Source organism: Perissodus microlepis, chromosome 3 (genome assembly GCF_051167445.1).
Source record: "Perissodus microlepis isolate ML-2025 ecotype Zambia chromosome 3, ASM5116744v1, whole genome shotgun sequence".
Lineage (NCBI taxonomy): Eukaryota > Metazoa > Chordata > Actinopteri > Cichliformes > Cichlidae > Perissodus > Perissodus microlepis.
In genome coordinates, this window is record NC_140463.1 from 17,154,503 (window position 1) to 17,226,591 (window position 72,089).

At 39.9% G+C, this 72,089-nt stretch overlaps 2 protein-coding genes across 3 annotated transcripts in view; one reads left to right on the forward strand and one right to left on the reverse strand.

Moving 5' to 3' along the window:
• Positions 1 to 24,433: 24,433 nt before the first annotated feature.
• On the reverse strand, positions 24,434 to 27,267 carry LOC146390238 (nesprin-1-like). 2 transcript variants are annotated; one of them, XM_084923288.1, is made up of 4 exons: positions 26,833 to 26,927; positions 25,818 to 25,966; positions 24,944 to 25,108; positions 24,434 to 24,864 (listed from the first exon to the last, which is right to left on the reverse strand). In XM_084923288.1, exons 2-4 carry the CDS (start codon positions 25,872 to 25,874, stop codon positions 24,697 to 24,699), a joined length of 390 nt encoding a protein of 129 aa, XP_084779414.1. In that variant the 5' UTR covers positions 25,875 to 25,966; positions 26,833 to 26,927; the 3' UTR covers positions 24,434 to 24,696. The 2 variants fall into 2 exon arrangements, with proteins under 2 accessions (XP_084779414.1, XP_084779413.1); XM_084923287.1 differs by lacking the exon at positions 25,818 to 25,966 and having other exon boundaries at positions 26,833 to 27,267.
• Positions 27,268 to 45,375: 18,108 nt separating this feature from the next.
• LOC146390239 (endophilin-A1-like) overlaps positions 45,376 to 72,089 on the forward strand; it is a 58,453-nt gene continuing 31,739 nt past the window's right edge. The window contains exon 1 of the mRNA XM_084923290.1: positions 45,376 to 45,685. Within this exon, the coding sequence (XP_084779416.1) occupies positions 45,641 to 45,685 (45 nt within the window). The 5' untranslated portion in view covers positions 45,376 to 45,640. The remainder of the gene's footprint in view (positions 45,686 to 72,089) is intronic.

A 72,089-nucleotide genomic window follows, 5' to 3' on the forward strand; every position in this document is an offset into this window, starting at 1 on the left:
TTGTTCAATGTGGGATCATGCAAAGTCCATCATTTGTTTGATTGACGCCCATCATATCACCACATTCAGTAATACACTTACATATAGACTTACACACTGCAGGCTGAATACCAGTGAAGAGCAGCGTGTGAATTTGGATCAAAAGAAAAAGCAAATTAAAACGAGAGACATAAATGGTACAGTGGAGACTATCATTATTATCATTATTATTGTTATTAGTGTTGGTATGTTAATTTTCACTGGTCACTAACAGAGGTTGGTGACACCTCTACATGAAATGTAGAGGTGTCACCATACAAAGTAAAGACAGTATTTTTTATGTATTTATCTGAGATATTGCTTATTCTTGTCACGGCTAGACGGTCCTCACCGATCGCCTTGCCAATTTTTGGTGGTGTTTGTGTGTACTTTGTCGTGTTCTCCTCTCCATCCTGTGCATGTGTGTTTTTCTGCTGGAACATGTACTTCCGGAAGCTGTGGCACGGAACGGCAGCTGACCGGAGGGGAGTGTCCTGAGCTGGAATCGTCGCACCTGTGCGTAATCACTTCGCCGGCTACAACTAATCTGAAGCAGACCTATTTAACGGTGCGGTCGAGTCACAACCAACGCTGGAACGTTGAACTAAACCGGGTAGCGTAGTCGCGACTAGCATACCACGTTTGTGAAGGAGAGAACGTTTTCGTTACTGTGCGTGTGTCTTTCTCATCTGCCTCCAGGATTCAGGGATCGGAGGAGGAGCGGGCACGAGGAGTTGTTTTGGATTGTCACTGCACTGTCACCACGGGGAGGAGTCACCGTATCACTGCACTGCCCTTTTTGGATTACAGACTCGAACTGTTGATTCACCTTTTCACTGTGAATAAATTCACTGTTACTCTGCAAGGAGTCTTGCACCTGAGTCCTTTAACCCAATTCTCCATGACAATTCTGGTAAATAGTTTAATGAGTCATCTTTGCAGTTTATATTTATATTGCAGTTGGCATTGTTGAATTGTTAAAATGTAATGATATTTTAAATATATTTAAAATGTATTTGCTAGTTCATTTAGTAGTTATTTTTTCAGTAATTTCACTACAACACTTTAGCCAACCAAAGAAAAAGAAAATTTTAGTAAATATAATGAAATAATTTTACTTATTTATTGTTTTATTTATTTTAAGACTTGACATGTCAAAACATAATCAATTAACACATTAAATTAGTTGTTATCTGATAACAGCAATCAAATTGTAAAATGACTATTCTTCATGCATCATATGTATTTGCTATTCATATATCAAATTTCATAGAAATTGGTGCTGCAAATGTAAACATGGGGGTGGATTTTAATTAAATGTTAACTAACTAGCTTTTTTCCCCATCTTATTTCTCCACACAAGCCCCAAACGCCACATTAAGAAGCATGTCAGATAACTCGTCTTCCTCTGCTTTTGACTGCTTGACCTCAAGCATTGGGATTTCGATGATCATTTCTTTTTTCATCACCAAGATATTTGTTGTTCTTTGTCTCTCCATCTTCATCCTCTGCGTGGCTTACCAACGATGGCAGCAGCAGTCATTCTTGTCAGCAACAAGTCACTCTGACATTTTCACCTATAATCTGACTGCCATTGAACTGACAAATGTACTGGGGGTCATTGCTTACTTATGTGGCACATACACGAATAACTCAATGTTGCTTCTAATGGGGTTATATTCAGCTTCTTTTGTCTATCCTGCAGAGATATTCTTTAACATTGTGACATGTGTGGAGCGCTACCTGGCTGTTGTTCACCCCATCACCTATATGGGGCTGAGACAGTCGGGTGGGGTCAGGATCAGAAACATCTGCATTGGGTGTGTGTGGTTGATGTGCTTTGGTTGGCTTGGAGTAACAGCTCTATATTACCCTGATGTTCCCTATGTTCCATATTTCTGTATGATGGTGTCCTCATTAATCATCATCTCTTTTTGTAGCGTCTCTGTTCTCTGTGTTCTGATTCGTCCAGGTCCAGGGGAAATGGGAGCAAACGGGGAGAAGGTTAATCATTCCAAACAGAAAGCCTTCTACACCATCACAGCAATAATGATAGTGCTGTTGGTGTCTTCTCTAGGAATGCTTGTTACAGTTGGTCAGAATAATTCAAATCTGTTACGTAAAACAGACAGATGTGTCCTGTTCTTGTCTGGAAACTGGTTTACTCTGCCCATCAGTCTGATCTTACCTGTATTGTTTCTCCACAGAGCAGCAAAAGTGTCCTGCAGCAGTTTTACCAAAGAGTAAAAATAAAGCAATTAAACAAAAAAATAATAATAATAAAAAGATTAATAATGTATGTACGTGTGTTATATTGTGCAACAAGTCTTTTTCCAAACTATTTCTGTTAAAGTAGGGACAAAAGTATGGAAAATCAAATTAAATAAAAGCAGGTATAGACAAAATGATTAGGAAACAGCAGGTACTGAAGTCGGTGGAAAAGATACATGAAAAAGTACTAGTGACAAATCTGGTGCAACTCAGCTCTGTTGATTTACTTTCATTTAAAGTATCCCATCATATGTCCACACATGAGATCATAAATATGTTTTTTAAACTACTGATCTTTTTACATTGCATAAATATTGGAGTATACATTTTTTCAACATAAAAATGTCGGTTTGTCTCAGTAACATTTGACCTTGCAAGATTGAATGAGTCAGCACTTTAACTCTGTGATGCTTCGACAGTGAAATAATTGCAATAAAGTGTTCTTTAAACCTTCTGAAAATTAAAAAGCAACAAATTAACTTTCAGTTTGCATTTTCAGTAAAATGACTAGATGTTACAATCCCTGATAACGCATTGCTTTAAATGGAGAAAATCTTGGGGGATGGCTATTATGAGGAAAGGCAGCCCAGAAACTTTTCCAGCAGCACAGATCGTTATGTGCCTCAACTTTCGGTCTTTTACGCAGGCTAATCTGCCATTTTTTCTTCTTTGTTTATGTTTAGGGATTAGAGATCTGATCTAGCTTATCATATTAAAATTTGGAAAGCGTCATCAGTAGTGGATCTTGGATTCATTGGTTGTTTCGGCCATTTATCGCTAGACACCCTCTTCCAAGGAGGCCCTGCCAGGGTTGATCAGGCCCCAAAGTGTGTCACTGGTTTATGTTTATTTGTTATTTCTCCTCTTCTTTCTGCTGTTTAGTTTTCTACAGTTTATTTTTCTATCTATTCACTGCAACTGAGAAATAATACGTACCTCGTTAACATTTATGGAGCCTCACTTCTTCAAAGGCATAGAAAAGGTGATGGAGAGTAAGACAAAAGGGACAAGATAGGAGAGAGCAGAGAGGAGAGCCGGAAGGGGGGTGCCCAATCTGGCTTCACACACCTCCCCACCGTATCATTTGTATCATTTGTAAAAGCCTTGTATCATTTTTACTTTTTTGGGGGATGTCTCAGCATGTGTCTGATTTGATACACAGGCTTTTAGGTAAAAATAATAAAAAATCACTGATGATCTGGGATGTCTCACAAAGTTTGCTCCATTCACTGGATGAAACAAAAACAAAGAAAAAGTTCTTGAATTTACTTATTTAAAATTTGAATTTATTTATTTAAAAGGGACAGTACAGTTTAACAGTGCAAGACATGAAACTGATACAACGCACATGAGTTTATAGCTACTGCTAATTTTCAACAATTGTCCCTTGTTGGGCTTACAAGCTAAATAGGTACATTTTACAATAAAACATACATTTTCATAAAACCAAATTACATCATAAATACAATTACAATTAATAGACAATAATTTAAAATAGTGTACAATCCCTTCCTTTAAGACACTACCCCAACTTCTGTTGGGTTTATTGACCATATTCTGACTATAAGTCGCACCAGATTATAATGCACACTGTCGATGAACAGGTCTGTTTTCATACATAAAACGCACTGGATTATAAGGTGCATTAAGCAAAGCAAAACAGTCAGAAAAGTCAAACTTTTCTCAACTGTTTTTAAAGTAAATAAAATTAAATACAGATAAGAGGCAAACCCTGGTTATAGTGTGAATCGTTTGATAAAATAGTGCAAGATACAGCACTGATATAAACATCTATGATTGTTGGGAGCAGTTCTGAATGTACAGTCTGACAGCTGCAGGGAGGAAGGACCTGCGGAAACGCTCCTTCATGCATCTAGGATGCAGCAGTCTGTCACTGAAGGAGCTCTGCAGTTCAGCAACATTTACATTCATGGGGTGGGAGACTCTGTCCATCAGAGATGTTATTTTGGCCAGAGTCCTTCTGTCTCCCACCACCTGCACTGGGTCCAGGGTGCATCCCAGAACAGAGCTGGCCTCATAGCTGGACTGGCCATCGGGCATACCAGGCATTTACCCGGTGGGCCGATAGTGATTTTTCGTTTTTATGGGCCGATGGGTTTTGTTTTTTTGTTTTTGTTTTTTTCCCGTAACGGTATAAACTGAAACGTGATGGATTGGCCAGATGCTGGGAGATGTGTAAAAATAACTCAATTGTTTGGTGGTGGCTATTGCGGAGCTTCCACAGATTCAGTAACATTAGCAAGTGGTGGAGGCCAGCAGGTGCAGCACGCTGGCAGGTGGATGACGGAAAGGCAGGAGGAGCAGAGACCTGAGGCGGTGAACTGAACGTCAGGTAAGAAGTTATGACCTGCAGTCTATCTGGGTCAGATATAAACCAAGTTTAGGTGGAGTTTATTTTCGTTATGCTGACTTTTTACAGTCAGTTACTGTCAATAGAAAATTGTATTTAGTAGTCAGTATAATCTTTTAATAATATAAGTTTACATATGGTAGTGATAGGATGTGCGATCCTTAATAGTCTGCAAAAGCTTTGCGTGCATTCCAGAGTGCTCTGGCATTCACACCCACATCCTGGGAGCATGGGAAAGGTCGTACCTTGTCTTATTGTTTTACGGTAGGATAAACGTAGCTATGTTAGTTTTAGTTTAAGTGCCCTTTTTTACATATAGATGAACTGTTGGATTTTCCAGACCAGCAGGTTAAGGGAAGTCGTTTATGGGGTCACACTCTGACACACACACACACACGCGCACACACACACATACATATACACCTCCACATTCCAATGTAAGGAACAAACACCCACTGATGTATAAATAAAGACCAGGGCAGTCCCAGGGGCGAGTCTCTGAGCCCTCACTCTCTCGTGCGAGCGCTCTGGTGGCTGCCCTTGCTAGCAAGAAAACCTGTGTGTTTCTCCTCTCTGATTCTCAGCTGAAGAAGTGTTTTAGAATACATCTCTTAACAGTTACAATAACTCATACTGCGTACTAGCTAGCATGACGGAGTTTCTATACAGCTGGGCGGGTGCTATGATATTATTGATGTTGAACTTGTTTTATTTTATTTTATTTTTAAGGTTAGTTATTAGAGTTTCCAACCGTCCCGCAAAAAACGGAATCGAAAAGAAAATATTGCGCGCTTGGTATTGAGTTGAAAAGGAACAGTTTGTCCCGGACTTCAGCTACAATGAAAAAGACACAAAGCTGGAGTTATTCTGTGTCTTTGCTGCACAGCTGCCTCTTCTTCTCTCATTCTCTCCCCCCTCTCTCCTGTTTCTACTTCAATCATGAAACTGATCAATGATCAGCTGATCGGCTTTCCTCTCGTTTGTTTATCGCCCACTTTGCGCCAGAAAGAGGAAACCAGCGGATGTCGCGCTAAACAACAGTAGCACATTTAAGCTTGATCAGCTGTTGTTAGAATTTATTTAATATTACTTTCTACTATCAGCTGATGTTTGCTGGAGCCACAGCTGTAAAAGCTGCTGGTCATGATGTTGGTTTGGATATGTGGTGAGAGGAAAACATGAAGATGAAACCAGGAGATGTCCTTACTGGATCATCAGAGCTGAACAGGTGATGGAGAAACAGGTTTACCTTTTAGGTGACATGAATGAGTTGAAGGGAAGTTATGAACTGTTTCTGAGAAATAACACCAGGATCCTTTTCTAAGTAGTTGACAGCTGGTAACTGTGCAGGGGCGGGTCTAGCAAAGTTTTGCCAGGGGGGCAGGTAGGGCATTAACAGGGAAAGGGGGGCACAAAGAAATACTTTCTTATTGTCATTTAAAATGTCTCGCTTTTAACAAATAATTATCTGAATCTTACAACAAACGTTTTCATCTGATGTAAAATGTATAGAAATCCATTATTGTACATAGTAATTTTTTTTCGAGGGTCCCAACATAATTTCTTCAGAAGTAGTTAAGTACTGTATATGATGCCAGTATTTTCCCCACATTTTCTAGATTCTGTACCAGTACTGTGTGTAAAATGCCATCAAAAAGTCAATTAAGTTTTATTCTTTCTCACCTGTCTTTCTGTCTCCTTTCACTTATTAAAGGTTGCCATGTTAGAAAAAATATTTTGCCCTGCCATGCTGTTTATTGATGTGGCAAATGAATGGTTTATGAAAATATATGTAAATCTCTCATCAGTAATCAGTAATGATCATGTCTCACCTCTAGTCTTCTCTGTCTTAATTTCAGGTTTTCACCATATGTTGTAGATAGTTCAGGAGGTTAACTTGACCAAGCAGTCTACTTTCGGGTACTGTTTAGAATACCAGAATAGGGAGGATGGTGTAGGTTTAAGTTTATTAGACTAATACATATATACCAACAAGACAGTGTACATCACTGTGACAACAGCGTTTGTTTTCATTCAAAGGATTTATGGTTTTTCCTATAATACCTGGTGGGCCGGTCTCTAGTCAAAATGCCCGGGCCGATTTTTTGTCCCAGTCCAGCCCTGGCTGGCCTTCCTAATGAGTTACTTGCCTATAGGTTAATACTCATAGCATCACTTATCAAACAGAGAGCTAATCCAGACTTCCTCTATTTGGGTGCTGGTTCCACAGATGGACAGCGCAAAAGTGATAACATCTCCAACAACTAGTTTATTTTTCGTAGTTTCGTTCTTCATCATGTCTGTCTTGCTATGCAACTATGCAAGGACGTCACAGAAAAAATCATAACCAGAGTTTATAATTAGTGTTCGCTTTGCTGGTAAGTCTGGGTCCAGGTACTTTGAGGTTTTTACAGTCAGTGACCAGACCTGCTGGGCACCTGAAACACAAAACACACAATCAAAAGCAGCCTGCCAGGACAGATGCCAAAAGAAGTGATCACATTTTAGCTCGTGAGATCATGCAAAGTCCATCATTAGTTTGACTGATTCCCATCATTTAACCACAGTAATACACTTGCAAATAGACTTATACACTGCTGGCTGGATACCAGTGAAGAGCAGTGTGTGACTGTGGTCATGCAAGTTATAGACTATTTAGTATTGAAATATTTCGAGATATTGGTTGCTTTGTTATATATTTTAATGAGTCATTTTTGCAGTTTGTACAGTGTTTTGTAATGCTGCATTGTTTCAAGATTAGATATTTATGACATATTAAAAACATTATTTGCAAAAAAAAATATTTGGCAACACATGGCATTTGATTGGTTGGTTACTTTTTTTTACTCTGATTTTATGTCTTATGTTTGATTTTAGAACAAATCTGTTAATGAAAAATGTCAAAATGAAAAAGAAAACTACAACATATGAGGTTGTGCTGAAAAGAATTAATATAAAATGGATTAGAATTAAGAAATACAGAGTTAAAATCAAAAGTATAAATCAATTATACCATGGAAAAAAGGGGGTTACGATCAAAACAGGCTGTATATAGTAAAGTAAGTAAAGTTTATTTATATTGAGCTTTTCACAGACATAACAATCACAAAGCACTGAACAACAATTACATGACCGTGTTTTCTGTTCTTCCCTGTTTATTTCCTACATGTTTCCTTTCCTGTTTCATTATCTTCAGCCACGTACTCACCTGTTTCCAATTTCGTCATAATTCAGTCTGTGTATTTAAGTTCGTCAGTTTTACCAGTTCACTCTCGTGTCATTGTCGCTGTTAGGTTGTCGTACGTTCAGTTCCGTCAGTCAGTCAGTCAGTCAGCCATTTCCTGCTTCAGTTCTGCTCGCTCATTTTGTTCTGCAATAAACACCAGCCTTCACCGATCTGTGAGTCCAGCGTTTAGGTCCTCCTTCCCTCACCCACACTTCAACCCCTGACAAATGCACAGGGATATGTATAAAATGTACAGAGCTATGTATAAAATTTGCAAGGCTATGTACAAAATGTACAGTGAACAAACAAGCTGATGAGTAAGATAACCAAAAGGATGTTAAACTGTGTTATAGAGTCAGACAGCTGCTGGTAGTGCTCCTTTCTAAAATGTGGGTGTAAAAGTCTACTGCTGAATGAGCTGCTCAGGGCTCGTACAGTCTCATGCAGAGGGTGGGAGGTGTTGTTCATGATGGATGTTAGCTTAGACAACATCCTCTCTTCCCCAACCTGCCCGATGGACTTCAGCGGACAGTCCAGGAAAGAGCTGGCCCTCTTGACCAGTTTGTTGAGTTTCTCAAGAGTCCCTCTCTGCCATTCCACCACTCCAGCAGACCACAGCATAATAAATAGAAGATGCCACCACAGTGTCGTAAAACGTCCTTAGGAGTGTTTAAACCATGGATGTTCACCGGTGTGGCTTCTTGCTGAAGTTAATCACCAGCTCCTTTGTCTTGCTGGCATTAATGCGAAGATGGTTCTGGTCACACCAGCTGACAAAGTCATCGATGACCCCTCTGTATTCCAGTTCATTTCCCTCTGAGACCCGACCCACAATGGCGGTGTGGTGTGAGAACTTCTGGAGATGGCAAGTGTCTGTGTCATAACTGAAGTCTGCAGTGTACAGAGTGAAGAGGAAAGGGGTGAGTACTGTTCCTTGTGGGGCCTCGTGTTACAGACTACCACCTCAGACACACAGTTCTGCAGCCTCACATACTGGGGTCTCCTGGTGAGGTAGTCAATAATCCACAAGGACATCTGATAGTCCACTCCTGCTCCCTGCATCTTCTCCCGTAGCAGCGAGGGTTGTATTGTGTTGAAGGCACTGGAGAAATCAAAAAACATGACTCTCACAGTGCACCTGGTGCTCTCCAGATGAGAGAAGGCCCGATGCAGCAGGTAGATGACAGCATGATCCACCCCAATGTTCGGCTGGTAGGAAAACTGCAGCGGGTCTAGGTCTCTCTTGACTAGTGGGTGAAGGTGGTGAAGTATGATTCTCTCCATAGTCTTCATCAGGTGTGAAGTCAGGGCAACAGGTCTGAAGTGGTTCAGCTCCTTGGGGTGCATTGTCTTTGGGACTGGGACCACGCAGGAGGTCTTCCACACAATGGGGACTCTCTCCAGGCTGAGACTGAGGTTAAAGATGTATGTGATAACCTCACAGAGTTGATCTGCTCAGTCCTTCAAAAGTCTGGAGCTGATTCCATCCGGACCCGTGGCCTTCCTGATTTTCATCTTCCTCAGCTGACTTCGCACCTGGTCAGTTGTGGTGGAGAGGCTGCTGTGTAGGGTGTGGGTGGGTGGCTCCTGATGACTGCCATGGGGGTAGGAGGCAATAGAGTCGTTGAAGGAAAAAGGGGGCAGGTGTGGTGAATCTAATGTCCCCGTTTCTATGGGGGGTTGCAGAGAGGTGTGAAGAGCTCTGGTGGATGGGGAAGGGCTTCTGAATCGAACCTGTTAAGAAACTGGCTCAGTCTATTAGCCCAAAGCTGGTCTCCAGACTCTGGACCCCCTCTGCTCGTTGTGCTTCGTCAGGTGATTGTGTTCAGTCCTCTCCACACATCTCTGGTGTTGCTCTGCTGGAGCTGCCTGACTTCATGCCTTTCCCCTCCTTATCTCTCTCCTTAGCTCATTCTGGACGATCCTCATTTCCTCTCTGTTTCCAGATCTGAAAGCCCTCCTTTTCTTCTCCAGCAGGGTCCTCAGATCTGGAGTCAGCGATAGCTTGTTGTTGGAGTAACACCGTACTCTCCTTGTCAGTACAGTACATTCACATCTTGTATTTTTAAAGTTTACGACAGCAGATCACTTCTCAACATCGGTAATAAGTTTGCACATGTAACCTTGGACACTGTTAAACCCGACCCGTCCTTACTGACTGAGATACTACGTGGTGTGGACAGCAACAATGGACAGGATGCACACCTGAGGCGAAGAACAAAGAAGTGCCGGGGTAAATATACTGGTGTTTGGAACAGACTGAGGCAGCAGGTGCACTGCAGGCCAGAAGCATTTCTACTCTCTCCAGCAACTGCTCGCCACATCTGGAATACCTGAGCATTACGTTCCGCCTTTTTTTTACCTTCCCTGCGAGTTCACCACGGTAATCGCCAAGGTAGTCTACATCACACCCCTAAACTACATGATGTTGCTGAAAGCAAAACTCGGACAAGTCATGTCAAACTTTATCAACATGTCACGCGTCCGACGAGCTGAACGAGTTCTACGCCCACTTCGAGGTTAGCCAGGCAGTTAATGCTAACAACCACCTGACAACTGAGGATGGTGACATCATCAGAGAGGGACCGGCGATCATCATCGCAGAGCACGACATCTGGGCGGCGCTGAGTGAGCACAAGGAAAGCAGCAGGACCAGACGGCATCACCGGCCATCTGTTGCGTTGCTGAGCTGACCAGCTAGCAGGTGTGTTCATGAACTTTCAACGAGTCCCTGGCTAAGTCTGTGGTCCCCACAAAAGATCCACCATCATCCCTGTGCCCAAGAACAACAAGCCCTCATGCCTGAATGACTACCGGCCAGTTGCACTGACTCTGGTGCTAATGAAGGTGTCCGAAAGGCTGTTGAAAAACATCATCTCCTCCTCCATCCCAAACACCAAAGATCCACTCCAGTTCACCTACTTACCCAACAGATCCACTGAGGAAGCTATCGCCCATGTCCTGCCCAGCACCCTTAGCCACGTGGACAAGAAACAGGGTAACTATGTGAGACAGCTGTTTGCTTATTACAGTTCAGTATTTAACACATTAGTGCCTGGTAGACTGTTCACAAAGCTGAGGGATCTAGGACTCAACAGCTGTATGTGTGCATACAGCTATTGGACTGAACAGACTGTGTGGCCACCCATGGCTCCAATACCATTGTGAAGTTTGCTGACGACACAGTGGTGTTGGACGCCATCTCCAACAATGATGAGGTGGCCTACTTGGATGAAGTGAAGAATCTGGCATTGTGCTGCCAGGATAACCACCTCCAGCTGAACATCGGCAAGACAAAGAAGCTGGTGGTGGACTTCAGAAGGAGTAAGCACAGACACTACAAGCCCATTATCATAAATGGAACTCCAGTGGAGAGGGTGCAGTCCTTCAAGTACCTTGGTGTCCACATCTCCTCAGATCTGACATGCTCTGCCCACATTTAGATCCAGTCCATCATGGTTCATGCACATGGAGGCTCAGTTCACCGTTCACGTCATCACTTTTATGACCGAAGCTGTAGCGACCATAACCGCTGGCAACAGGGAAAGGCTGCTCGTCATAGAGGTCTTGCGATCCGGGAGACATTTTCCAGAAGACCCTCTGTCCCCTGGCCACTGCCGGCAGGCTAGCAGCTGGCTGTGGGCCGTGGCTCATTGCAGCTAATGGTTCTTCCATCTGTTACAGCCCTGAGCCTTGGGAGTGAGAATGCCTTTTTATATTTATGCAAATCCAAGTGTGCTAGGACTCGTGGATGATTGGTTACTGGGAGACCTGTGCCAGCCCTCTTCTATGCAAATTGAAGTGTGCCAGACCACATAGACGATTGGTTGCCTGGGGATCCCATGACACTCCAAGAAGAAATGACTGGCTGATCGTGTGCACCTGCTGGTGTAAAGGCTGAAGATCCTTCACACTACGGGGACTGCTGCTCAGAAGTGAACATGCAGTGTCCCCCTCGTCTGCCTCTCTTTTGAGCTTTGTTTTCTAAACCTGTTCGCAGTGTTGCACTTTGTTTGTTAAACCTGGTATACAGCTGAACTTAGTTTTATTAGAGTTTTGTGACGCTGGCTTGGCTTAGTTAACCCTTAGCTTTTGTTTTGTGGTGCTAGTTTGCATTAGTTAACCCTTAGCTTTTGCTCCTGACTTTTTTTTTCTTCATGGTTGCCCATTGGTCTGTTGAACAGCCCTGTCAGTTTTCTGTTTAAAGCATGCAATAAAAACTTTTATTTTACTCAGTTTTCTTGTGGGGGCTTGTGCATGTTACTCCCCTCCTGTCGCCTAGCAGATGGGGTCGTAACACAATCACAACCAGGGAAATTTTGTTGTTGCTGCTAGCTCTGTTGCTATATTAGGTGCTGATTTTCTTTGTGCCCATGGACTCCTAGTCGATGTTGCTAACAGCCATGTTGTTTGCTGTGTTGTTTTCTTCAATACCCTGTTTTACTCGGGCCGCCGAGCTCCTGGTATGGGCTAATGTAGTGACTTCCGTTGATGCTTTTCAGCGTTTGCTTTTGGAGTTCCCATCACTGACTGTCCCTTCTCTAACAGGTCAGCAAAGCACGAGTTTGAACATTATGTGCCTGCGGTCGGGCCCCCGGTGTTCATGCGGGTGCTCCTCCTCGACCCCGCAAAACTCTCCGTCGCTTGGGAGGAGTGTGCAGCCATGGAGCGCCTTGGCGTTGTAAGGCACTCGAATAGTGCCTGGGCTTCTCCACTACACACAATGCTCAAATTGGATGGCGGAGATTTTCACTGTTTAAATGACACAGAGAACGATCGTTACCCTATTCCTCACAACAACCGATCTTGCCAGGACCTCAATTTTTTCCAGAATTGACTTGGTGCACTTGCTGCTTCAAGTTAGCTGAAAGAGCAAGCACATGTCTTAAATCTAAACTGAAGAGGAGTTTCCTGCAGCTGTTCCTAGATGGACTTATTGAGTCTGTCAGGGCCTATGTGAGTTGCTTAGGCATTGGCTACCAACTAATTATTCATTTACCTATTCTAGGTCAGGATTGGTTCTCTTCAGGTATAACAAATTTAACTTAAAGTATTGTCATCTATATCTGGTAGATGGGATAAAAAGGAGAGAATGGCTTGGGAGACATTTCCACTTACAGGAGAAACATTTGGTACACCAACTTGCACAGTAGAAATAAACTCATCTCCACTACAGATAGCAGAGTTTTACATACAAAAACAAATATGAATCAAATAGTAATGTACCTGTGACAAATCTTGTCCCTTCTTTCTGTGCAGCAACCAGAGGTGCAGGGGTTAATGGTTGTTTGCTGTTCTGAGTCCATGCTGATTCCATGCTTCCTGGAATGACTGAAGATGATGTTGAATGTGATGCAAAAAGCATCTGTGCAGTGCAAACAAGTGAATTTCTTCACCAGGGTTGAGCAGTCCTTGAATCTCCAGCTGGGTGAAGATTGTGTAGAAAAGTTCAAGGACGTTTTTATACACATCCCTCCACATGCGCTCAATGCTGGTTTCCATCTATATGCCAAAGGTGATTTGCTGCTGGTACACTGTACTGAAGACGCCTTGCAGTCTTAATAGATAACCGTTGTATCTTGACCCCTTCTGGATTGACTCGTCTCATTGAATCCATCACTCGAAATCCTGATTAACAAACAGATCATGTCTTAGTACTAACAACTACAAAAAGACTGTATTGTAAACACTGTAATGCATATCGGACAGATCATCATTGCTTCAGTTAAGTATCCAGGTGCTGTACAGATTTAGTGAGGAGAGAGAATTGTATACAGACTGGTTCAAACGGGAACATAACTGCATAACAGTGATAAGAACATGCTAGTCATTGTTAATGGATACATTAAAATATCACATCATGGCCTCACTGACACATGCTTTCCGGGCTGGAAACTGGTGTTTGGATATTTTAACAATATCAACTTACTTTGAATGTGTATGTGTTGCACACTTGGACAAATGACACTTCCAGGCGTGCATGAGTTCAGAATTGTTCTCTTTACTTGCTCATTTGCAACTGCAAATACAAAACACAAGCAATTCAATTTAGCGTAGCTGCACTCTGCAGGCTAAGTGTGCAGTAAAACACACAGGGCGACTTTACGCGTAACTACTGAACCTGTGCTAACAAAGTACTCATTTACTCACTATTTACCAATGTTGATATTACAATATTCTGCACACTCGCATGCTCATCCAACTAGTATTGTTGCACCTGGAGACTACCCTTTCGATCCCCTTATTAATCATTTGCGATGTGATATCCCGTTTAGCACCAGTTCAGGTACATCATGTAAATCACAAACTCTGACATTAGCGCTGTGTTCCGTTAATGACAGTACCTTACTCTAATACATTTCTCATACGTCAATATCATTCTGTTCACACATCATCACATTACTTGTGCTCACCTGCAAATACAAAACACAAGCACTTCAGTTTAGTGTAGCTGCACTCTGCAGGCTAACTGTGCAGTAAAACACACAGGACCCCAAAGCTGCCTGATTCAGTGCCTGCATGAGCGCCACCCATGGGAATCATCATTGATCAGAATATTCTAGCTGGATTGCCAGTGAGCACAGTATGTGTCAGAAATAGTAATAAAGAACGGAATGCATAACGTAACAATGATAAGAATACATGAAATTATGGCGTTTGGGGGGGGGGGGGGGGGGGGTCCACCCATTACTGGTGGGTCTACTGCCCGAGTACAAGGTTCCTACAGGCTCCACTGCCCCCAGTCTCTGAGTTAGCACTCAACGCCGAGATGGTGCCTATACTTAAGCCGTAGCTGCCCCACTTAGTTTAGACAGTGATCATTTTAAAAAAAAGTAAGCGATATTTCATTGTCAAACATCATAATTATGGTCAACATCTAAATAATGCTGTATACAGACTTACACAGGTGTTAAATTACAGCGTAAACTTACCTTAGACCTTCCCCCGTCATTCTCCTCCTAATTGTGCTCGGAGACACAGAAAACATATCGGCAACTACCCTGATTGTCATCCCGGAGAGCACTAAAGTCCCAAGTGCTGCAGTTGGGATTTCAAGACGTGGACGGCCAACATTTGAAGACTGTTCTTCCTCGGCGTATTCCAAACGAACGCGGTGCTGAATTGATCTTAAACCTTCGACAATGTTGTCATCGATGCTAACATCTTGAAGAGCAATTATCATCCAGGCATTTCAGAAACATCATCTAAACGACTCAAAACAGTATCTACTTTTAAATGATCCCTCTCTATCTGATTTGCTTAAATGAGCAGAACTGACTGAAGTTCACACCAGTCCACCATCCTCCGTAACCTTTGACCTAGCACGCTGTTGCTAGCTGTGGCAGCCGTCCGCGGAGCAGGTATCCAGGAAAACTAGTCGATGGTAAAGAATAAGCCAATAGGCGGAAAGGTCCAACCCACTTACACTGATTGACAGACAAATTCATTCTGCTGAAAAGTCGCATTATGAAATAAATAGGCTATCAGGAAAAAACGTGATTTTGAAATAAAGACTGACTTTGAAAAAGAGGAGATTTTGGAATAAAAACAGCTGGAAATAAATAAAATGGGTTAGGGTTAGGGATAATCAGCAATAATCTCTGTTATTGGGAAAAATAATGACCATGAAATAATATTTCACAATAATAAGTAAATTTATATAGCAGACTGGAATACATTTCATAATAATGAGCTTTTTTTTTCAAAATGTGTTCCATTATTTCACAATATCATTCTCACATTACATATCTGTGTCTTATTTATTCACATTATTATTTTATTTATTATTATTTATTTATTTCATCATGACCTATTTCTTTATTTAATTTTGAACACTTTGGAGTTCCATACCGCAAACCCGGGAGGCATTTTGGTCATGTTGACGTGGATCTGGTTGGCACCCTGCCGCAGTTGCAAGTTTTTACACACCTTTTGACTGTGGTGGGCTACACTACCCCATGGCCAGAGGTGGTGCCCCTTGCATCCACCACAGTGGCGGTGGTGGCCAGGGCATTTTTGTTAACGTGGGTTTCGCGTTTCGTATCCCCCGCTGAAATTAACCCTCTGGGGTTGACAGATGCGCCGGCGCATTAAAATCACATGACCCATTTAAGTCATGGGTCAAATTCAGATATTTGAGGTTGTGCTGAAAATAATGATAACAAACAAGGCAAGATGAACATTTTTTAAAGGTGGAATATAGAGGTGAAATCAAAAGTAGTCAAAAATGGCCAATTATACCCTGGACTCTAGAGGGTAAATTCAGACAGGGCCCCCAGTTTGTTTTGGAGCGTTGGTCTGCCATGGCTGATGGCCTGGGGGTCAAGGTCCACTGAACCACTGAATACCACTCACAAGCCAATGGGATGTGCAAATGAGTTCACTGTACTCAAATAGGCTCCATAGTCACAACAGAAACGTATTAAACATATTAAACATATTAATACAATATAAGGACCGCATAGTGCCATACAAAAAATGCAAAATCAAAAACAACCTGCCATTCCAGCAGCGAAAAGAGGTCATCACGTTGTTTAATGTGGGATCATGCAAAGTCCATCATTTGTTTGACTGATGGCCATTATTAAACTACATTCAGTAATACACACAGACTTGCACACTGTTGGCTGAACCAGTGAAGAGCAGCATGTGCATTTCAATTAAAAGAAGATGAGATTAAAAGAAGAACAATATATAATAAGATGGCATTATTGTGGTTATTAATATTATTAACTGCTTATTAAAAAGAGGTTGGGAACACCTGTACATTTCATGTCAGTTACTGCTTCAGTTAGCACCAGTTACACCTCACGCTCACCATGCAAAGTATAGACAGTATTTTTTGATGTACAGTTGTGCTGATAAGTTTACAAACCCTGGCTGAATTTATGATTTTAGAGAATTAATGATAATACAAAAACTTTACTGATTGTTAGTGGTTGGATGAAGCTATTTAGTGTCATACAACTGTGTTTACTCTTTTTAAATCATAATCACAACACAAACCAAACTCTCACCATTACAAAATATTCTTCATCACAATAATTGTGTTGTATTAAAATTGGAGATATACTGAATCTGTCTATATGGATCATAAATGTGGGAAACAAATAATGTGCACAAAATGAAAATATTGTTCCTTTATTTTAAATGTGGCTTATATCTTGTTAGTGGTGTGAAACATGCTCTATACTGAGCAACAAAAATACCATATCTATGACAACTGTATGCAGCTCCTCAGTTGTTTTTAATGTTGTTAGCAGTAGCAGTGCAGGTTGAAGTTTAGTGGCCATTTGATTCACAGTAACCTCCATTTGTCTACAAAAACAAAACAGTCACACCTCGCTGGGAAAGCACTTGCAGAAGATTTGCTTAATTCAGAGAACACTTTCATTTTTACATATTCACAGTCAGCAAAGAACACACATTATGGAGATATAATCCGATTCTCTGAATGCTTATCTCAACAAGTAAAAATCATTAAAATCAGTCTGATAGCTCATTGTTCATTATCTTAATGAAATGTACATTAATGAAACTGTCTTTATGTTTTCATTAATATTTGCTAGTCATTTTTTTCAATTTCAAATATTTCTGTGGCGAGAATAAGGCACGGCGGGACCACGGAGTATCATTCGGAGCCATCTTTATTTACATCTCACCACAACACACCCAAACCCCTGAGTCCCCGTGTTTTTAACTAGGCGGGCGTGATTAAGGATGCCGTGCAGGTGCGTCCGCCCTCCCTGCATGGCACCGCAGACCACGCCCCTCCACAATTTCAAATAATATGTAAGTCAGAAAACACTGTAACACTATTAGTGATGTCTATAAAAAGATGTATGGATCTTGTACTTGGAGCTTTTTCCTGTGCTGCCATGACTAGTGCGCATCTGTGCTCTTTCAGTCCAGCTTTGTCCAGCCACTTGTAGGATTTCTGGGATGTCAACCACTCCCATGATGGCTCCTCCTCGTGCTCCTCTTCTTTCTTGGATTTTTGCTGCCTGTGGTATTCCCTAAGCACACAGTCAGTTGTAGGTGTCTTGCTGATGTACCAATGGATATTCGTTGTCTCATTCTAGACCATGGTTCTGACACTTACTATTCCCTGGCCTGCTTCCTTCCGCTTAGTGTACAGCCTCAAGGTGCTGGACTTGGGGTGAAACCCTCCATGCATAGTTCAGAAGCGACTGACATCAAGACAAATTGGTAAATGGTAAATAGCCTGTATTTATATAGCGCTTTACTAGTCCCTAAGGATCCCAAAGCGCTTTACACAGTCAGTCATCCACCCATTAACACACACATTCACACACTGGTGATGGCAAGCTACATTGTAGCCACAGCCACCCTGGGGCGCACTGACAGAGGCAAGGCTGCCGGACACTGGCGCCACCGGGCCCTCTGACCACCACCAGTGGGCAACGGGTGAAGTGTCTCGCCCAGGGACACAACGACCGAGACTGCCCAAGCCGGGGCTCGAACCAGCAACCTTCCAATTACAAGGCAAACTCCCAACTCTTGAGCCACGATCGCCCCAATGGGAGTAGAATGGGAGGCAGAGCCTTCAGTTTTCAGGCCCCTCTTCTGTGAAACCAGCTTCTAGTTTGGATTCGGGAGACAGACACTATCTCTACTTTTAAGATTAGTCTTAAAACTTTCCTATTTGCTAAAGCAAATAGGGCTGGACCAGGTGACCCTGAATCCTCCCTGGTTCCTATTTGCCTGTGGGATTCCCAGGTCCTTGTAACTGTCGTCTGTGTCTGCAATGTTGCCTTCTGGCAGTGTGATCTATTCCCTTAGCCCTGCTCTTAGACCCACTAGTCACGGCGCTGTTCTCATATTGTTCCCTGGCCAAGGCTGTGAATCTTAGCTTGGCAGTTTCCAAGGCCTCAGGTATGGACAGGATACCTCTTGGGCACCTTTTTCATCAAACCTTCTTGCAACTCCAATAGTTGGTTAACTTTCCTCCGTGCTACCTTGATCATGGCCTTGAGTCTCTGTTTTTGTAGCTAAGATTCGCAACATCTAGTAGACCTTCACAGGATACTTCACATAATCTCAGTAAGTGGCTGTGGAGAGACCAGATTTCAAGCCTTCGGTATGATCCTATCTTTCAGTCCGTTCCTGTTTCTTTCAGGTCAGTTCCTCTCGCACTCAGCACTCCTTCTTCTTCCATAATACAATCTTGGGTAAGGGTGATGATGATATCTCCAACCTGACCTGCTTTGTTGTACCTCGTCAATCTCTAGGCATACAAGCATTTCCTTCTTAAAAATGCTGGAACACTAAGCTACTAGTTCCAAGATTCCATTCCACATCCTATTTGTGTAACCTCTTAGCTGTGGTTATTTGTGTAGTAGCATACAACAGTGGCCTGCTCTCATCTCTTGTTCCAGTAGCCCACTTCTCATCGTGGTTCCCTGGTTCCTCAAAACCTGATGTGGACCATGTTAACCCAGGCGACATGTTTGACACCATTCTTTTATTTGCTTTCAAAGCTCTCCATGGCCTAGCCCCATCTTATCTCTCTGAGCTGCTACAGCCTTATACACCCACCCGATCTCTCAGGTCAGCTGATCAGCTGCTCCTGAATGTACCCAGGACTGGGCGTAAACTTAGAGGAGGCCACTTCTTTACCTGATTTTAAGTCACTCTTGAAAACCCACCTCTTTACCCTGGCCTTTGACACCACGTGAGATGTTGGTTTTTATTTTTATTTTAGTTGTTCTTAGTTGATTCGATGCTGTTTTATAATGTTTTAGTTTTTGTTTTTGTTTAGGGCTGTTTTAATGTTATGCATTATGTGTTTTATTTATTTATTTTTGCTGTTTTCTGTTATTCTATTGTTTTTAACTTGTTTTTCTGTACAGCACTTTGTTCCTGTGTTGGGTATTTTAAAGTGCTTTATAAATAAAATTGGATTGGATTGTACACAGGTGATATCTCTTATTCTTTTGGTGGCTACTGAAAGATTATGGCCACCACAACAAAAGACTGACATGGTGTCTATTTTACTGCAAACATCACATCAATCTGTCAGTCTACTGCTTCATTCTCCCGTCATGGCAAAATTAAAATAAATGCAATGAAAAAAACAATAAAGGTGGTGCTTCAAATACCAAAGACATATAAGAAAATAACATTAAACTGAATTTAACTTTTCTCTAATATTTAAAATTTTGATTTTCTGCAAATACATCTAACTAAATTGTTATGTAGTTTTAATCTTAGCAGAAGTTCAACAACAGAGGAGATTTTAAAAAGTGTTTGAGAAATTTAACATTTGTCACAATTTTCCAACAGCTCCAGTGGACGCTTACTCTACACCAACTAATACAAGTAAGAAACAAGTCGCCTTCACACTTAGTCAAATGAAGCTGAATTCACTCTTACTTGTAAATGCCTGTTTTTCTTCACTGTATTTTCCTTTTTTAAAAATCAAAGAGCAGTTTTGAGAATATGATAAGTCCTTTTTTGTAATAAATCTAATTATACTTTAGGTGCGATGTCTGAGATTAAACTGAGATTAAACAGAATTAATTTAAACAAGTTGACAGCAATCCATAACCCACAGAAAGTTTACATGTTGGGAAACCACATTAAACTTATTTTGTAAGTATTTTTAATTAATGTGTATTAATAAAAATGTAATGCTTGTAATGTAATGTTTAGAGGGGAAAACACAGTTCATCAACAGATAATTAAGTGACTGTTATACTAAAAGATGTTCATCCACAGCAAATTAAGAATATTTGACCCGAATGTGATTAAGACAATTCTAACATTTGTCACATATTCCAGTAGCTCTGATGGAAACTGCTCGGACACAAACAAGTGGCATCAGTCTGCAAGACACAAAGCTGGCCAGAGCAAGTCTTGCAGATGCGAAGACCACAACAGAGTAGGCCACTGAGGAGACGAAGGCTGCCGCTGAGGGGTGCCCATCACCCGCTCCCCAATAATGGGGCAGGCTGCCACATTCAGGTGGTAGAACCTAGTAAAAGCCGAATTGGATGACCACGTTGCCTCTGCACAAATGGCAGAGAGAGAGGCGCCCCTCAACAAGACACATAAAGTGGCCACCCTGCGGATCAAGTGGGCCTGCACTCCAGAGTGGAGGGGTACCTCTGCCGTCAGCCGGAGCCTTGCAGGGCAAGGGTGGAACAGTAACCCTCTTGCCTGGGACAGGAGTTCCTAGGATATCCTGTCCAGAAGTTGAAGGATTGCTGAAAACCAAGACATGTGGGCCCAGAGAGTGCCCGCCAGGATCAGCATCAACTCCTTGGTCTGAACCCAGTGGAGGCTCAGTGTGAATGGATGCTTATGTATACTGCGGGAGTCCAAGAGTGAAACTCAAGACGTGAAAACAGGCCAGCCTCACTTTAGAGGCCAGCAAGCATTAGCTCACAGAGCTACTTATTAGCCACCACCAGGTCTTGCTGGCCCTGTAAACCTGCATGAGCATGGGCCATACACCAGATGGGAACCGAGCACTGCAGGCTGGAGAACTCTATGTATTATACATAAGCTGTGGGTAGTGACCGGGCTGGCGGGAATGTCTTTAAAAAGTATCAAGATGTCATGACCAAGGGGGGTCAAAATATTACTCACAGACCCATTAATGGGTGAGAAGTCAGACTGACTGCTTCTGGGGAAAGGATGTCCAAAAGACTGAGAAGTATTTCTTCCACTTGTTGAATATTTTCCCAGTTGAGGCCAGACATATCTTCACTGTCTTTAATGTTGACAGAGATACAAACTATATATTTTTTAAACTAAAAATAGAAACCAAAGAAACATTTCACAAAGACTGAATATAACAATCTGAGTATATCAGAGAATATAGACACAAAACCTTCATTTTGCGAATGTTGTTTTCTGTGTTTGGATTTTACCTCTTAACTTAATTTCTCTTTTTGATTTTATTTTAAAATCCATCTTGTATTGTGTTGACTTTTTATGACTTTGGTGTGAAAAAACTTTTTTTTCTTTGATTATCAGGAGCCCATACCAGCTGTCCCTGAATATGGAGTTTATCTGTGCATTACCAGGGGGGACAGTCTTATTTATCATCTACAAAAAATCTATTTAACAATTCCTCTGACTTTGAACTGAGGGAACACTTAAATGATAACTGATGCCAAATGATTTCTAGATTTTAAGACTCATTCTGCATCACTCTCCTCTATCATTTATAATGTGCCACGTTTTTCTGCTGAGCCTTCTGCAGATGTGCTCATGTAATCAATGCAATTGAAAACAACTATCTCCAACTGTCTACTGACAGCGGTCAGACAGTGTCTCCTTTATGCTGAGCAGCAGGCAGCAGAACAGTGTGATGTGTGGCTCCCTCAAGTGGTCAGCTCTGGTTTGAGGCCCAGGTTTGTTAGGATGAATAAGTAGCTGCATTAAGGCCTCGGAGAGACTCTAAATCAGGGGTGTCAAACAGAGAGTGCCTGCCAGGATCAGCCTGCCTGGGGGCCAAACTGAGCTCCACCAGAGGCCTGATAATGAACTAATCATTTGATTCAGGTGTGTTGAAACAGGGTGATAGCTAAAACCTGCCCTCGAGGCCTGGAGTTTGACACCCCTGCTTTAGCAGTTTGTGCTGTTCTTCTTAAATGCTGTGTTATGTACCAGGGTTTGAATTGATTCAAACTCTGAATTCTGTTTTACATTATTTACAAAAATTGTTACCAACTGATTTCAGTTAAAGTAAGGACACTATGGAAAATGAATAAAAGCAGGTATAGACAAAAAGATTTGGAAACAGCAGGTACTGAAATCGGTGGAAAAGAACAATGAAAAAGCCGGTGCTACTTAGCTCTGTGGATTTCTTCGGATCCCATTTCATATCCACACATAAAATGCAAGATATATTTTTTACACTACTGATCTTTTTACATTACTTAAATTCTAATTATTGTAACCGTATCATTAAATAAAAACATATCCTGTGATGTGTCAGAAACATGTCACTTTGATAGATTGAATAAGTCGGCTCTCTAACTCTGTGATACATGAACTGTGGAATAATTGCAATACACTGAAGTGGTCATTGAATTTTTTTTTTTGCTTGTTTTCTCTTTTTTTTCTTTCAACAGGTGATCCAGGTGATCTTTTAGTGTCTTCACTCCCTCTTCCCTCTCTTTTTTCTTTCTCCCTTTCCTATCCCCCAGTCATGTCTGTCCCGTATGTAATAACTTAAAATAAATAAATAATAATAACAAAGGTCAATCAAATGGACCAACAACGGCCAGGCCGTGATGATCCACTTGGTAAAGTAAATCTGTTGGGCATCTTTCTTGGCCTTCGGACAATAATTCTGATGGCTAAAGAACCAAACCCAGACAGGCCTATTTTTTGCTCCTAGAGTATTTAAAAGTAAATGGCCTGGATTTATATAGCGCTTTACTAGTCCCTAAGGACCCCAAAGCGCTTTACACATCCAGTCATCCACCCATTCATTAACACACTGGTGATGGCAAGCTACATTGTAGCCACAGCCACCCTGGGGCTGCCGGACACTGGCGCCACCGGGCCCTCTGACCACCACCAGTAGGCAACGGGTGAAGTGTCTCGCCCAGGGACACAACGACCGAGACTGCCCAAGCCGGGGCTCGAACCAGCAACCTTCCAATTACAAGGCAAACTCCCAACTCTTGAGCCACGATCGCCCCAATGGGAGTAGAATGGGAGGCAGAGCCTTCAGTTTTCAGGCCCCTCTTCTGTGAAACCAGCTTCTAGTTTGGATTCGGGAGACAGACACTATCTCTACTTTTAAGATTAGTCTTAAAACTTTCCTATTTGCTAAAGCAAATAGGGCTGGACCAGGTGACCCTGAATCCTCCCTTAGTTGTGCTGCAATAGATGTAGGCTGCTGGGGGATTCCCATGATGCATTGAGTTTTTCCTTTCCAGTCCCCTTTCTCACTCACTATGTGTTTATACACCTCTCTGCATTTCACCATTAGTTATTATTAATCTCTGGCTCTCTTCCACATCATGTCTTTGTCCCCACACTCAGAAAAATAAAGGTGCCAACTGGAACCAAAAGTGGTTCTTTAGACTGATGCCATAGAAGAACCTTTTTTGGTGCCACAAAGAACCTTTCAAACAATGGTTCATTGAAGAACCTTTAAAGGTGCCCCAAAGAACCATCAAGAAATGGTTCTTTGGGGCACCTTTAATGGTTTTTCAAAGAACCTTTTTAAAAATGGTTCTTTAAAGAACCATTTTTAAACAGGTCCTTCAAATGGTTCTTTAAAAAAACCATTTTAAAGAACCTTTTTTGAGTGGTTCTTTAAAAAAGCATTTTAAATCTTTCAAAATAAAATGTATCATAAATTGAATTTGAGTAGGGTAAAATAAATACGAGCACAGCATAGACATATATTAATGGTTTATTGCCATTTTGTAGTTACCAAAAGACAAAAAGGCATTTTAACCCTCAGCACAACATCACTACTAATACATGTCACATATTAGTGTTTTAAACAGTAATAATTAAATATATTTGCTATACTATACTATACTACACAACAATGAATACATGTATTGTTTAATTAATAAAACATCAGAAAGTGATAAAACACATTAGAAATAGCAATAGCTTCATAACAGACCAATAAATCAACACATTTTCATCAGCAGATGTTTGCATGTTCAGTAAAAACATTTCAACAACAAGTTTATGATTAAAATGATCAATGAACTTCAGCCTTACGCTATGTAATGTACGTTTCATGTTGTACTCATGGTCCTTTGTTAGTCCAGTTTAGGATAATGTCTCTGACGTATGTATCATATCAAATATATTTCGTATCAAAACAAGCCCACACCTGCAGTTGTTTCAGTTTTTCACTGGTGTTTCCTGTTAGCTGGTCAACCTCACTCAGGTGGACATCCATATCAGCCAACCAAACGACAAGTTCCTCCCTTTGTGCTTCAAATCCCTCCCACTCTGAGACAAGGAGCTGAAAGAAAGAGAGAAAAGAGTCAATTATAAAGAAGAGAGAAAAGTGAAACCCTCCTCAGAAGGTCTGACTCGCATACCTGCAGTTGACCTGTGATGGACTCCAGTTTGGCGTTCACGTCATCCCTCGCCGATGCCAGCAGCCGAGTCTGCAGGGTGCCCTGGAAGAGCTGAGTTAATGTTCGACTCCTCCTGGTCAGGCTCTCCAGCTGGATGAGCCGAGGTCTCCCCTCTCGCCGCTGCCTCTGAACACAGAAACACAAATTGCATCTCAAGCAGGAGGTGCAGATTTTTTGTGCTATTCTTTTCTAAATCCAGGCTAGATCACATGGAGGTATTTGGAAAACTTTTTTGGCCAGCGGACGACTGTTGTCTTGCAGAAAGTCAAATCAAACATATGCGATACACAATCAATTCACAAGAACACATTATAAAAAATAAGTCCAGTTCTTGCCTGATTTCAAATGAATTCTGCATCAAAACAGGGTAAAACGAGTGTTTGCAGCAAATGTGAGCACAAAGCCTCACTTTGTACAAGCCTGCTATTAAAGTTCTCCTCTATGCAGACGACTTTCCTGTTTTCAAGGCACAACTTGGATCTGCTGTACGAATCTTATGGATACACACTAAATGAAACAATAGTGTGCATGACTCCAGATTCTGAGCCCTCATCCTAATATGGTCCCAGCATAGCAACAGCAATAAAGCAAATGTTGAGGCTTCAAAATACAAAGTCCATAAACCAATGGCTGACATGGGTTTTATCATAAGGGTGATAAATATACAGATTTCAGTCTGTCTTAGAGATTTGATGTTCATTTACCTGCAGATGCACTATACGTACCTGCGCCATGGTTTTTCACAACATTTTGCACATCACTATTTAATACAGGAAGTAGGTGAACTAAAACAAGTCATCTTTCTTTGTGAGAGGACCATATTAATGAAACAAACCTCAATGACATCATAGGGATCCCTAAATATGCTCCTGCTGCTTCTCTTCCTCCTCATCCTAAGCTTCCTTCTCCTTGTCCTCGCCTTCCATCCAATTGTAATTCAACCTAATTGTGTTTCTCCCCCTCCTCTTCCTCATTTTGTTGGAGCTGTGAACACAATTAATGTGAATCTGGATTAATTTGTGCAAACAAGAAAAATCTACAGCTTTTTGGTCAGAGGTGCTCTTGTGATTTAAGCCGGGTAGAGTAGATTTATGTGTTGATGCTACCTGCTTCAGCTCTGGCTGCTGAGTGATATTTACACCCTGGCTGGATTACAAACTTTAACCATGTGCTGAACTTTAGCCCAGCGTTGATACCTCTTGTTAGTATAACGACCTCTTCTTAGCTTGTATGTATGATGGTGGATAAATGAAATATACAAAGAAAAGACCGGAGCATAACTTGTCAACTAGTCCGAAAATAAGTTATACAGGAACAGTCAAAGACACACCTTCTCATGTCACATTTCTATTCATTTCTATATAATTAGAGTTAGAGTTATCTAATCTAATTATTCATTCAAAACACTTATGCATAGCTGTATTTTATACAGCTCATACAGAATTCAAAGTACAGGTTCATGTGAGTATTTAATGTACGGCTCAGATCTACAGAATTTCTAGAGCAGACACAGAGCTCACGTCACAACAGGCTTCAGGCGCCATTTTAGTGACTTTAACAATATATTAAATTTTAATTTCGGTCTAGCTGACATTAGGTTATGTACGCAGCACGCAATTGAACCACATATTTTAGAAGCCTAAGGTTCAAATTAGCTGGGAGCAGCTTCACTTAATTATAACAGTGGTTTTGTTAGGAAAACAGTTTCTGTATACCGGATACTAAATTGCGCTGACGTCAACAGCTAACGTATCTAGCTAATCGCTACTGTTAGCACAACATTAACAGCAAGCTACAATGACGAGTAACAAAAACAAAACAGTAATAAGGTTTTAATGAAAATGTTTTACCTTTTCCAACAGTCCCAGAATCCAGAGCTTCAAAGTCCAGCAGGTACTGAAGACTGTTATCCGTTTCGCTGTCATCGTCCGTGAGAAAGAGTTTTTTTTTCCCGAAAGGTCAAGGCCCGCCGCTCGCGCACTCTGTCTGCGCATGCGCATCCCAACGACTGACCCCCTCCGTCCGCTCCCGGGAGGTTATAGTATGACGTGTTCTGACGTCACTCTCTCTCTCCCTGTATTTATTTGGCTCGAAACACATATTAACAAATTGCTCAGTGATGAACAACTACTCAGATCATTTACCTAAGCAGTGCGCTTTGTCAAAACAAAGTGTGTGTTCATTACACTGACATTCTGTTCTGCAATTGTTATTTACTTGTATTTTATAATTTGACTTACATACTGCTGGGTGGTTTGTAAAGTTTACAATAACTAGTATTATCATTATGCTATATTTTCAAAAAAATATATAATAATCTCAAAAGTAATGCCTTGGAGTAGAAAATAGTAATACTTTATTAACATTTAAAACTAAAGTGCAGTATTTGAATGTGTGTATTGTGTCTACTGTTTGTTAACTCACCATATTCATAATGCGTTTGCAGGGTTAGGGGTGTGTGTGTGTGGGGGGGGGGGGGGGGGGGTTAGGGTCTTTAGGCTTTCCCCCCCCCCACCCCTGCCACCAGTATATTTTTAAGCAAATATTTCTAACTTTTATTTGAATATTCAGTTTCCTACCATCTTCTCTTAAAGGGTAATTGCCAGGTAACCCGCCCTCCCCCCTTCGCACACACATGCACACAAAGAACACACAGTATAATTCACAGCCTCGTTATAGTGAATAAATATTTATGCCATTTACACCATCAAACTTAGATTGCTAAGGATGAAGAACCTTTTGTTCTTTAAAGAACCATTTGTAATAGCTGAAGAACCATCCACAAAATAAAAAGGTTCTTTGACATATGATGGTTCTTTAAAGAACCATGAAGACATCTGAAGAACCATTTAAGAACCATAATTTTTCTGAGTGCACACCCCAGCTGGTTCCAGCAGATGGCCGCCCCTCCCTGAACCTGGTTCTGCTGGAAGTTTCTTCCCATCAAACAGAAAGTTTTCCCTTCTACAGTCATCAAAGGACTTGCTTATAGGGGGTCATATGATTGCTGAGGCTTTCTTTGTGCAATCTATTTTCAAAAAACCGTGTGGCAATCTGTGTGTTCTGTGGCAAACAGATTCCTGTAAGCAGCATGGATTGCAAAAGCTCCTTCCTCATAATAAAATACTGTTTACTTCTTCAAGAACTTAATATGTGTAATTTGATCAAATGTAACTGAATATAAAACGAAACACAACAATGGGAAGGACTGAAGAAATGCTGCCATGGTTAGATTTTTTTATCTGGAAGAATCAAAGTACAGACATCAAGACACTTAACAAATGAAAGCATCTGTGTGTCACCACTTCTCATTTTGTAATTTCCTGACCTTTGTTTTTTTTTTTATCTTTCAGTTTCACCTCTGATCTTTACCTCACTCATTGTAGTTCTTTTCACACAGTACTGTACATTGCATATTTTATACAGTAGAGAAGGTTAAACAAGCCTGTTTTGATTGGGAGAAGATTTATTTTTAATAATGTTATATTAATAATCCACAACATCACTGCTGAATAAAGCTTAACCTTTATCATTTTTGTTATGTTACAGTTACAGATTTTTAAACAAATCACAACTCTGTAGTTTAGGACATTACACATTTGCCTAACAAGTGAATGGTTGATTTCCATGAGGAGACACAAATCCCTGTGGGTGTGTGTCAGGAAGTCAATCTTTTAGTGAGCACTGGAAGCGCTTTGACTCAATAAGCTGCCATCATCCATTCACAGGCACTTACAAATTCATAAAGGGCTTGTTGCATTTTCATTTTCATATATGTTTGCATATTTGATGTAATAAATGCACCTATTTTCCACAGATACAGATATAAAATGAGGAAGAAGATACAAAGCATTATGAAAGCTATGCAACAGTTGGACAAGTAAAAGAGAAAATAAACATGTCTACTTTCATTTACAGTTCATAACCCAAACAGCAGCTCATTTAAAACTTCACTGAATCTAGCATTTAAACATTTGTGAGTATCCTGATTTTACTCAGCACAATGACGTCTTCGGTGGGATTATTGATTTTGCTTCTCACTTATGCTGCCTCAGCGGGTATGTATGTTTACTAGCCAACAATTTTGACAGCTGCAACACTTCAAATATCTGAATGATGTAGGTTAATTCTAGTGTATTGCATTTCCAATATATTTAATTCATATTCATCGAGTATAGATCTTTAAAATATGTACCAAATGTGCACATGCAATATTTCTTGAATAGAAAGCCTTTGACACAAATCCCTTTTTCAAAGTTAAAGTTAATGTTTAAATGGATGTAGGTCTGTAACCGCAAATATAGTGGATATTTAATCAAAACATTTAGGGTTGTGGATCAACACTTTCATATTTCTCAAAATATTCCAACAGCTCCAGCTGTCAGCACTCCAGCAACAACAAGAAATACAAGTAAGGAAATGTCAATGATGAAAATCTATCTTTTCATTTTTATTGTATTTTGTGTTGTTAGACAAAAGAAAGCAATCCACTTTTTTTAAATGAATAGACTTAAAATAACATTCTGATAACATCCATCCATGTTTTGCCACTTATCTGTATCGAAGTCACAGGGGCAGCAGTCCAATCAGGGTTCATCAGGGATAGCCTGTAGTCCACCTGCAGAGAGCTCTGATGTAAAACAATATGTGGTACAGCTGGTCTGTGATAAACTTATGCTGTTGCTGGTCTGTCAGCCAGCCATGGAGAAGAATGAAGTTCTAACATGCAAAGAACTGAAGTGAAACTAAGTTTTTAAATACAACGAAGTGTTCAGCCAATGTCTTTGATTCTCATGCTGAACTTTTTGATCTTTGATTTTTTTTTCCATTGTTCTCCTGTTGCTGTGGATTCTGGTTCCCTATTCCCATCCTATCAGCAGACATATATTTGGGATTTTGGAGTGCACAGGAACCCATCTGCGGTGGATAAAAAGCTCTCTCTGCTTGCTGTTCTAACAGGAACATGCAGGCAGAGACATATCTCACTCTCCCTTGCCACAACCTTCAGGTCTTTCAGGGGAGCATCAAGGCTTTCCCAAGCTGGCCAAGAGAAGTAATTTCTCCAGTTATCCCACACCTAGGCACCCAGGAGACATACTTGTCAGATGCCTGAATTACCTTAAATGGCTGGTATTTGATGCTTTTGCTTCTATTCTGAGCACATCACAAATTACCGAGCTCCGCAGCCTTTAAAGCTTAATTATAGATAGATCCAATCCAGAAACCCTTAATCTTTTCACGGCTAAAAATTCTGCCCATCCATTCTTTCCATTCAGAGGTTATGATCAGAATTCATTAAATATAACGTGATTTGATATGCTTGGGGTTTATGCCACTACCTGAAACAAAATGGCAAAAATTTGTAAAAATGCAATCGGGAAATGCTAAGGCAGTGCTTCAAAACCCACATAAAATATAAGAAAATAACATCAAACTGAATTTACCCTTACTTTAATATTTAATGTTTTCATTTTCTGCAATAAATAATACAATTTTAAAAAGCAGCAAATACATCTAACCAAATTGTCATTTCGGATTAGTAGAAGTTCAACAACAGAGAAGATTGTAAAAAGTGTTTGAGTATTAACATTTGTCACAATTTCCCAACAGCTCCAGTGGACACTGATTGGACACCAACAAGTAAGAAATGAGTCAGAGTCAAATGAAAAATGAATTTACTCTTACTTGCAAATGTTCAATTTTAATCAATGATCAATCAATTCCAGTTGTTGTAATTTTATTTTTAGAAAATCAAAGAAGAGCTTTGAGAAGATAAAAAATATTTCGTTTTGTGTGATAAATAATTATCCTTTAAGTGTAGTGCCAGCTGAGATTAAACAGAATTCATTTCTAAAATTTTAAGATAGCAATCCAAAACCCACAGAAAGTTTAAGTAAATATGTCACAAAACCACATTAAAACTTATTTCATGAGTAATTTTATTTAACGTACTCCTGCTTTAATGTTTAGAGGGGAAAAAATGATAAATGAAATGAAAATGAAAAATAATAATTGCATCTAGTCCAGCCAAATCAGATAATTAGGTGAATGTTACACTAAATGTTGTTCAACAACAGCAAATGAAGAATATTTGACCCTAATGTGATTAAGACCATCCTAACCTTTGTCACAATATTCCAACAGCTCTGATGGAAACTACTCGGACACAAACAAGTGCACGTGAGAAAAAATGTCAAATGTGTCAAATTAATTTACTTGAAAATGATTTTGTTCCGTAGTTGTATTTTTATCTTTAGACAAAAATCAATTAACAGTTTTTAAAGTTTGGGATTTCTTTACTTTTAAAAAATGACTATTATATAATGTTGTATATATTGTACAATGTTGTCTTGAAATGAAATATCCATTTCACAAAAGGGCACATAGACCTGCATTATACAAAGTTTGCTGTGAAACTCAGTATAAAATATGCTCAGTATACATTGAATTGAACATTTAAACAGAAACTGACCGGAAAGTTTGTGTTTAATTTGATCTGACACAATGAAATATAATGTTTGACATTGTACTTCTGTTACAAAAAAACAAAAACAGAAATAATATACAAATTTATTTGTAATAAGATTACTTAAGTCAGCATTTTGGGCATTTTTTTTTTTTTTTTTTTTTTTTTTTTTTTTTAATCTGAGTGCATTAATTTCATTAAGTAACCTAAGTAAGACCTAAGTAAAAAGTTGGGTTTTTTTTTTTTTTTGGTTTTTTGAACCTGTTCTTGTGTATATTTTAGGTCCTCAACCTGGCATACACCTTAACGGTGGCATCATCGCTGCCATTGCAGTTGGCATTTCCGCTGTTATTGCAACAGTCGTAATAGCCTTTTATGTAATAGCCCGGAAGTGTGGTAAGTTTCTTTTTTGCATTTGGGAGTTTGTTTGTTTTTTATTATAGCTCATCTTGTGTACATATCAACTACTTTGTTATTTATGGAAGCCCATTTTGGCCACTAAAAAAAGAAAGGATCCATAACTCGAAATTTCGAGTTATTTTCTCAAAATTTCGGGTTAATAAGTCGAAACTTCGAGAAAATAACTCGAAATTTCGAGTTATGGATCCTTTTTTTTTTTTTTTTTTTAGTGGCGGGAACGGGCTTCCATACTTATTAGTACAATTAAACAAACCAAAAAGAAAAAAGAAGAAAAGGGAAAAGAGGGAATATACAACAAAAGAGACACTTAATTTTTTTTATGATTATTATAAGCAGGTAAATTATTTTTTAAAAATTGTCAAATCTGCTAACCTGTAACACAGTGACTGTGCTACTTTTATTGAAATGCGTTCAAAAGAAAATGTATCATTATCTCTGAGTTTGTTTTAAACTAATTTTGATCTTTTGGCTTAATTTGATGTTTTTACTCTTTCTGCTGTATCTTTCATGTTTACTGTGCTATAAATGATTGTGTTTAAGCTTTCTATTTATCCAAAATAATAAGTGCATATGCTCGCACAGTCACTCGTAAATTCTGTTTGAGGTCACTGACAATGACTGTGTTTGTGTGTGTTTTTATAGGTGCAACAGACAGCAAAATCACAACATTTTGCGACATACTTTGCTCTTGTTTGCGCTGTTGTCTGGCGTGCTTTGAGTTTGTGGTTGTCATAATGGAAGATACTGAGTAAAAGAGTTTGCTCTTTGCTCTTTTAGATATTGAAGATTTTTCCATCATACTGTTTTTATTGAATCTTTTTTTAACATCTGTTGTGCTACACATGTTTATGCTTGCATGTTCTAATCCAACATCATTTCTATTTCCGTCAAAGAAAAGACCTTAAAAGTTGAAGAACTGCCATTTCTTCTTATGTTTCAACTACAGATGTTTAAGAAGTTAATGAAACTGAGTGGCATTTATGTTGTGGTTTTCTACAATTAGTGGACACTGCTGTGTGGTTACTACAAGCAACATTCACACAGATCCACACATGCATACAGCACTTTCAAACAATCACTCTTGAAGAGATTTTCCTTGAATTTTCATGACATTTTCCATGAAATACTCCATGAACCACGATCATGTCACACATTCAAATATGAGAGCAGCAGCAGATACTTGGCCAAGCAAAACTTCAGCAAGCTTTCGGGTCTGTTGAGTGTAAATATATCCTTGTCACCCTCATGTGTTTCTATTTCTGTCCTTATTTTTTTCCATGTCTTGTATTGAACTATTCCTCCACTGTAATCAGTTATCATATTTCTACATTAATGCTGCATGTTGATTGCAAAACTACATTCATATTCAAAACAACTTTACTTTTGGCTCCCTTTGTTGGCTAGAGCTGAACAACTAAACAGCAGGTGGTGCAGTTGTACATTTTATATTTATGTTACATTTGGGGATGTTTGGCTCCTCAGAAAGTTTGTTCCATTATAATTTAACACAGATTCTTAGACAGCATCTTGGAGGTGTAAGTTTTTGGTTCCAAATCATCTCAAATAAACACTCAAACCAGGCTTTCAAACCCCAGAAACACACAGCACCAAAAATTGGTCCACCCCCAGAATCGGGTCCCTCGGCACAAACAGAATAATGTTGTGTACAATGTTAAGAGGCACGAGGATTGCTGTGATTTATACGGGAAAATATAGACACCAAGCCTTCATGCTGTAAATGTTGTTTTCTGTGTTTACGTTTCACCTGTGAATTTATTTTGTACTTTTCTTAATTTATTTAGTTTTTATCCATTTTACTTTGTGTGTGCCCTTTTTTATTACTTTTTCTTTGATGATTTGTTCTGTGTCATGGAGAAAGTCTCCCTTCCCTGTGCATGTTTCTGTTGGAGGTTTCTTCCTGTTGAAAGGAAGGAAGCATATGATCCCCTATTAGCGCTTTTGCGCTAATAGGGGATCATATGGTTGTAGGGGTTTTCGCTGTTTCGTTTGTATTATTGTACAGTCTTTACTTTACAATATAACGCAACTTGAGGCATCTGTTATTGTTATTTGGTGCTATGTAAATAAAATAAATTGAACAGAAATAAAGATGCAAACAGTTTCACAACTTTTATATTGTTCTCATTTAACATGGGCTCACTTCATAGTAAATTACTCCTATTTAGAATTTGTGCCATACAAAATAAATTATATTCATATAATATAATATTCAGTGTAGTGCAGAAGTGTCTCCTTCTTATAATAATTCATTATACAGAGAAAGAGAGACAGAGGAAAAGAGAGATTGTCATAGTTAATTTGGTATCTGCAAGGTTTCTGTTTTAAGCATTTGGGAAACAAAATATGTTTTTACTTGAAATTACGCGTTAAAGCACTGATCAGCTTTGCCTACTCATTAATCAAAGAGTGCCAGAATTTAATTTTAGGCTAGTTTAGTTCAGGGGCGGATCTAGAGAAATTTTCTTAGGGTGGCATGAGGGTGGCAAAGAAATCAAATGGGGTGGCAAAATCAAAGCCTTTTTTTTCCCCAAACACATATGCAGGTGGTTACATATGGTTAAAATGATTCAAATGCAGTAAGTATACACGTTTTTCACATAAATATAGTCTATAACTTAATTATTGTCTGTAGCCCACATACTTAAACACTTTAGTTACATAAAACATGTGAGTTTTGATGTTATGTACTGCGTAGCCTGTATAATAAATAAATATGTAGCCCAATAAGAAAGCTACACAACATGGGGCGGTTCATTTACAAACACAAGTCTAACTTAAGTTTCACACTGTTTTTTGTTAGAAAACAATCACATTGTTACATGATTGAACTACACAAAATGTCAGAAATCTGCACTGTCATTAACAAAAATTTAAACCTAATTTTTCATGATTTGTTGGATTAACCCACTCAGGTCTGAAATACATCCGGCCATTTTTGATTCCTTTTGAGTTTACATTTGTATTTCACCCTCAGACTGTTTAATTTTATTTTTTTCCCCTTGCCTTGTTTGGTATCTTTTCAGCTCAACTGAATTTAGTTGTTTTTTCGCTGACATACTGCATTAGTATTACGGATCTGAAATCACACAAAGAACTTAAAATCCTAGTAGTATATTTTACTGTAAAAAAAAAAACCACAGACATGTTGAGTCAATTTTTATAACTTGAAATATACAATACACCTGCCGTTTGTTTGTTTTTTTTTCATTTTCTACAACCATTTAAATATATTACTAAAACTAAAATGAGAGAACAATCAGGTGTCGCAATAAGATGCCCCACAAATGATGTGTGCCAGTAAAAAAAAGTTTGTCCACCAAAAGACAGAGGAGAACAGCACAGGGATAAACCTGCAGGCCTGACAACAGGAGGTGTATCACTCCGCTGATTTTCTACTTAGTGACAGTGTTTACATTGCAAATGTGCCTTAGTGACATTCATTAGTGCCCTCACTGACACACAAAACAAAATGACTACACAACAGAACAGCTACACAAGACAACACAATACACTAAGTATACACTCCACACTAAACATCACATGTCCTTAGAAAATGCTTAAAACACACACACACAAACGTGACGACAGTATTTAGAAAAAAGCGTGGCTTATATATATGATCATAACTGTGGATTTACTGGCCTGTTAGTAAAATTTAAAAACTTTGAAGTCCGAACTTTCAATGTGGGCTGAAATAGAGACTCAGCGTGGCAGCAGCTTGTTGCTATGTCAGCTTAAAATAGTCATGTGATTTGGAGGTGCAGCGTGTCCGTGGACCACAGAGGCTCCCATTTACAGAGTGTAACATCCAACTACCTGTGTAAAATCCGAAATTCCCATGGTGTTGTTCAAAATATGCTCTGGCACAATCATAAGCATCGCTTGCTACAGAAAACAAAAAAAAAAGCCGGTCCTGCTATGGGCTGAACCATTTGTTAATGGTGCAGGGGGGAAACACTATGCAATATATTCAGTTTTAGCATTTATATTCACTGTTGACTGAAACTACGCTCAAACTGTTAATGCTATCTTATTTTAATAATTTTATTATTAATTTTGTCATATGCAAAACTGGGGTGGCACTTGAGTTGGCAATGGATCATTTTAGGGTGGCACTTGCCACCCCATGCCACCCTTCTAGATCCGCCCCTGGTTTAGTTTCTGTTTTCCTTCCTAACCACTCTCATCTATGCAACTGCAAATCTCTTTCTACAACAGATAATTCTTACACAGCCAAAATCAAACTCCTGTATCCTTCAAAAGATATTTTGGTAAGAGTATACTCTTTTCTGCATTAACAGCAGACATTTTTTTTTGGGGGGGGGGGCCTCTTGTGCTCCTCACATCTCCGCACACCAGGTCCTGTCTTCATTCATCCAGTTTTTTCCCTCCTCAGCTAAAAATACACACTCGTAAAACTAGATAAATACAAATAAACCTACAATAAAACACCAAAGAAGCTTTAGGTAAGTTACTTATGTCTCACTCATTATTTTCATACACATTAATAATCATGAGTTTAGTAAAGCAAAAAGAATTTATGGTTTTTGTGGATCCCGTGGATTCCTGTTCATCTTCTAACTCTTATTTGCACATTAGTTGGAGGAGCAAAATTGTTATGAAATTCTCCTTTTTCAAGTCAGTTCTTTGAAGAGGGCAATCAATTGTGTTGCAATCAAAACTGACAAACAGTGTGACTTACAAAAGAGCTTCCCACATGCGTTTTTCGAAGATGCTTCAACTCTCATCCAAGAAGTTCATTAGTGAGCCCTGAAAGTGCTTTTACACAATAACCTGCATTCATCCATTCATACACACACTCACAGACTAATGAAGGACTTCCTGTACTGTACTTTCATTTATGTTTGCACATATAATTTGATAAATGGATTTATTTTCCATTCTGCTATTAAAAAATTAGGAAATAGAGGTTGCTAAAAAAAAAAAATCCACACCATTGAATTCTGTTTCCACAGACACACTATAAAGGAGGAAGAAAGTATGGAGCATTGTGAAAGAGAGACACTAGTTTTCACAACCAAAAGAGAACATAGGCACACACAGCACTGAATCAAGTCGTTAACCATTTGTCAGCACCCTGATTTCACTCAGCACAATGAAGACTTTGGCGGGTTTATTCATTTTCCTTCTTACTTATGCAACCTCAGCAGGTATGTTCACTGGGAAACTGTTTTAATAACAACAACGTTTAAAATATGTACAATCAGAGATGTTACAAAGGGGTCAAATTCATATTCGGCCAATAAAGATCTTTTAAAAGATGTGCCACACACACATCTCAAGTGGATGTAGGATGGAACAGCAAATAGTAAATATTTAATCAAAGTATTTACAATTGTAAGTCAGTAATTTCATATTTCTCTCAATATTCCAACAGCTCCAGCTGTCAGTGTGCAAACGCCGATAAGAAATACAGATAAGAAAGGACCAAGATGTGTATTTTCATTTGTTAGACTTTTTTTTATTGTTAAACAAAAGCAAGTTAGTGAATTTAACATTTTTTAATAATTAACTAATGATTAATCCCATTCTTTTTCACTTGGCTATAAACTGTACCAACACTAGGGTTCGCCATTTCATTAAGACAGGAGTAAAAAAACATGTCAAGTCAAATGAAGATGATATTACTGTTGAGTTAATTATCTGTTCTCACTTGTTGTATATTTTTAGACAATCAAAGGACAGTTTTGAGAATAAAACTAATCTTTCTTTTGTGTATTAAAAGATGAAAAATAATTAATTTACATGAGTTGTAAATGTTTGATACAGAGATCCAAAACACACAGAAACTTTAAGTAAATATTTGGAAAAACACATTTAACTCAGTGTAATCTAACCTCCATAGTTGTCATTGTTCTTGGCACATCTTGTTTAGATCACGACAGTTCTCTACTCTGTGGTCTGCCTCATAAATTTCTCCATCAACTGTATTTAGTTCAAAATGCAGCTGCTCGTATTATATCCAGAATCAGATCCACTGAACATATAACACCTGTTCTTAAACAGCTCCAGTGGCTTCCAGTTCACCTAAGTGTCAATTTTAAAATACTGTTTCTTACTTTCAAAATATAAAACTATGAAACTTATATAACAACTAATGTGTTAAACAAATTGTTTATAAGTATTAATTTCATTTAAGTAAAAGGTTTGTTTTTCTGACCACCTCTTGCATTTATTATTTTAGGTCCTCAAACTGGCGTACACCTTAATGGTGGCATCATCGCCGGCATTGCCATTGCTGCTGTTGCTGTTACTATAATGGCCGTTGCCTTTATAGCATTAGCATGGAGACATGGTAAGTTTAGCTTATTTTTGCACGTGAGAGGTGGGTGTTTATATCAATTGTATTACGTGTTAATTACTTTGTTATTTGTATAATTAAAGGGAAAAAAACAGAAGGAAAAATGGAATGGGCAAAAAAATTACAGTATTATATGTACCATGATTTCAAATGCACAATATAATACATATTCACTTTTCATAAGTGTTGCTAATTTGACAAAGTGCATCAAAATAGCTACTAAATTATTTTATGATTGTTTTAAGAAGGTAAATTATGATAGGTATTTGTCAAATCTGCTAACCTGTAACACACTGAATTTGTTACTTTTATTCATGTCCAGGTGTAGATGCATCATCTCTGAGCTTTTTCTTGACTAATATTTACATTTTGGGTACATTTCATGTTTTTAGTCTTTCAGGCGAATCTTATCTTTAATCATGCTTGTAAAAGATGATTTTAAGCTCTTTAACATTTTTATACAATGTTACTACATACCTATAAATTATCCATGCATGACTTTTTACACAGTCCGTGTGGGTGTACATGTGTGCGCATGTGCACGTGCGTGCATGTTTTAGGGGGTGGGGGGATAAAAGTCCAGCTGACTCTTTTTCCTACTTGGTGATAACACTGTCATAAAACCATGTCAATAATTAATGTGGCCTTTTGTGTGTGTTTTCCTTACACACACAAACACACACACATCTGGTGTTACTAGACAGAAAGTGTGTGTGCGTATTGGTGAGAGGGAGCAGAGCTGTTCAGACTTCGCCCCACCTGCAGGAAACTGTCGCTCAGTCACTACATTGCCAACACTGCAACCAGCCGAGGAGCTTCGCACCAGCCCCTGAGTACAAACTGGGGAAACTGTGAGGAAGGTTCACAGCTGGCGGGGGTGGGAGGCACACAACAGCCTAATAGTCTTCACTAATCCCAGCTCTGCTCAATACAATGTTTCCTTACAAGAGCAACAAGACAGGAGTGACTGTGGTGAGTGTGCTGGTTAACCCGAGGCTGAGAATGTTTTTTGTATTGCTTTCTGTGTTTTGGCCAGTGTTCACTTTGACAGACACACACCCACTGAGTCTTTCCAGTTTCCAAGGATCACCACACTGGGAGTAATGCTGCTGGGACAGTTACTGCCTCTCCTGTGGGCTTAACCCTCTTCTGTTTAAAAGTCAATCTTTGTCTTGTCTGGTTAGTTTCACCCTGCAATCTTAAACTTTTCACTTCTATCACATTAATAGTAATGGGTGGAATATTCAGTTCCAATTTGCTGTTAGCCAATGCATTTTCTTGCTGATGCGCCATCCAGGGACATGACACTGGCATTGTGATGCTAACCGTTGGTTTTGGCCCACCTCACCAATCTGGCCCGATATTTTGAATTCTCTGCTCGATGGTAATGACAGAACAGCCGGGGTGTTTCTTTGGTACTGTTCTCCTTCTGATCACGGTTAACTCTTTTAGTTTTATCACTCTCTTCTGCATTACATCAGTTTTAAAGCAACCTTTTTTAACCTTTATCTAATCCCATTTTTCAAATGAATAGATTCACTTGTGACCACTTTGTCCATCACAATGATAGTTTGACGTCTGAGTATTGGAATGCAAGATGGCCTGAGTGAGTCAAGCTACAGGAGAGAAAAGTGAAAAACCCCAACACTGCTGCTTCAAGCTGCTGACGCTCCGCACACTGAATGTGAGTTTGAGCAAAAACACGCCTCAAAGGAAGTATCAGCCACCTTTAAACCTGGCTTTAAAGAACCTGTGTGAGTCATTCTTACAGGAGAGAGATCAGAGAGCTTCAGAGGCTCTGTGCAGTCTGCACTCGGAGAAACTCAAACTATTCTGTCTGGATCATCAGCAGCCAGTGTGTGTCATTTGCAGAGACTCAGAAAAACACACCAACCACAGATTCAGACCCATTGAAAAGCTGCACAACAACACAAGAAGGAACTTCAGGAAATTCTGGAGAAATTAAAGAAGAAGTTGAAGGTTTGTGAAGAAGTTCAAGTGAAGTTTGATCAAACAGCAGAACACATTAAGGTCCAGGGCCGACACACAGAGAGGCAGATTAAGGAGCAGTTTACGGTGCTTCACCAATTTCTAGCAGAGGAAGAGGAGCCCAGGCTGGCTGAACTGAGGGAGGAAGAGGAGCAGAAGAGTGGGATGATGATGGAGAAGATGGAGGCTCTGAGCAGAGAGATAGCAACTCTTTCAGACGCAGTCAGAGCCACAGAGGAGGAGCTGAGAGCTGAAGACGTCTCATTTCTGCACAACTACAAGAATGCATTGGAAAGAGTACAACACTGCCCCCTGCTGGATGATCCACAGCTGCCCTCAGGATAGACCAGGCCAAGCACCTGGGCAATCTGACCTTCAACATCTGGAACAATATGAAGGACATGGTCTCCTACACTCCTCTCATTCTGGATCCCAAACACTGCTCATCCAAACCTCATCCTGTCTGAAAATCTGACCAGTGTGATGGGAGGAGAAAGACAACAGCTTCCTGATAATCCAGAGAGGTTTGATGATTCCTGCTCTGTCCTGGGCTCTGAGGGCTTTAACTCAGGGAATCACAGCTGGGATGTTGAGGTTGGAGACAGTATACGGTGGGGACTGGGTGTGTTTGCAGAGTCTGTGCAGAGGAAGGGAATCATACTGTCTGGATTATGGAGAATAAGGTTCTATGAAAGTAAATACTATGCACGCTCACCATCAGCTCCTCTCACTGCTCCAGAGGATCAGAGTGAATCTGGACTGGAACAGAGGACAGCTGTGGTTCTCTGATCCTGATACTAACACACACATACACACCTTCACACACACTTTCACTCACAATATGTTTCCATATATTAACACTTAACAATAAAGCCAATGTGCTGTCGTTGAAGGTTCAGTGTCAGTGGAGCAGATGAGTTGAGGATGATTATATTTCTAATGTTGTTTCCTGTCAGTGAATTGAAGCTGTGAAGCTGAAGCAATGATTCATGTTTAACTCCATATATGAAATGTTTCTGATATTTGATTAAAGACTTTCTTCATGACAGAAATTAGATTTCAGTACATTAATAAAACTAAATAAGATCAGAGTTGAAAGGTTGAATTATTATGCATGTGCTTCATTGTCAGTATCTTCGGGGGGATTCAAAGTTATGAGATAAACTAGTGTAGAGGCATGTAGAGAAAAATATCTGAGCTTTATTTTGTTTCAAATCGGAGGAACGTCTAAGACGGCTTCACATGGAAACGTCAGCAGGAAGTTTATAATGACGGAGCTTGTTTCATCAGCTCATTTTTCCTTCATTTACAGCAGAAGAAGAACTGAAATTGTGTGTGGATTCAGAGTGCTCGCTGTCAGGACAAATAAAGGAGGGGAACGGCTTTAAAGCAGCAAAGCGCTGTTTTTAGAACCGTATTTGTTTTATGCATCTTATGTCCCACAGAAGTGAAGATTTGAAGATGAAATTGTTTTATAGCTGTAAATTCAGTGTGCACAGTGAAAAGCAGAGGTGAAAAACTACGATTACAGGAAAACACATATGCAGGAAGTAGCCACTTCATTAGGTACACGTGTTAAACCCGCAATAGAGCAAATATCTATTCAGATAATCACATGACAGCAACTCGGTGCATTTGGGGATGTAAAGATTGATCAAGATGACCTGCTGAAGTTCAAACTGAGTATCAGAATGGAGACAAAAGGTGATGTAAGTGACTTTGAACATGTCATGGTGCCATGCAGACCAAAATCTTTAAGGAATAAAGTGGCTGGTGAGTGTATGTAGACATATATTTAGTATAGAACATTTTAATTACACACATTTTATTCTTACATATAAACAAATGCTCAGATTCTCTCACTGCTGTTTATATAGGTTTGCTGCTGTTTTTATTAAAAACTGGGGACTAAATTTGAGATAATTAAAGAATGGTCAGTCGAGGGGATTCACTTTAATGTGATCCTGTTCAGTTAGTTTCACACTGCACATTAAAAGGTGTTAAAATAGTATCCATTAATGTAACATTTGTTTTGTATAATTTTAAGTGAACCTGTTGGGTGGGTTTTTTTGGTTTTGTTTTGTTTTTTTATTTACCATTGCTGGTGGAACAACACTTTCTTCAAGTGAATCACTTTTTAAGAAGAACTTAGACATCAGTGTAACATTTTGGAAAAACTGAATCTTTTGAGCTTTAAATGAAATGATTAACTGATGGGCTGGCTGTGATGTATATGCCACGGCCACCACTAGAGGGCACCATGAGTGTCTCATTTAGACAAGCTGTGCTGTCACCACAGGCAGGTACATACCGGAATTGTGAAAGCACACCTCAAACAAACCAACACTGTGATCATTTTAGTCTGATGTATTATATTTTTTATTTTTCTCTTTTATATCTGAAAGTATTTTATATATTTTATGATTTAATGTAACTCTCTGACGGACTGTGGCCTTATATTAGCTGTATGTGTGCTAAATTTTGGAATAGTTACATCTTACATGTTTACATGGATGTGTTAATGCTGCGTTGTTCAACCTGCTTCCCTCAGGGAAGTGCTACAGGTGCATCAGCACAAAGACCGACAAACTCAAGAACAGTTTCTTCCCAAAAGCCATAACCACCCTGAACTCACACAAGCACCAATAACACAGTTCCACCCCCATTCCAAAGACTTCCCTCTATATACCACCACCACTGTGCAATAACCCAAACTGTAAATACACAACATTATTTATCCATCACATATTTATTTCCTCTTTTTTTTCTAGATTTGTATATCTGTACACAAACACACACACACACACATAGAGGTGCGCGCCCCTTCTTCTCCAACATGTTTGCACTGAGTAAGACATGCTCTTTATGCTCTGTATCTCATCGTACATCTGCATAGTGACAATAAATGCCTTCTATTCTAATGTGCACTGTCGCTACTGAAATGAAAAAGAAAAGATGTGTGAGACATCACCGTTTTTATGAAAAGTTTTCATATTGCTGTCCTTAATCTGCGTTTATCTGCTAACAGCTCATTTAACACAAGCTTTCAGCTTTCAAATCATTTTTCCCTCCTGTTTTGATGAAATGTGATAGTTCCCAGTAGTGTTTGAACGCACCATTGGACCCCCTAAAGCGCTGTCCCTGGTGCTGAAACGCAAACACCCCAAAATCTCCTCCTCCTCTTCTCTATTCTCATCCAGATGTAGTTTCGTATCCTGCCAGCGCACTGAGGTCGCACGAGCATCGTGACATCATTATTATTCGTCTCCAACAAGCAGCACGAGCCCGCGCGGGTGTCTCGTGCTCAGGGGGGCGTCGCGGGGATCGCTCGTAGGTGGCGAAGGCCGACGTGCTGACGTCACTCAAATAACGTGAGGCTCCCCTCCCCGCCGAAGATCGTTTTCGTATGAAAGATGGAGGCTTCGAGGACAGAAATCAAAACCATGAACGCGAGATTAACTTGTGCAGGGATTCCAGAAACTTCATCAAACATCCGCAAAAGCTCTTTTTGATCACAGCAACATTTTCTGAGTTCTTACAACTGCTTCTTTTTTGTTTCCCCCTGAGTTCAGTAAGTCTCCATGGTGTTTTGTTTTGTTTTGTTTTGTTTTGTTGCTCAGATATTAGTGTTGTTTGTCAGGAGAGATAATTAAAATTTCAGAGCAAATATTACTTCTGTGGTTTTGTTTCCTGTCTGATATTTGAGTTTTGGTCACTGTTTGATGGTATTTCTTCTTTCTTGTATTGCTAGGTCTTTATGTCTTCCCCATGTGTTCTGTGTTTCTTTGTTTCTGGCTGCAGCCAAACACTCATTTCTTCTTAGAAAGGTTCCTAACCCATTAAACTGTCCCCAAAGCACCTCTGTGGCAGTATATTCTCTAAATACTCAGGAAACAAACTCCCTTTATTACCTCCTTTGGTAGAGGACACACTGGACCTTAAATCATCAGTGCTAATGCTCAAATAAAGTAGAGAGGCTGCATTAATTACCCACCATGCCCACAGCCAAGTCAGGTTCATTTATAAGAAACTGATAGGGCTGTCAGACAGTGTAAACATTTGGGTGAACTGGCCCTTTAAATAATCCAGAGGAGAGGAGAAAAAACAAAACAGAGTAAAACACCTCAGATCATCTTAAAATCTGCTGCCTGTGGGGCTCAGAAAAAATGTTTATAGTTGCTGAATAAGATAGATAGATAGATAGATAGATAGATAGATAGATAGATAGATAGATAGATAGATAGATAGATAGATAGATAGATAGATAATTTCTTTAGGGATTAATAAAATATTCAGATTTTGATGATTTTAATTATTCCTGATGTTCTTGTGGGAGATCTTGAGAAGCATCCCCATATCTTGGAGGGTCTCCTCCTAGTTTGGCGTGCCCAGAAAAAGCTCTAGAAGTTGAAGGTTTCACATAAATACCACAAAATTTAAGTGACTAGAGAGGTCACAATATTTAAGATCCACACAATATTAATAATAACCACTACTGTGAATGCTAAAAACAAAAAAAAAAAACAAAAAACAAAAAAAACAAAAGAAAAAACTGTTAAAATAAAAACACATCAAGTCAGCCGATGTGTAAGAAATAATTTCTTATTCAAACTGTGACTGTGAGTGACAGCTCACCTGTCTTAGGTGTAGAGAAACAGATATACTGACTTACAGTGATCCTCTCTGAATAATGCAGTAGTAACTGTAGCTGCAGCTGCTGCGCCACAGTGTGAACTTATGTAAATGTCTCACTTTGGAATGGCACCTCTGGGTCCATTTAATGAACGTAAAACTCCAGCTTCCGTTAGTCTGCTTCACTGCTAAACCTCTTCATGATGTCACACTGACACATCTGTGCACATCTGCCAAATCAAACACATAAGCTGTATGCTGGGCTCTGGCTGAACTTTATGTTGAGACTAAACAAGCTTGTTTTCCCATTGAAGTCCAGCTTTTAGTTTTGGTCTCATCAAGCATGTGATTGAATGGAGAAAGTTTCCCATGAGCCATAAACTGAGAGCTGGACATCCTGGTTTATAAGCACATCACACATCACATCACTGGTGGACAAATACGAAAAGGGCAAAAGAATAAGATCATAAATATGAAATGAGTTTTTGTGCCAGCATGAAGAGGCTGGTGTGATCCATTTTCTCATTAGAGGATCTTTGCCCTTCCTCTTCCTCCTCTCCTCCTCTCTCTCTCTCTGACTGAAAATAGATCCAGCTGGGTTTGGTTTGGCGATCAGCGGCTCGCGTTTCCACCACATTTTCCTCCACAATAAGCGGACAGTACCGACTTTAAAGCGAACCGGAGGATTTACCGCCGTCTCTTCGGGCTCCACCTCGCTCCCGTCCCAGGCTCCGTGCTGTCCGTGCAGCTTTCACATAAATATTTCACACACCGTTTCTCTGTGGTTGCTGCCTCCGCCGCTGAAGTGATGTCTGTCGCGGGGTTGAAGAAGCAGTTCCATAAAGCCACCCAGGTAAGAAGAAGCGAGAGACCCGCTTCCTGTTTCCCTTCACGTGTCTGTAAATTTCTCTGCGGAAAAAAACAAACAAACCTGTGGACCTGTGGTTGCACATAAATCCACTCATATCAACAAAAACACGTTTAGTCTTTAATGAAATCACGTTTATTCCGTTAAAAGCTGCGAGTTAGTATTAAAAATCTACATTTTACCTCATTCAGATGGTTTTTAAATTTGTTTTTGTGTAAAGAATTGTCTGATTATTTTCCTCAGATAAAAACGAGATTTGTGTGTAAAATATTCAGATTTCTCGCGATGTTTTGTGTGAATTAAAAGCGGGGTATGCCCCCCTCAAACACACACACACTGAGAGGTTTGCATGTAATGTTATGTAACACTGTGTGAGCTGAAAGTGTGTGTGTGCAGCTGATTGGCTGTTGATCCACGCAACAGGGAATTCCCTCCTTCCTCCTTCACATCCCTCCATCTTCTTCTTCTTCCGCCATCTCTCCATCCTCTTCATCTTCCTTCATCCTTTTTAAAAGTCTATATACCTCTAAAATACAAACTTCCTTCATCATCATCATCCTCTTCCTTCTCCTTCATCCTTCCATTCTTCCTCCACACTTTCTTCGCCTCTTCGTGTTATTGTTATCCATCCCTCCTCTATAACGCTGCTTCATCTTTCTCCTTCTTGTCCTCCTTCTATCATCTTTTCCATCTTTCACGCCATCATATCTCCACCCATCCCTCCACCCATCCCTCCTTTTCCCTCTGTGCCTCTTTCATCACCTCCTTCTCCTGATCTGTCCTCTGTTTCCTTCCATCCACACGCTTCTTTCTTATCCATCCCTCCATCCACCCTGTTTTCCTTCCTATACCTCCATCTTTTTCTTCTTGCTCCAATCCCTCTATCACTCCATCTTTCCCATCTTCCCATCCTGTCTCCTTCTCCACATGCTTCTTTTTCTTTTCATCCATCCATTACCAACCCAACATCTTTTAGCTTTAGACACCTGAACATCCCCTCTGCTTCTTTTTCTTCTTTTTACTTTTAAATCTGTTTTTCAGTCCTCCCTTCATCATTTTCCCTCTATCTCCCTTCATCTTTTCCTCCACTCTTCCTCATCCTCCTGTTCTTTGAGACGTTCCTCCATCTCTTCTCACTTCTCCCCCTCCTTGTGCTATTTTTCTGTCTTTTAACATCCCCTCATCCACCCTCTGATGATCATTTTAATCCATGTTTTCTTTATTCTTTCTTCCTCCTACACTCATCCTCTGCTCCTAGATTTCTTCACCATCGATCCTTCTGTTTAATCTTTTTTCTTTTTTTCCAATCATCATGCCTCCATTTTTCATTTTCCACTTCACATCCACCTCCTACCGCCCTCTATCATCTGTCCATCATTACAGCGTAATCATAACTCAGGCTCAGATTTCAGTCTCATTAATAATTAGGATTTATTTTTAACACTTGCTGACATGTTTTTGTTTGGAGGCTTTTGGGGGAACCGCTTTAACCTAACCTTTCAGCCTGTTTTCTGGTGGTTGAATCTGAATGTGAGATGAATACAAAGAGTGAAGCACAAACAGACAGAACCTGTATGACCCGGCGTCTGTCCGTCCGGCCTCCTCCCCACAGGGTTCCTCGCTCATCATGTCGGCTGTGGAGTGATGTCGGTCATGCTGGCAGCTCTGTGAGGCTGCAGATGGAAAAGTGGCAGGACTTTGAGCTGAATGGTCATGTGTGCGAAAAATAGTAAGGGACAGGAGGAGGGGGGGACTCGGGTTCCTTATATTGAAGTTTGTTAGGGCTGCAATTATTCATCAAGTAATTTGATTAAATAAATTCTTGACCCAAATTCTTTGCTTCAGTGCTTAGTTTTACGCATGGCTCTGTTGCACCCTGATGTAATAAACTATGTAAACTAGAGTGTTTCACCTACATTTGAGACTAAAAACAGATCTGCAATGTATTTAGGAGTAGCGTGTGATTAAAAAGTTAAACAACATCAAGGCCACAGTGCCCCAAATTTCAGGCCGAGTGAAAGAAAACATCCAAAACATCAGCGCTGTTCCTGCACTCACCTTTTACATTTTCAGTCCTTCATTAAAGCACCTGATCAACAAACTCCAACATGAAGAAAAGCAAACTTTTTACTGCTCCATTCACCACCGTTTGTTTTATGCTGAGGAAAATCAGCAGTAAGCCTCCAGAAGTTGTATTAAAATATACAAAACTGTTAACTTAGTCACACTGGTTTAATTAGACAGCTTGCTGAAGGCTGACAGCAGCTGTCCTGTTTTACATGGAAGCGAACAGGGTTGAGTCTAAGAAGGGCATAGGGTGTATTAATTGCAAGGCTTTCGTAACATTTTTCAGATTGAAAGTGAAACAATATCAAATTGGACACTGAATTATTATTAATGATTAACATCTACACCATTTTTCAGCAGCACAAAAAAGTTGCCTCCCATTAAAAGGGAGTTTTACCTTCCCACTTTCACCAAAGTGCTTGCTAATAGGGGCTCATATGATTGTTTTTTTTTTTTCTGTATGTATTATTGTACGGTCTACCTTACAATATAAGTCGCCTTAAGGTGAATGTTGTTGTGATTTGCCGCTAAATAAAACTGAAATAAAATTCAATTAATGTCAGAAAACCTTAAAAAAAGACAGAGTAAAGGTAAATTTTTATGTCTTAGTTCAGATTGTTTATTTATCTTATTATATTTAATTTGACCTTTGACTGTACTTGAGATTTTTTTTAATATTTTTCCATTCAAGAAAATGTTTTCTTTAAAAAAATAAAAAAATAATATCGTGCGTAAATACAGTCAAAGGGTTTAGTTATTTTGTTTTTTGACAGATGTTGGTTGGATGTTTAAAAATTGCAATTTCTAAAATGGAAACCAATAAGCAGTTCATTTTGAAAGACCAGTTTTTTCTCTCTTGAATATTTACAATTGCTCATTAATAAGACAAAAAATATTTTTCATTTGATTACTTGATTAATTGATGGAATAATAAATAGATTACTTGATTGCTAAAATAAACGATAGCTGCAGCCCTAGAGCCCAAGCAACAAGCCTCCACTTGAGGCTGTGTCTATGTTTAGAGCCTGGTTACAAAAACCATGTTAGCCCCTGTGGATGGTTTCACTTTCATAACAACTGTGCTTCCGTAGCTCCTACATTTGGAAACTGAAGAACAGGGCGGGGCTCTTAATTGACAGCTAGCTCACCTGAACTAATTAAATCGCGGAAGTGGACCTCTCCACTATATCTGTGCTGTTGGTGCCATTTTAATGGAATTACATAACAAATCTCCTCCACTGTGTGGTTCACACCATCAGTTCTAGTATTTTATTAATCTGTAGTTATTATTATTGTTCATTTATTGGTGGGGCTTGCTCATAAGCTTGCCAAGCTTGCTGATAACTACACCACGTTTAAGGTTGGGGCACAATCTTCTTCCCTTCACCTCCAACTAGTCACAGCTGTTCCTCCCTGCACCTGGTTCAGCTGGAGGGTTCTTCCTGTTAAAAGGGAGTTTTTCTTTCCTACTGTCACCACAGCATTTGGTCAAAGGGGCCGATGTGATTGTTTGGGTTTTTCTCTGTTTTCTCTGTATTATTGTAGAATCCTTGCAATAAAGCGTTTGACCCTGTGAAAGTAAAGCAAATTATAAGGTTGTGTTGCGGGATACAGATCTCGGGGAGCAAAGATGGTCAGATTGATTTGCCATTAGCTCTCAAGTAACTGTGGGGTTTTTTTTTTCAGCTTGTTATTATGAATGCATTAATTTCCTGTTCTCAGAATTGTTAGATTAATTATTTTAGTTCAAGATTCCAGATTCAATGTGCCTTGATACCATTCATGTCAACACGTGTCCATTCAAACAATCCCTGCAGACCTGGGCTCGTACTGTTTCCTCTTTGACATTAATGAATGTGTGTAGAGTGTCTTCATTGATCCAGAGTTAGAGAAAACAGAAGGAAGTGTGGTTTGTTTTTTAATCTGGTTTGACTTTAAATTACAGTTTAATTAACAAGTACACTTAACCCTCCTCCACAGCCCTCCTCAGGGACAGTGGTTGGTTATTGATTATTGGCGATCTCGCAGCAGGATGACGGCAGGAGCAGGTCAACAAACCCGAGTATCCAGTTGTACCTTCAGTTGTACGGGTCGATTGAGGCTCAGGAGGTGAAGCTGGAAGGTCGGAGTTTTAATAACCCAGCTCCTCTAGTCAAAGTGTCATCGGGAAACAAGCTGAACAACAAATTGCTTAGCGTGTGCTTGTCACTGGAGCGCTTCCCCTTTTCATTGAATGCTTGTGGTTTGTACCTTTCAGAGGCCAGTCTTTAACCTCCACTGACAGTGTTGCACACTACAAAAATGGACTTTGTGAAAAATGTTGCAGAATTTCTATGCATAGTACCAATTAGTATTTTTTTTATATGTGCTTGGGGAAAGACCACAGTTGCACAGTGCATTTCTAGTCTTACTCAAAGTGGTCAAACAACTTCTCACTTGTCTATAAATTAAAAGGACTTCCTCTCTTACTGTGCTGCTTTTACCACTCTTACTAATGCAGCTGATGCCCCTGCTGCTCCTATACTTATTAAAACAGCTCTTATTCTGATTATTTTGCAAGAAATATTAACAGCTAAGTGTCTGCAGAGAGTCACTGTAAGACACTTTTACTGCTGTAGCTGGTAGTGGTGCTATAAACACTTGGATAGTCACGCGCTGTTAAGGTTCATAAATTGGAGACATCACAGACGATTACCAGAGAGGAAAGAAGAGGAAATAAAGTTGTGACACACAAATTACTCTTATCTTTGCTCTTCTTTGGTAAATTAATGTTTGTCTGTGCTTGTCTGGGCCTTCCACTGTTCTTAAAGAGAGTCAAAATCAATGAAAATGTTATTAATATGACATTTTCATGCAGTAATCTGACCCCGAGGGCTTCACTGATGTCATTAAAAAGTGTAAAAAATAAAATAGGAGGAAGAGAGAGAGGAACAAAAACAGCCGATCGATGTTGTCCATGTTTGCTTTCCGTCTCGTCTGTCATCGGGACAAATTCCTACACATTCGTTGCGTTTGCTGGTGCTGATAAAGAGAGAAGATGATGTTTATTGATCCCTGAGGGGGAAACTGGGTCACTGCAGCAGAGCAGAGCAAAAACCAAAAATAAAAAGTACAGCAACAGAGACGGAGGGCGTCCTGCAGATTCAGACAGCTCCAGAGGACAGCGTTAACTCTGAAACTGGTGCACCAAAGGCAGTCAGGCTCTGTTTTTATGTGGCACAGTCTATCCAAAAGAGACGAACGGCTGGCTCGGCTGGTTCTGGATTGGTACTCGTGTCATACTCATTTATCGAAGGCTGTTTTTCACCTTTCAGATGTCTAAGCAGGCTGTAAAGATGTGTGCAAAGTAAAAAGTGATCTTCTTATACATGATTCTCTGTGAGGGTATAAATACACTGTATGGACAAAACTATTCTACACATTACACTTACAGTAGCTCTTATGGTATCCCATCAAGCTTTCCACAATATTTTGGAGTGTGCCCACTTATCCAGAAGAGCATTTGTAAGGTCAGACACTGATGTTGGATACGAGCGCCTGGATCTCAATCTCCCAAAGCATTCATTGTTCGTTCTAGTTCATCCAAAACTGAAAGGGCTGGTTCTTGTATAGTTCTTTTCTACTCTACCTGAGCATTCAACATATTTTATTCTTCCATTCACATACACATTCATACAAGCACTTTTTTTCTACGTCAAAGTGCTTGCTATCTAACATTCACAGTCCAATGAACACAGCAGAAATGAGTCTGGATTCAGTATCTTGCCTAAGGATGCTCTGGCCAGCAGAATGGTGCAGCCAGCAAACCATCAACCTTCCAATTAGTAAATGAGCTGCTCTACCTCCTGAGCCACAGCCCCCCCGAGGTGTTCAATGGGGTTAAGGTCAGGACTCTGTGAGGGCCATTTAAGTTCTTCCACGTCAAACTCATCCAACCATGCTTTTATGGACCTTGCTGTGTCACTTGGTCACAGTCACTCTGAAACAGAAAAGGGGTTTTCCCCAAACTGTTCCCACAAAGTCGGAAGCTTAGAATTGGCCATCTTGTCTTGGTAAGCTAAAGAATTAAGATTTCCTTTGACTGGAACTAAACCTTAAGGCACGTTCTCCTGGCATTCGCCAAACACATTCATCAGACTCGTCAGATGATTGCTCTATAAAGAAACATGACTCCTCATTTCCACTGCTGCAGAGAACAGCAGTGGCATGCCTTCCACAACTCCATCCAGGGCTTGGCATTGTGTGTGGCGATGTCAGGCTTCCAGCCATAGAAACCAGCACAGTGAAGCTCCCAGAGCACAGCTTCTGCGCTGATTTTAATGCCAAAGAAAGTTTGGAAGTCCAGAGTCACTGACTCAGCAGAGTGTTGTTGACTTTTATACATAACGCTCCTCAGCACTCAGCAACTGTGCTCTATAACTTTACATGACCTGCCACTTTGTGAATGAGCTGCTGTGGCTCCTAAACACTTCTGTTTTGCAGTTCAGTTGTCCCTCGTTTATCACTGGAGTTACGTTCTATAACCCGCAATAGGTAAAATCTGCGAAGTAGCGAACTTTATTTTTTACAATTATTATAGATGTTTCAAGGCTGTAAAACCCCTCACTACACACTTTATACACTTTTCTCCGACAGGCACAAACATTTTCACACTTTTCACTCTTGTTTAAACACTCTCAAAGTTCAAACCTTCGTAGAAAAATAAGTCCAGAGATAGAATGAACCCAAAGGCACCGGCGGTTGGCTTTGATGGTGCAAAATGTTTCATCGACATTGTTGTGTCTTTTTGAGAAAACTTACAAACATACAGTACAGCACTTCAAAGTCACACTGATAGTGATCAAAGATTTTGTAATTCAGCTTGTCAAATTTGTAAATTTGACAAGCTGAATACATTCTGTCCTGTACAGGAGACAAGGCACGAGATTGATTGACAGTGGTCTACAACCAATTAGGATGCAGAACACAATGGGCTATAAACACACACACACAAAAACCTTCCAAAAATGCGAAACAGCAAGGCTGCGAAAGGTGAACTGTATTATAGCGAAGGACCACTGTAACACCATTTAGAGTTGAGCGTGGTATATCTAAGGGAAGAAATTTCACAGACTGACTGGTTGCAACTGTGGCATCCTGTTACAGTACCAGAGTTGAATTCGGTGAGCGCTTAAGAACAACCTGTTCTTTCATAAATGTTGAAAGAAAAATCTGGCATCTGTGGCAGTGGGACTGGAAAATACCTAAATTCAAGATTAAGAGACTGTGTAAGCTAGTACTTTAATATTAGTGTAGTGTACAGATGTTACAACTCAGAGATAGTAACTGCTAAATAAGAACAATGCTGATGAAACTCTGGATGGAGAACAATTCTATGAACCTAAAACATTTTAAAGGAGGCAAACAATTAAAAATGGAAGCAGAGGATTAAAGGGAAACTTAAAAGATAAATCTGGTGTTGCTACATAGAAAAGGAGCAGAAGCATCAGTATGTGTTGAGTTTAGCTCCCAGTAATTTCAGATTGGACTCTCTGTTCTATTCAACATGGAAATCTTTTAAAATGACTTGTAAATATACAGTTTTATTTCTGGAATAAAGCTGAGTATTATCCTTGTTCGGGACTATTTCAGTGGCAGATTTATTGACATTTGGTGCCGTAGTGACTATTTTCAGAAGCAGGCTGAGTCAAAATAAACTAAAATCATGAATGAACTTGTCATGTTGTGTTGCTATGTATGGTGGATCACAAGCTAAGTGTATGAATGAGGTATTGTCTCAGTTATAAATCCAGATTCTACAGGTGTTTCTTTAAAAACACCTTTGACTTGTCACATATGAATTTCCCATTTGATTTGAGGTGGCGACGGATCTTTGAGGTGAGATGTCGACGGCTAGCAGGCAGGTAGCGAGGCCTGAAATAGATCTGTGAATCACCAGTAGACGTTATTGGAAAGTGAGGGGGCAGCAGGCAGCACGAGACGTCAGAGACCCGTAACTCTGGAAACCAGAAAAGAGGGACTGTCTGTCTGCCTGTATCTATGAGTTTCTCTCTGTGTGTAAACTGAAATATAAACCCGATTTGTCATCTCTCTGGTGCTGATTAACCATCGACACTCTGACTGCTGTGATGTCGTTCACGGCCATGGTTTATTCATGGATGTAGCAGGCAGAGTGCAAACACACAAGCACAAAGCAGAGAGAGCCGAGTCTGAACGACAGGGTAGATGCTGAGCTGCAGAGGTGAGCGATAATAACCCGTGATTACATGCAGCAGCGCGGCAATACAGTGTGCTGCTTTACTAAGTAATAGCAGGTTGGAAAAATCTAATTCAATAGGAGAAATAACACACTGAGGAAAGTCTGAACTCAGAAAATTAAAAGACGTAGCACATTATTATGAAATTAGGACTTATGTGTTTGTTTATTTTCAGCTTCTGTCTCATTTCAGGAATGTCAAGTTAATGTTGTGTAAGAAAAATAAAGGACAAAATATGCAATTCATCCACTGGCCACTAGAGGCACACCCAGAAATATTAGTTATTCGCCATAGACACAGATATCTTAAAAAAAAAAAATTACTAATAAAATGCCAGAATTTAACTCACAGAAACTGATTAGCATAATTAACTGCAGGGGTTGATACAGTGGTGAAAATCCACATCCTCCATTCATTTGTTATGGTTAACCATGATCTAGTTCACAGCCATGGTTTATGTCAGACAGAGAGCAAAACTAGCTTAAGAGAGTAAAACTGTATGAGGTTGTAAACACATTTATTTCTGCTCTAACAGGAGTCAACTGGTATTGACTCACTTTTGGAGCCATTGTCAAGTAGCTGTTAGAAGAAACTGCAGGTTTTGGTACTCCAGCGTTGGTGTTGTGGATCTTGTTGCCTCACAACAAGTAGGTCAAGGGTTCAAATCCAGGATGGAGGTTTTAGGTTCTCCCTGTGCCTGCATGGATTCTTGTCTGATACTCCAGCTTCCAACCACAGTCCATGCACGTGAGGCTAGCTTGTGATTCTAAATCTGTATATACCAGATTACAATGGATGGGATAGCCTCCAGGCAAAAATTAGATTAAAAGGTTAACATATAAATTTTTAGTTATAATTGAGGTGAGATTGTAGAGCAAAGTGAATTAGGCAGAGCTCAACAGATGAGTCATATGTTGCGACAGCTTTAACAACAATCTGCTCACCTCATTTGACCAGGCTCGTCTTATCTGTGACAGAAACCTTGCAAGCAGAAAATTTTTCAAATGGAGAGCATAAAAAAAACCTTTGTGTTTTCCACTCCTTGCTCATGGGGTGTGTGAGCCAATCACACGCGAGAATTGGGAACATTAAAACTTGATTTGAACTTTTTGCCTGCTGAGACGTGAATCTGGGACACATCCCAGCATGTGTGTGTGCTTTAACAGATGGGAAAAGAAAAATTAGAGCTGAGCTAAGCAAGCAGTGGCAGTGTGAAGGCAACTGCCAAGTCGCAGTGCCACCAACCAAGATGGCCGCCAAGCAGGAAATGGGACACCTCGGTCTAAACGGGTGAATAAAACATGAGAGGGAGAGAGAGGACAGAGATCGATATCCAGCTGTACAAACGTCAAAGAAAGACCTACAAAAGAGGAAGAACAATAAACAAAAGATCAAAGAGGAAGTAGATCATAAACAGGCCTTTCATTTAATAATTTCATACGTTTTAAATCTTCATCCCTGATTTTTAACTTATCCTTCACTGAATTTGCCTTTATTCATTTAGTATTCCCAATTGTTTGAAATGTGGCATTTTAAAGTAATATTTTGTTGTTTTATTTAACAGGTGTCTCCAGTTATTTCTACTTTACAGATTTTGATGGTTATAGCCATTATAAGCCACTCAATGATGCTCAAATTCCAATTGTAGTTGTAATTTTGCATGTTTTAGATACAAGCATACTTAATTGTTATTCAAATTTACCCATTACAGTACACATAAGATTGAGATTTCATTGCATTAGCTCCAATTGTGCAAAAATATTGCACTTATCTTCATTTGTTTATTTTTGCTAGTTACAATGATTCGCAAAACAAGTGGCCTCCTGATAGCCAAACTACAATCTTATCAAAGGGAGAGCCCAGCCACTCTTCAGAGGAAACTCATTTCTGCCTCTTGCATCTGCACTCTCACTCTTTCAGTGATTAGCCAGAGCTCATGACCATAAGTGATGGTAGGAACGTAGATCAACCTGTGAATCGACAGCTTTATTTCCCTTTAATTTTGCCGAGATGTCGTTTCTGGAAGACTTTTAATGTGAAGGGACACGGGGATTGATAGTTGATGATTAGGGAATGAAAATTACAACAGGTAAACCTTCGATATGAAACATGACCACAGAATGTTATAGGCTTTGTTGACTTTAATTTGGCAGGAATTTATATAAATGAAAATACAAAGGTAATGAAAGGCTCCCTCACTCCTTTGTGGCAGTAGACTCATTAGCAGTGAATCCACCTGCTTCTTCAAAGGTAATCTTTTCATCTCCCCTTTTTGTTTTCTGCCATGTTTCTTTCCTTGAGCTCTTCAGTTGAAACATGTTCTGCATAGGCTTGATAATAAACTACTATCATATTACATCCTTATTAGCAGCAGTATTGATACATACAGGTAATTCAGAATACAGTCGTCCTTATGCATACATGGAAATTTGACCTTCAGTTTGACCTTCAGTTCAGTACTACCTTTAAATCCATTTAGTATTTCATAATAGATTCTCTGCCTCATCTTCACTGATCTCACCTGGACCCACAACACCAATGTCCTGGTAAAGAAGGCCCAGCAGCAGCGCTTCCTTCGTGTCCTGAGGAAGAATAACCTGGACTGGAAGCTGCTGCTGGCCTTCTACAGCTCCACAGTGGAGAGCATGCTCTCCTACTGCCTTGTGTTTGGTACGCAGGGACCACAGCTGAGAACAGGAAGGCTGTGCAGAGGGTAATTAACACTGTCCAAAGAATCACTGGCTGCCCTATGCCAACCCTGGAGGCCAGATCCTCCTGTCTCAGGAAAACCAGCACCATCACAGGTGACCCCTGCCCTCTGCCCACTGCATATTTGACACGCTGCCCTCCGGACAGTGCCTCAGGTCAGTCAGGTCCCACACCTCCAGACTCACAAACAGCTTCTTCCTCTGGCCATTCGGACTGTAAACAAACACTATCCCCCCACACCCCACTCCTGCCCACCCACAGTCACTCAGACCACTACCACACAGACTCTATACTTGGACCAAGTCCTTTGCACTACATTTAGGCACTTTGTAACTTGTCCTTTTAATGTGTGTCTTCCTCTTTTTTGTTATTCATTCCTGTTGTCTAACTATTTATATGAAGCTATTCTTTTATATGCTATTGTATTCTAAAGCTCTCAGTGGTTTGGTCCCTCAGTACATTTCTGACTTCTTCAGTTTCTATAACCTGATTAGATTTTGCAGGTCATCAGGTGCAGGTCTGTGAACTGTTTTATTAGAGTTGGATCTAAGTGTGTTCAAAGTGCTTTCAATTACTGTGGTCCTGTTCTTGGGAACAAGCTGCCCACTGACAGACTCGGAACCTTTTTATTCTCACAGTTGCACACTTAATAACAGAGTGTGTGTGCACATGTGCTTTTCATTGATTTGTTTACTGTTATAAGCTATGTGGGGGTAGAGCAGGTCCCCTACTTATCGGAAGGTTAGTGGGTTCGATTCCTGGCTCCTCCAGTCTGTATGTCAAGTATCCTTGGAAATACTAACGCCAAGTTGCTCTCCGAGTATGAATGTGTGTATGTAGTTAGGAAGCACTAAGCATAGAAAGAAAGTGCTTGTGTGATAAGGTGAATGTGGCATGTTGTATAGACCACTTTGAGTACTCCAAGAGAGTAGAAAAGCGCAATATAAGAATCAGTCAATTTACATGTTGTAGACCCACATCAGTTGTTTTTATCTTTTATGTTTAGCACACTGAGTTAACATGAAATTAAATGTGCTGTATAAATACTGTTTTCTGATCATTTTAAGTGGCTAACATTAACATGTGATCATGGGTCAGGTTAATGTCGATGATAGCTGTGTAAAATGAAAATGTTGAATGTGTTCAGCTGCTAGTGAGGGGAGGGGCTGTGCACCTGTCAGTTGTGCATCAGCTGAATGAGGTGAATACGGCACTCCTAGTATCAATACTGCTGAGTATCCAACTAAGTGTTACGGTTTAGAGTCATTATGTCTATATGCTGCCCTCAGTGTTGTTTTCCAAATTTTCATATCAAAAGATATCAGGTGTAGTAAATGTTATCAGTCCTGCCCATCTGTAACAGTAATAGACAGTGTTAAATGAACAGGATAACACAGTTTAATGTGCCTACAAAGTGTCAAGTTTGTCTGTCTGGTTGTACCAGAGAAAGTATCTCAGCAGTTGGAAACAGTGGCTGCCTTCCTTAGCAACCGTATTTGATCAGCACCAGAAGCAAAGCATTTCCTCAAAGAGCCTAAAAATAGTCATCTTTCATAGTTTGCTCTACCTAAGGAAGTATTGAAATATTTCTTGTGTGTGTGCCTGCATGTACCTTGCAGTTATGTTACTATATTATTATTGTTAGTAGTAGTAATACAAAGATTGAGTAAGTTCTGCGTTTTCCTTGTTCTACATAAATCTAAATGCAATATTTGAGAGATTTGAACTGTTAATGTGGCAACGTAAGTCTTTTGTGAGATTGTTATGAATGAAACACTCAATGAGCTAATTTAGAAATAATGGTCCTGAGATTATGTTTGCAGGCTGTTACACTTATATTCACTATATTCTGAACCCACAGCCCTGCTCTGCATCAAGAGTAAAGGAAATGAATGGGTGCTTCAAGTTTCTTTGAGGATTTTCTGTTCCTTAAAGGCTGAGGTTCAGAATGATCTCTGATCATCCCGGTTATGTTGATAAAAGTTCACAATGAGGTATTTATTTGCTGTGGAAACATAGTGAATTCATCTTGTATTTCACTGCGTGGTAGTTCTCTTTCAGCTTGCAGTCTCTGTTTGTGTTGACCTTAGACTTGTATTTGACGATGAATGATAGAAGAAGAGAAAGACACAGGAAGCACACTGAAGATAATTAGAGAGAAAGAGGTGAAGAGGATTGATGGAGCAGATTGAAGAAGCTGCTATTAAGTGGGAGCAGATGGGAGCGCAGTTTGTCTCTCTTAAATTCAAATTATGGTGACAGGACACTCAAAAAAATGAGGAAATAGAAAATAATGTGTCAATAATCAGATTTAAAAAGACATAAAGATGTGAATTTGAACAAAGATTGAGGATAAAAAGGATGTTAATCAGTCTGTCTCTGCTTCTCTGTTGCTTCCTGATCAAACATGCTTCTCTCTCCCTTCGAGGGACGTGTTGTCCTGGCAACCACACACGTGTGAAGTGAAGGCAGGCTTGATGCAAACACACACACACACAGGCCAGGCTGAGCTCTGGTTGGCTCGCTCAATAATTGATTGTCCCTGAGGGCTTCACACGTGAGCAGAGGACCCGCGTGTCTCCTTGTCCTTTCCTTTTGTTTTCGAGTCACTTCATCAATTTGACCTTTGACCTCCTCACTGCATGCTGATGATGTGGCTGCAGCCATCGGCCACTGTAAGGGAATTCAGCCTAAAATCAATGAAAGCTGGAAGAAGACAGAAGCTCTGCTGCCCAAGGCAAAGCTCCAGCTGGGGGCAGAATGAATCCCATTGGCTGAGATGAACCTCGGGCTGTGTGGGTGTAATCAATATGCTGTATATTACAGTGTGGAAAACAGGCGAGTGCTGTCATTTTGACCTCCATGATTTTAAATTGCTCATTTGTATTTCATTTTTTAAAATTACTCATCAGACTTGACAAAAAAACAATTTAAGATCCAGATTAAGAGTCTAACAGATTAAACATCAGTTTAACAGATGATGACAAAAACTTTGAAAACTTCTAAACTGAAATGTGAAAATCTTCCAGAATCCACAAAAAATCAGCACGTCCTTGTTTTTGTTTCCGTTTTTGTATCTAATCGTGACTTTTTCTTTGTTTATTATTTTTATTATTACCAGCTGACAGCAATCACACCATTTTTTCTCACCAATACATTTACTTTATCTGATGCCTGCAATTTAACCATCAGGTCAAGTATAAGTTAAATGAATTAAAAATAACAGTTCATTTGAATACCATCACTCTGATTTATGTATTTGATAGTTGTTTTTTTTTCCACCTAGCATACATTTTCAGAATAGCATTGACCATTTAATTACAGATTGGGAAAGTAAGACATATTTTTAAAAAGCACAAATAGGACAAAAACTAACACATCTGAATAATCTAATAACTAGAAGTAGAAGTAACATGTTGCTTTAGCTACACTAAAATAAGGAAATAAAAGAGCAGGCTGAACAGGTCACAGTCCACATTTTAAATATGCACCTCACAGTTATCTACAACAGCTTAAGGAACGCACTTTTAACTCTTTCTTCAGAAACTGGTGAGATCATTGCTGGCCTGCTATATATGTATCAATATAAATGCTGTATATGTAGTATATTTATTAATTTAAACATATGTAGCCAGTTGGCTAAGGTAGATAGCTGATAATAGTTACAGAGTAACTAAAATGGACCAACTTGGTTTGGGGCCTCTTATTTTGAAAATCTCATCACTTTAAAGAATCTTAAAACATCCAAAGATGAACTGGAGGGTTTTATTTTGAAAAAGTATCACTATAAAGTCCATCATCTACAATAGGAGTGGGCAATCTGGCCTTGAAATTATATATTATATATAAATTATAATATTATATCACAATATTTCTAGGAAACACTGATATTAATGATGTGGAAGAAAACAATGAACAATGCTCGCAGCTGCGACGGAGCTGAATTTATTAGTGCAAATAAAATGAAGGACAGTTTCCATTCTCCTCTTTCAGTGAGCCACTGCTATTAACGACTAGGGTGGGTACCAGTATCTGGTGCCATGATGGCAACCAGACCGAAAAGCAGCGCACATTTCGGTGCTTTATTTCGGTGCTTTTTTTTTCCTGAGATGTCATACACTTTGGATTCCAGCCAATCATTTTACCTTTGCAAGCGTAGTAGGCGGGTCCAGGTACGTACGTTCTTTTAGAGCAGAGCTGCAGATTAAAAATGCCCAAGGCGAAGCGGTCTACAGTCTGGCTGTACTTAACAGCAAAAGATGCAAACTCAGCAGCCTGCAACAAGTGCTTTAAGCTGATACTGTGCAAAGGAGGTAACACCTCGAATCCGATGAAACACCTGGCGACGCATAGCGTTTTTTTAAAAGCCGAGAAATGCGCCGTATTTGATAGCTTGCTGCGAGACCTCACACCGTGCACATCTACTGCGGGTGTGGTGCCTGTTATCGGACCCGGAGTTAGCATCATCCCCCAAAAACCCGAAGAGGAGAGTCCTGGCCCCTAGCCCTGCCAGTGTAGCAGAAATGATGACGGATGATGATGGCAGCAGCAGCCGTTCTTCTCCGCGTGAGTAGCTTAATGTTGTTCGTGTGTAATTTACGCTGAGTACGCTAACCACGTTATTAAATTAATGCATGTAAGGTGAACTAGCAAACACCGTTGTAGTTACATGAGGCTGTCTTCTTGTTTGATAGCAGATACTCCCTTCACCCTGGCCAAAAAAGGCTAAAATGACCAAAGAAAAAGTGGAAAACAGCTAAACGAGAGGTTTTTGGACAAAGTTTGTGTGTTTTTTTTCCATTGTTTAAGCACTGCTTCCAGACAAGAGTGACACCATATATGCCCTATAGCTGCAGAAAAGGCTAACATTGTTATCTTTATACAAAAAAACAGCTAAACATAAGAGGTTTTTGGACAAAGTTTGTGTTCTCCATTCTTTAAGCACCGGTTCGAGCACCGTTTAAGCACCGGCACCGTTTCAAAAGTACCGGTTTGGTACTGGTATCGGATAAAACCTAAACGATACCCATCCCTATTAACGACATACTGTCTAATTCAAAATTGTGAATCGATTGAAACAAGGTGCCGGCTGCAGCGCCATTACAGTGCAATAGTAGTGACACAGCATAAGTCTAACCTAAGCATAAAAGTCACCTCACTGGTGCTTTTCTCTGGAAATGTAAAAGTATAAAACTACTGAGTAATATTTTAACAATAGCTGAAGTAACTTAACCTTTGAACTGATGAGGTGCTGCACAAAAGTGTTACAGTGCCACGTGGGGTGTTGTTTTATGTATTTCCAGCTGCTTATAGTTCCATGATGTATCAATTCAATTCAATTTTATTTATACACGCCAAATCACAACAACGGTCATCTCAAGGCACTTTATATTGTAATGTAGACTGTACAATAATACACACAGAGAAAAACCCAAGCAAGCACTTTGGCGACAGTGGGAAGGAAAAACTCCCTTTTAACAGGAAGAAACCTTCAGCAGAACCAGACTCAGGGAGGGGCGGCAGATCATAGTTTCCATCCACCCTTTGTGCTCCAGTGATGCTCATTTAAGCCATTTGTTTTTGTTTGGGTGACACATTACCAGCTGCTAGCATCACCTCCTCACGTGCCCTAATCACCTCATCATTGTTGGAGGTTTTTTGGAGGTTAGCTATGTGCTGTATGATATGCAGACCCCTCTTCATCATGACTATGAAAAGGGGTGGATTTGTGAATTAACTTTTTAAAGTAATGGCCACCAATATTGTGTTTTGATAAACAATCAAACGTCCCTTTGCAACCAGAGAAGTCGCTTCCTGCTGACTGTTAGGAAGAATGCAGGTTTGATGCTAAAGCTGTGTCCACCTTTTTTATACAGTCTTTGTTTGTGCCCAGTGGGTTACAGGGGAATACTGGCATTATGGTATGGCAACCACATTGTACAATTAGCAATTACTTAGCTATGATGAAGCAAAAAACTTGTGTTTCTATTTTAAGCACTGAGGTGAAGTCTGGTAATTAGGGCCAGGATTAGCATAATAACTGAGAGTAGGAGGACCATTAGAGCCTGCTCAATTGCTCATTTAAACATAATACAAATGGAGTGTGAATGTATTTTCTTAAAAACTGTCATTTAATGTAAAATATAATGTAAACATCATTGATTTGTTATAAATTATAGCCTTAAACTGTCTGTTTAATCTAATGTGCAAACACTACCAGTCTCACCAAGCATGACTGAAGATGGTTCAGTCCCATAATCCAGTGTTAAATTTCCACTGAGTAGCATCAGTTACATGACTGACTAAGTGGATGGGTGGATTTTGTTCAAGCTGCCGTGTTTACTCACATTAAAAGCCTTTAAATTCATATCATAGATATTTATTTTTTGTGCTGCATTTTGAAATGTTTACCAACTTTTGTTCAAGGTCAGCCTTCTGCCACCAAACTTGTTTTTTTTAAAAAAAACAAGAAGGCTAGGTGTGCATGCTGATTTTTTTTATTTATTTTTTTCTCCCGGTGCTCCGACCCAAGGTTCCCTCTTTCAAAATAAACGCCCTGCTTGCCAGCCCCGCTGACATGATGACACACTAGCAATTCTGACAGGCACGGCGCGCTCGGCTCTAAATATATCAGAGTGATCGAAGCGTGCTTCTGTGTGTGTGTTTGTGTGCAGCTGCAAAAACAACTGGTCGCAGTGATTGCAGACTATTCATCCTCTCAAGCAGGAAAATCGATGCTCAGCAGAAGAGTTACAACCTTGCCAGTTTATTTTTTTCCCACTTATATAAGGCTGCTTCAGCTTTTAACCTCTTCAGAGTGCAGCACTAACATTAACAATCATTTAGAGGGTTGGAATTTTTCCTGAGTGACACATTTCAGGAAACTGCTGCTAAAAAGTTCAGTCCCCGGTAATCAATAACCACAGTCCTGTGATTGTGGTTATTGCACAATACTCCACTGCTCTGCTCGTTACAGTCCAGTGTGATAAATAATAAATACATGAGGCCAGTTGTCCTTTTGGAAGCTGTGGCACAGTTGCTGATTTTCCAGAACGGATTTATCGGATCTTTCTGCTTTAGTGCTTGAAAACTGCACTTGTGCTTACAGCAAAAGGTCCAGGTTCACGTTTCTGCAAAGTCTTTCTGCTATAAAAATGAGAGAAAGGGCAGAGATGGGAAGGGAAGCCTTCACAGAGTCCTTGTAACAAACCATTTGCACCCCCCTGTTGTACAGGCACGACATCATTCCTGGCATCATTATATTTTATATAAAACTGGAATAATTCACTGACTTCACTGCGGTTTGCAAACCCTCTGCTGGGCCTAACCCTTCAGGCCACATGTTTGACACCTAAAATAAGGTAAAAAAGTCTTACGTGTTTCTGTAGATTAATCATTTTGAACTGAGTGCACTTGATCTCTGTGGGTCTCGCAGTTGCTTCTAGCTGTGTCCAGCTGACAGGGTAGTTGGCTTTGAAGAGGTACAGATGTACAGGTGAAGTTAGCTCTCTGTCTTCATTCTTGTCTTTGCCGGCTTGTGTGTTTTACTTCTGTGGTTTTTGCTTTTGGCCAACAAATGCTCATTTTTGTTGCGTACCCCACCCGTCTCTCTCCTGCTGTATAAAGCTGGTTTGCTGAGGGGGACAGGTCCACTTATCAAAGAAAATGCTGCACTTCACTAAACCTTTTGCCCAGGTGCTGCGCCGCCATATTGCTGTGACAGTTCGACACGTTTCTTTATCACTGTGTCTGAGTTTTAGCACTGTAACACAGATAACACTGCCATCATCAGAAAAAGGTTAAAGTTACTGTCAACTGTCATTATCATCCATCATCTTATAAAAAGTTTTATTGGTCAAACTCAAAATTGGACAAAGACCATTTTATATATTTCAAAAGTTTGAAGACACCGTTTTGCAGTTAAGTGCAGTGGATGAACCGATTATATCCGATTGCACATTCTTTTTCCTTTGGATGCTTCTTGTTCATCCCTCTGTGTTTGTTTGCTGTCACATTACAAAGTCATACTCCACGTCCTCCTGAGCGCTCATGCATACTAATGTGTCACCATCAATCTCTGCTTTACTTCCCTCTCTTTCTTTTGAAAGCTTTCTCTCTCTCATATTTCCAACTCCCAAAAACCCAATTCAGAGTAACGCTCTGTATTAAGGCCGCCTTCTGTTGCAGTATGGGTCCTTTTGCTTGGCTTTGTTATTGCCCCATCAATCCTGAGCAGCTCTCTGAAGAGCAACAACAGGGCAGCCCTGCAGGGCTCGAGCACAAAAAGCCCTCTCATATTCTGAATAAAGTCGAGTCAGAGCCGTGTGCTGGACGGCTGGCTGGTCAAATGCAGGCTGAGCCGTGCAGATAATTCCTGAAATATATTTCTGGTAAACACAAAAAGTCAGAGGGGAAATACACGGAAATGGATAGAATGGCAGAGAATCAACAACAGTGATATATACATACATATAAATATATTAGGGGTGTAACGATACTCGTATCAATATTGAACCGTTCGATACAGTGCATTCGGTTCGGTACGCATATGTATCGAACAATGCAAAATTTTTAATTTATTTTATCAACTTTTCTTCTGACGATGCTGTCTGTGTTGTGCGCTCAGTGGATCTGCGTTCGACTACTCCGCCTAGGCTGCACTGTCGAGCGCAGATCCACTGAGCACAGCGCAAGCTAGCAAGACAGAAGCTAAGCTCGTTGCAACATGACGAATTGAACCTCCCCCACCCTCATTCAGATCTGGCTTTTAGAACTATTTTGGTTTTCATGTGAAGTATGACCCTGAAGGTAAGCGCGTCATGGTAAAAGTAAAACAGTATGTCGGATGTGCCACGCAATGCTCAATTACATGGGTGGGAACTACTGCGTTAGCGCAGTTAGCTTGTTAACGTGTTGACGCCGTCCAGCCCCACGCACGGGGCGATCCGCGGTAGCTCGTTAACGGAGATTTGCCGTGTTGTGGCGTTAATGTCATTTCAGATTAACGCTGACAGCACTAGTGGGAACACAATGAATATGACTGAACATTTACGCCGACATCATCCTAGTGCAAAGACAAGTGGAAGCAGACAAAAACAACAAGCACGCATGCTACAAACTTTACCCGAGTCATTTAGACAGCCGTTAGCACATGATTCTCCTTATGGGGACCTGATATGTTTAATATACTGCTGAGAATATAGCCCAGAAGAAGCGAATAGTATAGCTTTTATTTTGGAAAGAGCCATTTCTCTGTAATAAACTCTTTTCCAAAGATGAGGGATTTCTTGATCAGATAGATTTATTTTTTTATTACTTTGTTGTTTCAGCAACATTAAATATAAAAACTGTACTTTTGAGTTAAAATATATATTTATAATTTTAATAAATGACAAATTAAAAAATTAAGGCATGAACATTTTTGTATCGAAAAAATATCAAACCGTGACACCAAAGTATCGTACCGAACCGAACCGTGAATTTTGTGTATCGTTGCACCCCTAAAATATATGTATATGTATGTATATATCACCACTCCACTCCAGCGTCTCCTTTCATGCCGTTTTCAACTTAAATATAAATTAGTGCATATAGAAATAACAGCCTTCTTTTCACTATAGCGTTCCTGACTTCAGTGTATTTCCTAAAAAGTTAAATAATTTCTTTAATTCCAAGGATTTAAAATTTAGAATAAACCAGCCATTTTATACACGTTTCATTTTCTTAATCAGACGATAAACTGAAAGCAGTTTCACGGTCAGGTGAGGCTCGCTCCTTTGTTGTTTAATGACAAATGAAGCAGACATAACATCCAAAGTTGGTTTACTGTTGAATTTTTGTGTTTAACAGCTTTTCACTGTAATTTTAATGTCATTTTTAAATATGAGGCCCAAAGAGGCGTCAGTGGAAGAGAAGCAGGACGTCATCGGGCTGAAAAAACATCTTCTTAAATTCAACAAAAAACAACTCAAGTGCATGATGACGAAATTGTTTCCATGGTTTTATCTGTTCCAACATTATGGAGGGCACTGTGTCTTAGTCATCCTTTTAATTTGAAAGAGATGGGGCTTGGAACTACTGCCGAGCTCCTCGCCATATCTGTAAGACTGAGTCCAGGCACGCCCCAGAGGAAGCTCGTTTCTGCTGCTGGTTTCCACACTCTCATTCTTTCTGTCACTGCCCACAGTTTGTTGACACAGGTGAGGGTCAGAAAGTAGATCGACCTGTAAATGGACAGCTTCCCTTTCACACTCAACCATCTCTTCGGCACAGGATCAATACAGAATCCGCAGCACTGCCACTGTTACATCAATCCATCTGTCAATCTCCGTTTCCGCTCTGTCCTCATAATTTAGGAGTAATTATAATATGACAGTTTTTGAACAATTACATAAGGTTTAGGATTTGCTGTGTGGTGCAAGCTGCTTTGCAAGCCATCCCTTTCCCTTACTCCTGACTGATCTGTTGCCACTGATGAAGGCTTTCTCATTCAGAGGTCCCCAGAAATTTGCACAGAATTTGGTTGGTGGCTTATTGAAAGTTTCATGGAAGGTTTTACTGTGTGCGTCTACCTGTCTGACCTAAATATTTGTACAACAGTGGCATTAAAGTAGCTGTAGGTTTGGAAGAAAATATAAAATTGTGTAAAAGAAGGACTTTAGGATCATAAAATACTTTGCTCTGAAACACCACAGACGACCAAAACCTGCTGTATTTATTTAGCCCAGGGCTGTGTTGCTTATTGGAAGACATCTGTTAGTGTGATTGGTGTGAAAGGATTTAGTATTCATTGTACAGCCTGTGAATCGTGACTCGTGCATGCTGACAGGATGAAGAAGCCGCTGTCTGGTGTTAGTATAAATGAATGTGGTATTGGGTCCAGTAGGTCTAAGATACTCGTCTTTCCTTGAAGTTTATCTCTGGTTGTTCTTTCAAATTCGATTTCTTTTAACAAGTCCGGCGGATCTTTGATGTCTCTTTGTCCGCCTGAATGTCTCAGTTCTCGCTGTTTCATCTTGTTTCTCACCTTTTTTCTTTCACACTTTCCACCACGACTGAGGCTGTGGGTGTAATGTGACATCATTTTTATGAGCTCTATAGTAGCTAACAAGCTAGCTTGTTTTAATATTTCTATATGACTAAAGTCATAACGTTAGAGTGAATGTAGGGGAAATATATTTTTAACCGCATTCATTTTATGTGCTCTTCAGCTGTCAAGCAGCCTTTGTAATCACTGGAAAAGTCTAAAATAAAAACACTGAATAAAATGCTTATTTGCAGTTGTTTCATATGTTTACAACCAGATTATCTGAGATTGCAGAACAATGCTTCTTTCCTAGTGGTTCATGTCCGCTTAATAGAGGGTCCACTGTTTTGCACGCCTTCCTCCACTTCTTCCTATCCAGAGCATCTTACAGTGTCACAGTCATATCATCTTTGATTTGGTCCATCCAGCACTTTTTGTGGTCTTCCTCGTGGCCTGTTGCCGCCTGGGTCTAATCGTCGGGCTGTTTCCGAGACAGAGTTCTCGTCACAACGGCCAACATGGCTGTACCATCAGACCCTCGACTCTCGCATCTTGTCAGTGATCGGCGCCACTCTTCATCATTTCCTGAGAAATCGGTCGAGAGGTAACTGAGTGATGATCGAAGATGTCGAGCTGAGGTGGCCCCGAGACCCAGGCGCCACCTCAGCATCTTCATCTCCATGGTGTGGACTTTATCCAAACATTTTTATTTTATGCACTTTATGAAACAGTTTTCTGGAATCCATTTTTTGTGCTTTATATGCCCATCATCCACCCCAACCTCCTCCTAGAAGTTGATAACTGCATTTCATTATTTAACAGTTAATAAAAGGTTGCTTCTACTGTAAATATAATCAAGCCCCGACTGCAGGCTTTATATAAAAAATTAATACAGCCACCATCACATCAACCGTTGGCTAACACATGTCAGAGCTTCGGCATTTGTATTTTGGCTGGTGGATTGTGTTTGTTTTTGGAGCCAGTAGTGACCATACATGTATGCAGTGCTGCATTATCAGCTGCATTTATAAAGTGCACACGAGCAACACACACAGGAAAAAAGCAAATAAACAAAACGAGGACAGATTAATGGTACCACTTTTATAGCCTACTCAACAAATTCAAACATAAACAACCTATCTGGAACCACAGTATGCATAATAACCATAAACACTCGGTACACTCAGAATAATTTATTTTGGAAATTAAAGGTGAGATCATGCTTTTAAAAAAACGCCTCATGAGCTGATGATGACCTTTTTGTAGTCCCAAAGAGACATATTGTAGCCTATAAGGAGAAGCTGATGACCCAAGAGCACAGACCCATGGTCTCCAAAATCAGTGTCCTTATTTGTAACACTGCTACTATTAGCTAAAAAATGAACATGGGCTTGATTGTTACTACGATAGCTTTTTTAAAAAACAAAAACAAAAAAACAAATGTATAAATCATATTTGGCTTATAGTGATATGTAAGTAGAACTCAGCTTAGGGGGCACCGACCCCCGGAGCTCATCCATAATGCCGACGCCACACCTGCCACCTGGGCTCATAATTCAGACGCCCTCTACAGAAAAGGGCAGAGCAGGCTGTACCTGCTGCGGAGACTCAGGTCTTTTGGAGTGAAAGGCCCACTCCTGAAGACCTTCTATGACTCTGTGGTGGCCTCAGCCATCGTTTACAGTGTGGTCTACTGGGGTGGCAGCATCTCTGCTGGGGACAGGAAGAAACTAAACAGGCTGATCCGGAGTCCAGCATTGTTCTAGGATGCCATCTGGACCCAGTGGAGGTGGTGAGTGAGAGGAGAATGGTGGCTAAGCTGTCATCCCTGTTGGACAACATCTCCCACCCCATGCAGGAGACTCTGACAGCACTGAGCAGCTCCTTCAGTGGCAGGCTGCAGCACCCACGATGTGGGACGGAGAGATTTTGCAGGTCTTTCCTCCCCACTGCTGTCAGACTCCACAACAAAGACTTCAACTGACCAAACACACACATCCACACATGTGTAGCAGCAATAACACTAAACAATGACACTAAGTGCAATACTCTTTTCTGGCATCGTTGTATTATACTCAGTTGTATATAGCATTTGTATTTTATTTTATTCTATTCTATTGTGTACAATTTTGTACAGTATCTTATTCTTATCCTATTCCAGTGTTTTTTCTCATTTTTGCTATGTAACTTTGCACTGTCCGCTTTCTGCTGTGACGAAACAAATTTCTCATGTGTGAGACTATCTTATCTTATCTTATCTTATCTTATCTTATCTTATCTTATCTTATCTTATCTTATCTTATCTTATCTTATCTTATCTTATCTTATCTTATCTTATCTTATCTTGTGCTCTGCAGCAGATTAATAAAACATAAAACAGGCTGTAACTCAAACCAAGGCATATTATTACTCTGATAACGCCATTCAAAATGGTTCACAAAGCACCAACAGCACAAACACGGAGGTCCACGTACATTAGAGTAAGTGAAGCCACCCAACAGCACTTGGACACCTGTCAACTAGAGCAGCAAAGTCCCTAATGTTAATTTTAGCACAATTCAAATGGCTAAGTTGCATAGTTGTAATGAAGGGTGGAAACTGTCCATAGAGGCCAAGACTGTTTTTGTAGCAGGCTATAAATTTGGACATTTTACCATGGGAGTCAGGGGGACTGAGTCACTTTTGGAGCCATCCTCATGTGACCACTGGACCAACTGTAGCTTGTGTTGGCTTAATTTTTCAGCCCTGCAAAACTCAGCACTCCACCGTTTCATCCAAATATGCTTAACGTGAATGTCAAGGTTTTAAAATGTGGGGTACAAACCCAGCTGCATATGTTTTTAATGCAAAATCATGGACTTGAAACACTCGCTTTAAACGGTAGATGTGTTTTTAAATAATAGATTTAGCATGGCCTTTCAAAGTGTGGTTGAACTCGTGAAAACCAGCTTTCAATTCTACTCCAGAGCCAGCATTTCAGATTTAAGCCTGTAGGGAGCAACTAATATGAGTGATAAAGTCAGTGGATTTTCTCTATAGGTGGGTTCATAGGAAATGTGCTACCTGAGATAACGAATCCTGCATAATGTCTTATTAGTTCGCTCTAATTATACAGAGGTGTTATCCTGTCAAAAAGAGAAATGTCAACAAAAAGCTCTGTGCAGCATCATTAACCTTGCAGACAGAGCGGGATGAAGATGAAAAGCAGAAACGTGAATTTTAAAGCTTTGTTAGCGTGTGTTTTCTCTATTTCACCTCTTTTCTGTTTTCTACGTATTGATCCTAAGTGCTCGCGCCCCAAGGACAAGCAAGAGTGGTTATGGATCCCTTTGCTTATAGACCAGCTATTGATCGAGTGTTGATTGTGAACTAACACGACTTCCATAGGAATGCCTTAAGGGCTGAAAAAAAACCCATTAAAAAGCCCTTTGAGTTTTATGCTCACTTGTTTGTGGCCATTTATGTTCTTTTTATATCGATCTGACTGAAGTCTGTTTAAACCAGCGTCTTCTCTCTGAAACAACACAATCACCCAAATGCTGTCTTTAATCCCAGCTATGCTTGTTTTACCCATTGTTATAAGCACTTGCAATCTGCCACTTGTTCTGCATTAACACGTAGAACTCATTAGATGATGATAATATTGGATATTCATCTATGGAGAGAATACTGAAGCTGGCTTAAGTACCATTATTTTAGGGTTTTGAGTTACTGTAGTAGTCAACAGTGAATAACTGAACCTTAGTCTGTTGAGTTGGAGGGAGACTGATTTAATAACTTCACCAAAAGACACCATGCATGAGGTAAAGAAGGTAGAGAAGTTAAAGAAGTTAAAATACAAGAATGCCCTTGAAATTGCCCTCTGCAGGCTTGCTGCTCAGAGCAGAGTGTTTTATGTGTGAGCAAGTGGTTGTTAAGTAGCAGGAGGATTGTGTTTTGCTTTTAGGTTTCGAGTTTTTAAAAGCAAATATAGCTGTAATTTGGGAAGTGATTCTAAGTGATGTGAGCTCCTGCTTAACCCTTCAAGACCTACCATAGAACCAAGAACGCCAAAGCTTACTTTATATTTTTACATGCTGTGGAGCCATTTTTGGGAGCATTTCAAGTTGTTATACATCAATACAACTGTTATAGCCCACATTTTAATAATATGTATGCATTAAGTCCATAGTAACTACATAAATTGCAAAAAAGTGCAATAAACTACAAAAAAATCTGAACATCTGAAAATGTTTTTTACATATATTTCTACTTAGAGAAATTTAAGAGGCTTATCCCTCAAAACTTTAAATACAAAAAAGTTGCAAAAAATAGTTTACAACAACAGGAA

Coding starts and splice junctions, on each gene's coding strand:
- LOC146390238 (XM_084923287.1), bottom strand. CDS start 26,982: ATGCGCATGCGCAGACAGAGTGCGCGAGCGGCGGGCCTTGACCTTTCG. Junction 25,109..26,832: donor TTCTGGGACTGTTGGAAAAG/GTAAAACATTTT, acceptor TTCTGTGTTCAG/AGGCAGCGGCGAGAGGGGAG. Junction 24,865..24,943: donor CCATCACAGGTCAACTGCAG/GTATGCGAGTCA, acceptor TCTTTCTTTCAG/CTCCTTGTCTCAGAGTGGGA.